Below are 72,089 nucleotides of genomic sequence, written 5' to 3' on the forward strand. Positions count from 1 at the left end.
AACTTGCACCCTATGTACTCACCTGTTGGTCTGGAGGACCGTAGAGTAGCGTGTACTGGGGGAGGACCCCGTCCACGAGCTTCTCCAACTCCTGTGCAGTGAAGGCAGGGGCCCTTTCCCCAGACGCACGTGCCATTGTCTCTTCCAGACCGAGGTCACAGCGGCACTTGCAGTGTAGGTCCTCTCCTGTCGAACATCAGGTATCGAGTGATTGAACAGATAGAAAATGGCGGTCACGTCCTTGGCGGTGATGTCCGCGGCGGTGCGTATCATCACCGCCGGCGCACTTCGTCATTGGCTCCTGGGACCCATAGGGTCCAATTTTACCAATGCAGCATTGCGCCGCGGTCTTTGACCGCCTACCGCAACGGTGTACAACGCCAGCGCAGTTACCTCACATCCCATTGTCCCACTTTAGAGGTCAGGCATCTGCCATTTCAGGGGCCCACATGGCTTCATTTACAACTGCGTCACACATACAAAGGCCTGGACTCTACACACATACAGGAAGATTTTTGTATTTTGTGTCGTGTTCTGTGTAGCTGTGGGTACATACCTCAGAATTGGTTGACTCTGTGGTCGCTGTTGTCCTTCCTAGGCACCGTCAGCTGGGACATGTGAGGAGATGGCGGAATCCTCCGGTGTACCGACCGCTGGTGGACCTGTTGACAATGGAGGAGCGACATTTAATCATCACCTACAGGTTTGACCGTGCCACAATCCAGGAACTGTGTACCCAGTTGCAGCCAGATCTGATGTCACCAATCCACCATCCTACAGGTATCCCCCCTCAAGTGCAGGTGCTGTCAGTACTCCATTTCCTAGCAAGTGGGTCATTTCAGACAACAGTGGCCATGGCATCAGGGATGTCCCAGCCTATGTTTTCTAACGTATTGTCCAGAGTGTTGTCTGCCCTGCTGAAACACGTGAGGAGCTACATCGTTTCCCCTCAGGTGGAGGATTTGGCTACAGTGAAAGGTGACTTCTATGCCCTGGGACATATCCCTAACATCATAGGTGCCATTGATGAGACCCATGTGGCTATGGTCCCCCCCACAGGAGTGAACAGGTGTACAGGAACCGGAAGAGTTATCATTCCATGAATGTACAGATGGTATGTTTGGCAGACCAATACATCTTGCAGGTAAATGCTATGTTCCCTGGCTCAGTGCATGACGCCTACATCCTGCGGAATAGCAGCATCCCTTATGTGATGGGTCAACTCCAGAGGCACCGTGTGTGGCTATTAGGGGACTCTGGTTACCCCAACCTGTCATGGCTATTGACCCCAGTGAGGAATCCCAGGACCAGGGCAGAGGAACGCTACAATGAGGCCCATGGGCGGACTAGGAGGGTGATCTAACGCACCTTCGGCCTCCTGAAGGCCAGGTTCAGGTGCCTCCATATGACAGGTGGTTCCCGATTCTACTCACCAAGGAAGGTGTGCCAGATCATCATCGCCTGCTGTGTGCTGCACAATCTTGCTTTGTGACGCCAGGTGCCTTTTCTGCAGGAGGATGGTCCAGATGACGGTGTTGTGCCAGCTGTGGAGCCTGTGGACAGTGATGAGGAGGAAGCAGAGGAAGAAGACATTGATAACAGGGACTCTGTCATACAGCAATATTTCCAGTGACACACAGGTGAGAACCATTTTTTACTATTATATTTACTTTCACACTTCTACCTCTATCCTGTCTTTCAATTTGAAGCAGTATTTGCTAACTGAGTGGTACATTTCCATTACGGTTTCACAGGTGTGGTTACCAACGTGTGTCATCTGCTTGCATCCTTAATGGGCTTGTGAAGTGTTACATAGGTATGTTGACATAACATTTTCGAACGGATTTTGTCATTGTCATACATAATACAAATTTTCAAAATCACAGACTGACTCCAGATTGTTTTGTGGTTCAAGGGTGTTTATTGAAGTGCTAATTATTGGAGGGGGTGGCAAAATTGTGATGGGTGATGGTGGAGGAATGTCCATGGCAGAGTCCAGTCTATTAGTCTCACAGGTGCACTGCCCATATGGGCATAGGAAGTGGAGCTGGGGCAGTTCCAATCTGGACAGGGTAACAAAGTGGGACAATGGGATGATAATCAGGGTGGTCTCATTTCCTGGCGGGGTCATGCCATCTTGCTCTGTCCTGTTCCTGGATCTCAGGGACCGCTTGCGGGGTGGTTGTCCTTCTCCAGGGGGTGGGGTGCTGGTGTGGTGGTCCTGTGGCGGGGAGTCCTGTCCACTAGCGCCGGCGGAGGTGGTGGGCAGTTCAGCGTCCAGGCTAGTGTCAGGGGCCACTTGGAGTGCCACGGTGTCCCTCATGGTCTTCTGTATGTCCTTCAGCACCCCTACGATGGTGCCCAGGGCGGAGCTGATGGTTCTGAGCTCCTCCCTGAACCCTAAATACTGTTCGTCCTGCATGCGCTGGGTCTCCTGAAACTTGGCCAGGACAGTAGCCATCGTCTCCTGGGAGTAGTGGTAGGCTCCCATGATGGAGGAGAGGGCCTCGTGGACAGTGGGTTCCCTTGGCCTGTCTGCCCCCTGTTGCACAGCAGCCCTCCGAGTTCCCCTGTGTTCCTGTGCCTCCATCCCCTGGACCGTGTGCCCACTGCCACTGCCCCCAGGTCCCTGTTGTTGTTGGGGTGGTGGGTTATCCTGGGTTCCCTGTAGTGGTGGACACACAGCTGATTGACGTGTCCTGGGTACGGAGGTATGGGCCCGCTGGGTGGGTGCTGTGCTGGTGTTACCAGAGGGTGGAAGGTCAGTGTTGGGCTGTGTCTGTGCGAGGGGAACCGACTGTCCCGAGGCCCACGATGGTCTGGGCTGGTCATCTGGATCCAGTTGGCCAGAGGTGCTGTCATCACTGTGGGGCTCTTCTGTGGGTGGGATGGAGATGTCTGGACCCTCCTGTGTGGTGAAGTTAGGTAGTGGTCCTGCAGGGGTGTAAAAGCATGATTATTGCATCTGTGTATGTCATGGTGTGCAATAGGTGGGTGAGCGTGTACCCCAGTGCTAGCATTCCTGTGTGGGGGCTTGTGTGATGATGGTTGGGGGGGTGTTGTTGGTATGTGCAGTGGGCATGCTTTAGTGAGGGATGACCATGCTTTGTTGTGTTATGCAGGGCTTGGTGGTGGGATGCGTGGTTTGTGTTATTAGTACATTAGTGAGGACTTGGAGTGATAGGGGAGGGGGTGAGGGTGGGGGTGTGTGATAGCATGCAGGTAGGGTGGGTGATATGATAGTTAAAATTTGACTTACCAGTGTCCATTCGTCCACCGACTCCTCCGAGGCTTCAGGATGCATGATGGTCAAGACCTGCTCCTCCCAAGTTGTCAGTTGTGGGGGAGGAGGTGGGGGTCCGCCGCCAGTCCGCTGCACCGCGATGTTGTGCCTGGAGACCACGGAACGCACCTTCCCCCGTAGGTCGTTCCACCTCTTCCTGATGTCCTCCCGATTTCTTGGGTGCTGTCCCACTGCGTTGACCCTGTCGACGATTCTCCGCCATAGCTCCATCTTCCGAGCTATAGAGGTGTGCTGCACCTGTGATCCAAATAGCTGTGGCTCTACCCGGACGATTTCCTCCACCATAACCCTGAGCTCCTCCTTGGAAAACCTGGGGTGTCTTTGGCGTGCCATGGGGTGGTGTAGGTGATGTGTGTGGGGTGTATGTGGTGATGTGTGGTGATGTGTAGTGGTGTGTGGTATTTTGTGCATGGATGTTGTGTCGGTGATGGTGTAGTGTGCCTCTGTGTGGTGGGTTTGCCTATTGCTGTGCTATCTCTCTGTCGCCTTCGTCTATAATTTTTTGGTCGTAGGGGTTTGTGGGTGATGTGGGTGTGTGTTTTATATTGTGTTTGTTGTGTGGGAGTGGTGTTTGTATGTGTATCAGGTGTGTGTATTTTGAATTGTCCAGTGTGGCGGTGTTTTGGAGATGTGTGTGTATTTTGAGCGCAGCGGTGTGTACCGCCAATAGAATACCACGGTTGAAAGACCACCGCGTGGATTCGTGGGTCGTGATAGCATGGGCGTGTTTCTGTTGGCGTGACAGTGGAGGTTTTGTTTTCGCCAGTTTATCACTGACCTTTGGTGTGGCGGACTTGTGTGGGTGTCTGAGTTTCGGCGGATTCCGAGATGTGGGTCATAATAGCTGTGGCGGAATTCCGCGGCCGCGGCGGTGTATTGGCGGTCTTCAGCACGGCGGTAAGCGGCTTTTACCACCAATGTTGTAATGACCTCCATAGTGCCCATTTCTAGTAGGGGAGCAGGATGAAGTCATGAAACCCCGTTGGCAACACACTGCCCAAAATTGTGGACACATCAAACCTATACTGGCTCTCAGTGCAGATGGTGACTCTCAAATTGTCAGAGATACAACAGGCTCTAATAAGAATGACCAGTTCAGTCACCTCTGCGGAGGTTTCATTTCAGAAAGAGAAGGCTTCCACTACACCCTCTAAAGTGCAAATGGCATAGGCTGCTTATAAAATCCCCCATTTATTAAACCAGAAACAGCATTTAATCTGGCTCTTCCAGCAGGACATGTCAAATATCAGCTCATGTATTGTTGCACAATTCAGTCACATCAAGGCAGTCATGGTCTACCCCATCAGCATCTCCAGCAACAACAGGCAATGGCAATAATGTGTCAGACTTGAGACAGGAGCACATCCGCAAGGTAATATTCTCTGCAGCACGGATGACCTGATCATACTTTGTAAGTTGGATATGGATCATGTGTTGGGGTTGAGTGCAGGTGAGTAGGATCTCTACAGAGTGAGGGACCATGACTGTGAGAGTGTAGCTCCTAACAATACCTTCACATTGCTGAATGCTAACACCAACTGCGACCACGGCCTTTAGGCAACCTGGCAACGCTGCAGCTACGGGGTCAATAGTGGCTAAAAAGGTAAGCAACAGGAAGGTTGGAATTTCCATGAGTTTATATTGGCACTGATAAGGAGCACCCTTCATCCTCAGAGCAGTGCAGAATGAAAGGCTTTTCATAGTCTGTCATTCCCAAGACAGGGCAAAAAAAATAATTTTTTACAATTATTATTCCATAACATCGGATTTGACACATCTTTGTGTCTAAGCCTCCATTGAAACTTGGCCACTAAGAAACAGTTGAGAATCTACTGATGACAGTAGCCACTATTCCCAAGAACATCATGTATTATCTCTGATTTTTGGGAGGGCTCATTTGCAATACGGCAGACGTTCTCTCTTGAAACACTTTCCTTGCTACACTCTAAATGTGATGTCCTAGATAATGGACTTCTTTCTGACATCACTTCAGTTTGGTTTGAAACATATTATGCCCATTCTCAGTAAGAGGTCTTTGGTATCTTACTTGCACTTGACTTGTGTTGTCACTAATAGGTTCTCGATATATCGGATCAAAACTGAGTAACAAGGCAGCATCAGAGTCCCCAAGTTGATTTTCAAATCTGATTGAAGAATGGGGATCTGTATACCTTTGAGGAACTTGCAACATGCCAGAACTTTTCTTTGGAACTGGAACACGGAGAGGAGCTGGATGTCTTCATGTAATGGAATGGAAAAGGACGCTTGGCACAGGTCGATGACTGAGAACCACTCAGCGTCACAGGGTATCTAGAGCAGTATTACAACTGGACTTGTTACCACAGAACAATATAGAAAAACAGGATTATTAAACATTCACAGGTCCTGTACAGTCTGCCAATTTTTGGTTGGTTTCTGGATACCCATGATCAAGGAATTACAGGGACTTACTAAAATACCTGTAAATTGCCCTGCTCAAGCATGGATTCAATTACGAGGGTAATTCCAGTCAGCACCTCTGGTGAGAGGTTATATTGGGAAATTTGGTGGAATTCAGCATTCTGCTTAATTGTGACCTTTACAAGTTCAACACCTTTGATCAGGCCATAATCCTTGCCAGTATAATTCCAGACTTCCTCTTTCACAGGATTCTTTTAGTTGTTTGGCAGGTCCTCTTTTGTCAACATGGGGACCAGCCCTACAACAGACTTTTGGGTGCGCAATTTAAAATTAGCATCTTCATAATGTGTTTGAAGCTCATTATAATCCAGTGTGCAGTAAATTACACAATTAAGTTTACACAAAAGATCCTTACCCATCAGATTAACTGGACTAGAGTCACATATATCAAAATGATGACCCTCTTCAAGGAGACCTATTGTCACAGGGACCATGATAGAAAAAGGATTCATTATATGCCTGTTTGCAAGGCCTACCATGTGGACCTGTTTTCCTAGAGGGAAAGGATTTGGGCTTCCACTGTCCTCATAATAAGGTAGCACCAATGTAGATCAAAATGACAAACAGTGGCCTTTCACCTCTCCTTCTAAATTTGAGCCATTCTCGTCTACCTTAAAGACTGCACCAAGCACCCACTCATCCATCCCTCTCAGGCACCATCCTTGTGATTTGCCAGACCTTGGACCTCTGAAAATGTTGAAAACCAGGAACTCTTAAAAAGTATGTGAACTCAAGAAGGTGTTCTGTGGGATTAGGGCACTTGTATTCTCATTAAACCTGGGAGAATTTGGATTATGTTGCATCAAGAGGGGCTTTGAGAATGTTTGGATTAGGAGGCCTTCGCATCTGTATGTTTGGAGCCAATATAACATTCATATTAGACATTTGGCCAGCAAACGGTATTCTGTTTGAATTCAGTCAGCACTCATGCTTCCAATGGCCCAACTTATTATACTAATGGCATGACATGTTTTTTTTTCAGCATAGTTATATCCGCTCCTGAATTGGGGTCAACAAGCATTCCTCATCCTTTACCAAGTAGGACACCATTCCCACCATGCATCATCTGACCACCACCTTGATATCCAACTCACTGTCTTCCATTTCCACTGCTAGCCAGAACTTGTTTGGTACAGTCCACTCTGAAATCTATTCTGGGCTAACTTCATCTGAACTAGCATGAATGTCTCCTTAATTTTATTTTGTCCGGTTTCAAAATATTCACTGCAATACATGGTGTAAAGCAGGATTTCATCTAAAGGCTTAGACTGCCAACAAGTCATGTTCTGCTGGGTGTGCAAACTAATCTCCGGATGTAACCAGAGAACAAACTGTGACAAATAATTACTGAGATTTCCTTGATCTGTATTTTTAACTCACAATGTGATGAAAAGCCTACGTAAGCCGCTCATAATAAGCATGCACTGACTCTTTAGACTTAGGGGGTCATTACGACCCTGGCGGTCATGGACCGCCAGGGCCGGGGACCGCGGATGCACCGCCAACAGGCTGGCGGTGCATCCAGGCCTATTCTGACCGCGGCAGTAAAGCCGCGGTCAGAAAAGGGAAACCGGCGGTTTCCCGCCAGTTTTCCCCTGGCCTGAGGAATCCTCCATGGCGGCGCTGCAGGCAGCGCCGCCATGGGGATTCCGACCCCCTTACCGCCAGCCTGGTTCTGGCGGTTTTGACCGCCAGAACCTGGTTGGCGGTAACGGGTGTCGTGGGGCCCCTGGGGGCCACTGCAGTGCCCATGCCAATGGCATGGGCACTGCAGGGGCCCCCTAACAGGGCCCCACCAAGATTTTCAGTGTCTTCAAAGCAGACACTGAAAATCGCGACGGGTGCAACTGCACCCGTCGCACCCTTTCCACTCCGCCGGCTCCATTCGGAGCCGGCATCCTCGTGGAAGGGGGTTTCCCGCTGGGCTGGCGGGCGGCCTTCTGGCAGTCGCCCGCCAGCCCAGCGGGAAACTCAGAATTACCGCGGCGGTCTTTTGACCGCGCAGCGGTATTCTGACGGCTGTACTTTGGCGGACGGCCTCCGCTGCCCGCCAAAGTCAGAATGAGGCCCTTAGTGTAGTTCTAGGAATTTTCAGCCAATCGATCTCTTTCAGGGGAACCTCAGTTTTCAAAAACGTACTCACCTAATCATACTTCTCCATAATCACTGTAGAGGGAGCATGAGTTTGTGTGACTTTCAATATGTTCACAAATGTGCCAACCTGGGCATACCACAGATCAGGACTCTCTCTTTAATTTGGAAATAGGTTTGTAAATATGAAAATATCACTATGACTACAAGGCACATGCATATGCTCCTCCATTTACTTCTCTCAAAGAGTAGGCTTTAATCTCTGAATCACTTTTGCTAGCCTTTTTTTCAGACCCTCTTGTAGCCTATTTTTTCTTCTTTTTATTTTCCTTCTGAGCCCATTTGTCTCTAGACTTCTGGGTATCACTCCACAGTTGAATGCTACCGACTAGTCCTCTTAAATGCAGCATTAATCCAGGGGCTTGCAGGTTCTTAAGTGCATCTTCAGTCATGAACATCCTAAAATTGTTTCTTGGGGTTGTTCTTTTAGAAAGGTTAATCCCAAATTCTGTAGCTATCCTGTTGAGAGCATCATTTGTCATGCAAGCATGCAAAGCAGCTTCCTTGCCAGTTCCCATGCATTCAAGGCGTCATGTTTGGTTGGTCTAGGTGGGGGGTTCATTTCATATAAGACTTGCCTAAAATTCTCAATTATTCTCTGGTTGAAGGTACCATGGGGTGGAAACTGCAGTGACCCTCATTCAAAGTGATCTATTTTCATTGTTTAAGTCAAATACACAAGTGTAAGCCAACATTGGTTGCCATGTCATGAGCAGGCATACCTTAGGAAGGGACTTCCTTGCCTTCACAGACATGTATTCTCTCAGCACATTTCTTGAAAAATTCCATATTTTCTCTATATTTAACACAGCACTAATTTAATTAAGTGTCGTTGAAATAAGTGTTGGTCCTCGGTAAATCAAAAAGAAAAATGCAACTGTCTACCAATCACAATGCAACACCACAAAACTGTTCACTCACATCACGGCTCTCTTACATAACGACCAATCTTACTTTGACACATACACCATCTGATCAATACCGGCGCAGCACATTATGACGTAATTTGCAGCACCTCGCACTATATCAGCCACAGTGAAGGAGAGTCTAGCCCACAGGAACGACAAAGAAAAGCAATTCTGCAATCCAAGAAGCTTTATAAAGAAATTAATAAAGTTAGAAAATCAAATCGGTTATACACGAATCAAAAGTCACCTTAATAAAGCATGTATGAATTTAACACAGGCAATTCAATTCGGCAAGTACAAGTTATTAAGGATAGGATATGCAAAGTGAGAGAAAATTCCATTCCCATAAAGGAAACTCTCTAATGCTAAACTAAGGTTGTGGGCAGTTCAGAAATTTTCGAGGCAGAAGTTGTCAGTAAATATAGCATTGAAAGTAGAACCAAATAAATGGTTCAATCAAGAAAAGGAGTAGTGTACTTGGTCTAGAAAGTAAGCTTATGAGAAGAAATATAAGGAGCATCAGGTCTCAAAAGGAAAAGGGGATTCCGCCTGCAAAGATGGTCAGGGGCAAATCTCGGCCTAACTAACTTCAGTTCACACACTTACAACATGAAATTAAGTCTAATACATACATTCTACAGGTGCCCACCAACTAAGAACTAATCAAAAATCAGTGTTCCACTGTATGTGGTGTCAGCCTCCTTCTCACAGATGACACAATGCCAGATTCTTCCGTCATTGCGCACTCAACTGTATCTCACAAAAGATTATCCATCTCATCTGCCTCCCATCCCATGCAGGTGCTGAGAATCATCGTCCAACCAATTAATTCAACAATATGCCCATCACACAGTAAGCTAACGAAAAATAACATTTGTTACCAAAAGCATGGTGTCTCTGGTGCTTGAAACACAAAGAAAGTTCTACACCAAAAGCAAAAAGACAACGTTGGATTTAAAATAAAGTATGGCACCCGGGACCACTCATGTCAATGCTAAGATGTACATATCCCATTATAGTTAAATTAAAAACGTATAAACCACTTGTTTCACTAAATCCATGTGTAAAATATCATGTGAAAACATTTGTAATGGATAAGTATGTTGCAAGTTAGCATATTAAGTGCAAATAAATTATGAAAACTTTGTAACATCACCTTAAACACCTATCCTAGTCACTGAAAAGCATTTCACAAATGGTTTTCTCTGCATGATTGTATTGCTCCTCCCTCTCCATTCACCACAGCTTCACAATTTTTGGTGAAAGTGTTTCAGCTTTCTTTCTCTCTCTGATCTCAGGTTAGTGTGGTTCACTACTAAGGCTTTTAGAGAGTTTTCTGAGATGTAAGGAGAAATTGATTCTCTAATTAGCAGATTCTTTTAAAGCTTTTCTCTCTTAAGACCTACCTTGAAATCTTCTGCTCCTTCTTGGGTATTCCTACAGGTCTTAATTCTTTACAAGCTCCCTGTTTTGAACCTCTAGAGGAAATAGATCTGAGGATTCTTACTTACAAGGTTGTTTTCCTAGTGTCTATCACCTCAGCATAATGAATCAGGAAACTATCAGCTTTACTCTGTTGTCCTCCTTTTTAAGATTTTTCAATGATGAGGTGATCTAAGGCCAGATCCCTCTTTTCTCCTCAAAATCAATTCTTCTTTCCACTGTTTTCACTAGGTGCTCCTTCCTCCTTTTTTACTTCTCCTTCTTCAGAAGAAGGGCATTCTCTTGACACTTTGAATGTTAAACGAGCTATTTTCCTTATCTTAACAGGTCACAAGCTTTCAGGAATCAGATCAGCTGTTTTTGACTTTTAAGCAAGCAGGGCAAGGAAGGACAGCAACTGAAACTACTCTAAGTATATGGTTAGAAATACTGATCTGCAGGCTCATCAGGGATCCTCTGAAAGTGATCTGTTCAGGGAAGATCCATGTGGTGCATGGCTGCCTCTTGGGCTGAGATCCAGGGGGTTTCTATACAGGTGATGTACAGAGTGGCTACATGGTCTTCAGGCTCTACCGTCATTGAACATTACAGACTGAGTAATGTGATTGACAATAACAAAACATTTGTTGTAAGGCTTTTGAGATCACTTCTGCAAGATGCTGATTTATATTATTGATGCAGAGTATGATTACATTGTCAGTATGCAATAAAGATCTTTGGATGTGCATAATTTTAGTGACTGATCTATATTCTTTACCCATAATTTGATATATTGCATAGTCAAGACCACTGGAAATATGCAGTGGAGGAGCACCAAATTATTCAGCAGGGTTGACTATATTATAATGCAAGAAAAGGCAAATCATACGCCATAAGGCAGCCATTTTTTATAATATTGCTTCATTATTTTGTAGTTTTTTTTTACTCATGGTGATACTGTCTGGGCAAAGTTTTCACCTCGTTATTGACACTTTAACAACCCAATGCAGAAAAAAGCAACTGAAAGTTGACCAGTTAACCTTTGCAAAGAGCCGCCATATTTTCAGTAGCTGATCCGGTTGATTTAGAAATATATTTTTTTTGTTAAGAACTGCAGATTATGCAGCTGATAATGAATTATGTGACAAATGCGGGAAATCCACAAATATGTGAATAAAGCAGAAGCCACAAACTTGCATAATTCCAGTGGTCTTACTCATATTGTAATGACTTCAACGAGTGGCGTAGATGTAATGCCCTGATTACTTACCAGTCATCTTTAGTATTCTTGTTCCTACTTCTCCTGGTTACAGTAATTACAAAATCCCCCACCCTCCCTCAGATTCTTTGAATCGATATAACAGGTGGATTCTGGGCAAGCTACCACTTTTCTCTGGTGTTTTCGCTGTCCAAGAGGTGGAGTCACTTCATAGTGTAATGACTTTGATAACGATGAGTAGGACTAAGTGTAATGAAGATTAAATTCTTGCCAAGTTTCCCTGATCAATGTGTGATGTGCTTCTTCAGTCCAGGTTTTTCCTTTGAATTCTGGGGGGTGTGGTCTTGTTTATTCCATTACAAAACAGCGCTACAAGTGCCAGAATTCAAATAACTGGAGCAGCACATCATGCATGGGCCTTATAAACTTGGCAGCTATGCGATTGCCAGTAAGTAATCAGGGTATTCCCTAGTGGACCAAGCAAGATTCAGCTCTGTGGTACTCTTGTTACACACACAGAAATCTGCTACGATTGCATTAACAAACTGAAGTTTCATAATGTAGAGGAATGCATTTCACACTGATTAGAATAACCTACGGTTATATTCATTTAGGTTGTGTTGTTTATATGCAGTTGCCTGAAGGTGAAAGACCAACAAAAAAGTGTATAGAATATTTTTTTCTTTTTAGCCACACCTTTAATTGCGCCCCCACACTCACTAACCCTGCCATGACTACACTTCAGACCACAGTTCCCATACTTTTTAGTGCACTTTGACCACTGTTTTTAGGTCGAGTGTAAGTGTTCGAGCTTGTGTATACTTTTAGTATAGTTCTTATGGCTTAAAGCAATTTTATTTGTGGGTTGCAGTGTCCTTTAAAAATTCTTGCTCGCTAGTAATCAGTTCTGCTTTTTTCTCCCTCTTTTTTCTGTTTCAGAGCAGTGATCAACCACTGTATTATTCCACTTTGGTTTCTTTATCTGTTGCTGTGACAGACTATGTTTGTTATTTCTTTGGTGCTTCCTTTTCACTGTGGGTGTTTTAGGCTGGTAGCTGCCTGCATTTTATTGCAGCATTCTGTTCCTCCCACGTCACTGACATTTGTTTGGATTTTTTTCTAGTGCTGTCCTCGTATACCTCTGGCTCCTAAAATAAGCTTATTTTACAAAAGCAAACACCCAGATGTTTAGCTCACTGCTCATGAAAGCCACAATATGCCCTTTCTGGTAGAATATAGCTAAACCTATAAGCAATTATACAAAACTTACTTAGCCTCGCACCTTGACTTTCCCTCTCCAGGACCCTTTCCTGCCAGTACTCAGACATTGCACACAGGGCATTGCTTATCTCCTTTAATGGGGCCATAAATCTTCTCAGGCTGCTCTGCTATTAACTTCATTAGAGCTTTGTTGAAATGGGATACAAGAAGTCTTGTAAGACTTTTCATTCTGTTAAAATAAAAATAAATACAAAAATCAAGCCTTATGTTCCAATTTCCATTCAGACGTTTACCCAATTCAAGGGAGTGTGGTCATCTTCTGGTCTCTCCTCAAGGGCTTGTGATATTTGATGTCAGTAGCCGCCAGTAACCACCAAAACATGGCAGGAAAAGACAAAATCATGAGACAGGGTTGACCAATATATAGGGTGACCAGACGTCCTGGATTTCCCCAGACAGTTCTGTTTTTTTAGAGGACTGCCCCGGTGTCCCTAAGCTTCTCTTAATTTTAAATAAATGTCCCTGTTTTGGGGACAAAGGTCAGATCATCTAGGGAAGCATAAGTTAAAGAGACCTACAAAGTATGAAATAATTAAAGTATTTTATCTGTTACTGTCAGGCAACACAGTCCCCTGTCTGCTCCCAGCAGAGAGAAGGAGTGGAGAGCAGAGAGAGGTGGATAGAGGGGTTGGGGTGCTAGGTGGAAGGTCAAGCCATAGCTAATTTTATATATGTAGTCTTGTAAATGTGTGTGTATATGTATGTATGTGAGTGTATCTGTGTCACAAAGCTCTGCAAAAAAAAAAGGGACAAGCCAGATATAAAAGTGAGATTAATGTCTGTAGTCCTTCTTTTATGTCTGACCTGTCCCGGTTTTTACTCTTCAAACTCTGGTCACCCTACCAATGATTGTGGCAAGAAAAATCCAGTTCTTAATTTTAATTCCAATGGCTCTAACTCAATAAAATGCGAGACCTATTGCATTGGAAATGCTAGTTATAATTTGGCCACCTAACTTCGGTGGAAACATGTTAATTATAGCTCGCTATTAGCAGTAATATTTGAATTAAATTAACTTCTGTAGTGCCTAGTTCCAAAGGTTACTATGTTTGCTTTAATTTTCCAACAAAATTTTCTATTTTTTTTCTTTTGGACTAGTTAGCTTCCCGTAGACGTTCAGGTTCGTAATACATTCAGTTAAAAAGTATGCTCTATTCCAAGATGGCCGTCCTTTTCGCGTGCATTCTCCACGTCTGTTCCCTGAAGTCGTTCTTGTCAATTCTTCTCTCGCGCGATTAAGGATGTGAACTTAGAGAAGCGGAAGTGGCTCACGCTCTCTTTTCCGGCGGCCATTGTCGGTTGTGTAGCTGGGTAAGACGTGGTAGAGGAGGGGAAATATTTACAATCCTGTGCCATCCTTTCCTTTAGCCCAGCTTAGGGGCCGGGTTGTGTGGGGAACGGATAAAAGGGTTCTCGTTGACCCTCTAGGAGTGATAGCACGGACTGTGACTTCAACAAAAAGTCAGCTATTCCTATCCGATTTTAAAACTGTCTTGCCGTTATCCTGTTCTGGTTTCCGTGCATTGCCGTCAAATATTAAAAACATATACAAACTGTGCATTGCAGTGCGAGTTGCCATTTCTAGAATGCCTTAATGCTAGCTCTTAAGTCGTGTTTTTAAAACGTGCTCTTATGATAGTTCCTATACCTTTGAATTTTATGTTCCGCTTACAGGCAGTTTTTTGAAGGAGCTAATGATACATTTGGTCGTCTTGACCTGGACCTATAAGAACTCGCTTTTTCTGGTGTATGTTCTGTATTTGTGATAAAAAATGTTTGCCTTCAAGCCACGCTGTGTGTGACATCCCTCTTGCCAGTCCCAGGGCTCCTGGGTATTAAAATATAATCAGTGTTCGTGTTCAGGAGATGAGCGAAGCATACAGGTCCTGTAGTTGACTGCCTCGTTCATTATTAGAATTAAAATGTGAACTTTTTATTTTCTTCACCTCAGCTGTTTTGTTTTGCATTAAATCTTCAGGTCATTCTCAAATCAGCTTTTCTGCAGACCCTATGCTAACCACACCAACTTTCGTGTATTTTGTGTTGGTTTGTTTGCTGAATACGATGGACAGTTAATAGAAATCGAACGTATCGAATGTTACTGAGGCCCGTCAAGCGTCCATTTAGATGTTAAGTGCAAATTTCCCTGTTTAGCAATTTGTTTACATAATTGATAAACGCGAGGCCACTCCTTCCTACATACTCCAGGCCAGTGCTTTGAAACCGTGTATTTTAGAGTGTTTTAACGATTTTAAATAGTCTATGTATTCAAGCTAGATTTTGTTTTTTGCAAGGAACTGCAATGAATGCTTTACTTGAACCGATCTAAGTTCTTGGGTAATCTGTTTTCCTGTCTGGATTTGTGTTGTCCGGAATTTTACTTTCTGCTTTTAGTTGATAATTCTATTTTCTTTTTATGCAGCCATCATGAAGTTCAGTCCTTATGTAACCTCCGATCGTAGCAAGAACCGAAAGAGGCACTTCAATGCGCCGTCCCATGTGCGCAGGAAGATAATGTCCTCTCCTTTATCCAAGGAGCTGAGGCAAAAGTACAATGTCCGTTCCATGCCAATCCGCAAGGATGATGAGGTTCAGGTGAGTACATTGCGTTTTTGTGTTGGGTAACCGCTTAACCGACTGCTACTATGTTCAAATACCAGCAGCAGAAGAATGTAAACTTACTGGGAGGTTACCACGATGGAAATTAAGACGACTGGCATAAAAGGGTTTCTAGGCATGCATAAATACTTGGTATGTGCGTGTTGTGCTTTTAAGTGAATGTGCAAAACCTGTTCTGGATTGGGAGGTAAGGATGTAGAAGCTAGGTTTTGGAGAGATCTTTCATGTATGTTAGGTTTTAGCACAGCCATGAACATTAACGGTGCTACAACTGCCCGTGGTTTTCAAGGAGGAGGTAACCGGTTGGCAGCACTTTAAACACTGCTTGTATATTTCAGAGAGCAAGTAATGGTTGAATGTAATAGTGAAGCATGTTTGGTTTGCATTTTGTCAGTGTAAGTCTGGATTCATCAAGTATTACTTTGTTTCGCCTGTTCCAAACTTTGCGTACACCCAGTTGTAGACATGAAAGCTCATTTTAAATTGGAAGTCGTCAGTGTCAATCCTTGTTCATTTTCCAAATTTCTTTAAAACAAAGCTCCCTCAAAAATGTAGATCTGTATTATTACTGTCGTGTTTTTTTAAGGATTATTACTACATTTCTTTTAACTGAACTTTAGGGCAAGGCAGTGTCCTAGTGAATATGTGCATTGTGTACGATGCTTTCAAGGTATGGATCCATGTTTTGGAAACGGATGTGAAATGGACGATGGGGTGCTGTACTGAAAGTTGGGATTGAAACGTTGACTATTTGCTTTCCTGCCCAACAGAATGTTTTAGTAAGGGTGGTAAAGTTAAGTTCTTGAGGTGTGAAGCTTAAGAAATCTGCCAAATTATAAGTGTACATGCTCATAATTTTTCGCCAGTTTAAGGTAAAAAGACTACATCTACACTTGCAATTTTGCCTCACGTTTCGAAAAATAATATAAAACTTGTAGCCCGTGAGCATTAAACTTGTCTGCCTAATAGCACTAATGCTTGCTTCATCTATTTGTTGGGTATAGACGATTGCCTTCTTTGGTTGGTTGATAGACTCAGATGGGGCAGCCTCCCTGCCAAACTTTCCACACTAAATGCGAGTTCTAAGAAATTAATTATTTAATTACATCATCTGTTTAGTTTTCATTGTTCGTCTGTTGATTTAAATCGATAATATATGGATTTCTGAATCAAATTGGATGGTACTGAAGTGTTTGGGTAGCTAGTCATGACCTCAGTGTACACCTTAGCTAACATTAACCCTTTCACAGTATTTTGGCACACCCACAAGTAAAAAATAACCTGGGATGCCAAGGCAGGAGTTAATGTACCCTGAAAAAGTCTGCGTCCAAATTCTGTTGCGAGATTGATATATGTAAAGATTTGTGGAGAAAGTTTTCTTGGCACCAATGAACTGGAATCCAGAGAGGGATTGTGCATCTCTGCATGCTCCTCATTAGTGTTGAAAGCTGAATAGATTGAAGATGATCATTCATCCAACAAGTTGATACTGTTGTGCACCGATTGGTTCTTTAAAAATCATGGCCATTAGCTTTGCATCAGTTCCAAAAGTTAACTAGGTTTGTAATTATAGAAACATTTTCTATGTAGTTTATCGTTGCTAGGAGTGAATAGTCTTCCCTTGATTTTCTCAAGCCATCCTAGCGTGACTGGGGGAGTTCGTGTCGGGGAAGAACATTAAACCATCTGCATTGGAGCGGTTTCCAGCCATTGTGATTGCTATCCTCATAAACAGATGGAACATTTGTTAGGCTCAAATACATAAGTGAATTTCATTTAAAAGTCGGACTTATAAAAAAATATTTTCTTTTTCTTTAAGGTCGTACGAGGACACTACAAAGGTCAGCAAATTGGCAAAGTAGTTCAGGTTTACAGAAAAAAGTATGTCATCTACATTGAGCGTGTACAGCGTGAAAAGGCCAATGGAACAACTGTCCATGTTGGAATTCACCCCAGCAAGGTAAAAATGTGTACATAATGATGGTTTCTGTTAAAAATGCTGTGCATGAAGGGCCAATTTAGAATGTTGCACATTTTAAATGGCTTGCTGATCCTCTTAAGTGTATTCCATTTCTCAATTTGTGTGTAGTTCTTCCCAGTATTTTTGGTATCAATCTGATATATTTCCGACAAGGTTCATTTGGGTGTATAAGTAGGTACATCTTTAGGAACTCCGGCATCACAGCGTGTACTTTTTGACTTAATGTTTTTTTTAATGGAAGATTGCGTTTATTTAAACGGTTCTTTAATAAGGTGTTGTTGGATTTTTAACATTCATATTTTACACTTATGATTTTTCAGCTAATTAGTGTAGCACAATGGTCCATTTGAGCACTAAGACTAGACAGGCTAGTAGGATTCTAAACAGAAACGTCTTAAATGATGGCATTAAACTGACATTGCAGGACGATGATAAATGTTCTCTTGATGTACTGGCCAGCTAAAATGTTGAGTTGAAAAAAAGTTGTAACCTTAAAACTGCTTCAAGTTTGATTGCCAACTGATATATTCTTCCAGCCACGTTTATAATTTTAGTTACCAAGTGCTTGGCTTTAAGGAATGTGATTATATGGCTATGCTTGAAACCCTGGAAATTCTGTTTTTTGGTGGAAGGGCAAGTTATGCAGCAAAGGTGACTACATTGTGTGCAAAGGAAAAGCGAGTTACTGCACGTAATGGCGTTGTCCAGCTATGCCCTATTCATGCACACCTGTATTTACACAGTAGGGTCCTGATCGTCCAACTCCATTGTGGTCAATCAGCTTTTTTAATCACATTTCTGCTGTATTGTCAGACTAAGAGCGTGCTGTAAGGGGAAGTTGAATGTTAAAAAGTAACCTGTGTGTGTCTGGAGGCTGCTTAGGCCAGAATGATTTTTTTTTCAATTTCATAGCTGTTGGTGACTCATGCTATCTAAATGTGTTCTTTTTACTGATTTTCAATGAATGTATTGTTAAATATAATCGATGGATGTAGGACAAGTGGTCAGTGTGTAAGGATTCAATGTGCTAAAACGCAAAAGCCAAACAATTGAGGGATGACCTCATAAGCCTTTATTCTGTTGTGCAGAACAGTAGTTATTTGAAGAATGTAGTGCTTGTGTGTAGGTAAAAGCAGTAGTCTTGGTTGGTTTTTAAAGGTATCAGAATTCTGTATAACTGAAAAAATGGAACACATCACCATGTCCCTCACAGAAAAGACTAGTCTTGGAGTGATCGTGCTCCCAACACGATGTGTTGGAATTTGATGTCGGGCAATGCAGATTACTTGCACAAATCGTAAACATTCTGGTGTATGACAGGAAACTGAAATTGTGTATCAATGAATGATCAAGTTGCGTGGCAGGGTAGAATAACTTGTGGACAACAGATCATAGGCATATGTCTGGGTGATATTGTGGCATCAGTTTGGTGATGTAAGCTCGGGCTCGTCTTGCATTGTTTTATGAACAAGGCAGATGGTGGTATATGTGGTGCCATTTATGAACCTAAATGTTGGGAGTGATGTGTTTAGTTCTGATAAATGAATCTTCCCACGAATTCTATACTTTGTGAATATCCTTCAGGTGTCAGACAAGTTTTATAAACTGCTTCGCCCTTAATAGCTCTCCAGCCTAACCATCTAATGTCATACGGCTTCAGCTGTTACTCCACCCACTGCAGGTGATATCCTCTCAGTAGAGCACATGCCAGCCAGTGCACTGGAGTCACTAACTGTTCTTCCGCATCTCAATGCAACCTGGAGCTCGCTTAATTGTTGAAATAACTTTTCAACATTAAGTAGGTCAACTGGCGCCTTCTAAGATCTCTAAATATAAACCTTGCTGCTCATACTGAAAAATGGCCATCCCAAGGACTAACGCTCTTCCGCAAGAAAACTGTTGTGCACTCCAGACCGTTAGGAGTCTTCCTTGTCTGACCAAATTCTACAGTTGAGGAAGCTGAAGCTGGAATTTGACTCATCAGCTGACCCATCAAATGTCTGATTCTAGCATTCGCATTTATGAAGTCCCAGCAAAAAGTGGTCCACCATTAAGTTACACTTCTGCCTTAGTCCAACTTTAAAGTTCAATGAAATCCAAGTGGCAAATTGAAAGTCAAAAGTATATTTAGACGCGCCCCTAGCAGAACCTCCTTCCTAGGAACAGAGATTTGACCACATGGAAAGTTTTTAGTCGGACTCCAATGCTATTGCTATCCCTGATGGGGATTATTCCTGTACACAAGCAGATGACTCCGAAGCTAATAACCTCTTCCCTCCTTAAAACACTGATGTTGCCTTGTATTTTTATAAAATCAAGGGGTCTTTATACTTCTTCATTGAGGGATGTCCCTTTCCCCTTTGGCCCCCTGTCAGAAGATTGATAGTTGTGCAGTGCTAAGCGCGGACTCAATCAACAATGGCTTGTATGGTTTAAAGAAATCCTGAAGTACAGCCTCTATTCAGCGGACACTCATCTATACATAGGAACAGGCATCACACAGATTCATTTCTCTAGATTCTCGAGAGATGTCTCATGGACATGCGCTATGCTTAGTAGCCAATTGGAGATCAGTCTCATTACTTGGAGAGCTTCAGTAGGATATAGTTTTTGCTCGTTTGTTGGGCCTGTCTTCCCAGCGAGGTGGTTCGGTTAACGGTAAAGAAAATTTGAAGGCTAATCAAGGTCAGCAGTCCCAGCCACATGAATCTCTGCAGCTAATACCCACCACCCAAAAAAACTGGATCATGCCTTTCACAGCTGAGAACACAAATACCAGCAGAAGCAGTAGGTCGAGCCGCTGCCTCTCCTGTCAGTCTGTATATCCACTTATGGATTTACCCCAACCTTCTAATGGAGTCATTCCTTCAGCCCTCGATAGCTGCAGTAGTCGGTTGCTTTCACACTAGGTGGGTATGCTCTTCTGGGTGATGTGACTGCAGGAAGTCCTTTATCCCTGTCAGAACAATGCCTGTACAAAACCATGCAGAAACTGGGGGTGGCCTGTCTTGCCATGAATACCTTTCTTCCTCTAGCTCAAGGGACCTCTGATCAGATTCTCCCGATACCACCACCCTGCACAATATCAACAGACTTGGCATATGAAAAGATGGACTTTGAGTTGGAAGTGGATTTTGACTATGGCAGTCTGTTTGCTGGTGGAGAATGTCCTGGTGGTTGTCTTTCTTCCAGTCTCCCTCAAAGTGGGAGGGGAAGGCTGTGAGCCATCCTTCCTTAAAGGAATGTAAGTGGAAACCCCACCTTAAAGTGACACATTATCTTCTCCAGATTGCGATATTCATATATGGATCTCTTTGCCATGGCCTTGAACTGGAAATGTCCTCAACTTTGTGCTTAAAATTACATTTGAATGGTACCGTGGTGCGTGCCTTTACCCACAGCTGATCACGAGTGATATACATGTTTCCACTTATTCTGCTTCTATCAGAAACCCCAGAGAAAGCATATTTTGTTTGCCCCAGATTCTACAAGGAGGTTTTTGTACTCCAGTATGTTGGCTTCATTCAGCCGCCTCTTTCTCTCCCGTACAGGGTGGACCTGCTCGTGCAACGGGTTGGTAAAGTAGCCACACTACTGACAGTGGCTGTACGCTTGCCAATTGAGCAGTATCACTTAGTTGCCTGGAAACTTTACACAAAATGTATTTATGCTGGTCTTTTCAGTGGTGTGAGTAACGTTGTGAACCCATTCCATTATCTGTTAAGTACTGTTGCTTGCCCTGCAAGGTCTGTCAATGACTGCTAGTAACTTCATTTTGCTGCTTTCGTGCCTCTACAAGACCAGCCTTCTGTGTGTCACCACTAACGCACCTTTTTCTGAAAGGTTTGCTACTTTTATTCCCCCAAACTCTATTGTTCCCCGTGGGACTTGGAAGTTGTGTTGACATTTTCTCATGGCACCCCCATTTGAGCCGTTGCAAAGTTGAATGGTTTATCTTTTCACTCTGAAGACTGTTCTTTGTGGCACCGATTTCAGTTTATAGGTTTAGTGACCTTCATGCCTTTTCTTTTAAACCACCATTTACAGTATCTTTGCATCTGCCCTTTTCTAGGAAAATTATCCCCTTTTCATGTGGTTCAGTCCACCCTTCAGTCCTTAGAAGAGGAGGAATAGCTGTGGAGACCCTAGAGAATGGTATCACATTACTTCAACCACATTTGATAAGATAACATGGATGACTAGCTTGCTAGGTTTCAATCGAAACAATGCAAGGCAGGTACCAAACACCAAATTTCTCTTTTGTTATCCTGTATCAAAATTTGCTATGCCTTGACTAGGAGGCTATCCGGAAGATTTAGTGCAGCTTCCAGGGTTCTCACCAGTGGGTGGCCTCTCCAGGTGGCAACTTAGTCGTCCCTAGATACCTTTAAGCATTACTCCCTTGCAACCCGAGCACCTAATGAGTGGTAATTTGGAATAACTGCTCTGCATGGTTATTTTCTTAAGTAAACCAATGCCACCCATGGAGTATATTGCTTTGGGACTAGTTTCTAATGTGAAGAAAAGCTTACTCACCATCAGTAACTACATGTCTGGTTGGTGCATAATGCCTCAGATTCGCACCACAATCCCTACTCTACTGACTAGTTGGTGCTGTTAATATTGCCCCATGGTATGTAAACATGATGATCCATTTGCCACATTTATTATTGCTTTTGTAGAAGATAGGGTTCTTGCAGAAGGATTCCAGGTAAAAGGTTGCAATCCCCACAAACCATTCTCCATTGAAACTTTGAGGCAGTCAGTTTAGTTGCATCCTAGTGTGGATATGATTGTCGGTCCCTGCTGACTTCACTAGAAGCTGGTGGTTCACCCAACTTCTTGGTGTGTCTGGCCATTGCTGGCATGTTTGAAATGGCCTAGGTTATGGCCGTCTTAAAATGGGTATCCTGATGGTGCGGAGGAGGATCGGCAGCAGAGCTGATCTTATGGCACCTTGCGGGAGATGTTCATTATGAAAGATATACTTTCTGTTGTATTGATTTTGTGGGCTTAGGGTCAGGGTGAGGTTTGTATTGGGGTCCATTGAATGCAGTACTTCTTGCTTTCATTAGGTATTCTTTACCACATTCTCCAAGAACATGAACCTAGTGTTATAGGGGTGAGTGACAGATGTGTTGCCAGATAGTTCGTATGCTGAAATAATTCATGAATAAGATTCTTAGTTATGACTAAAATGTGCGGCTTCGTTGGTTACTGTGTGAAAAGTTTGCTAGTGTAGCATTGTGCCCTCTCAAGTGTCTGGAGCAATGGCACACTAACTGTATATTTGGTTTCAGAGGTATGTGATTGTAGTATGGTAGTACAAAAGAGGAAATGGGACATGCCATGTTACATTCAGTTTTTTTTGTACTTGATTGAACAACCGTGTTTTTAGGGTCGAGCCTGCGTCACTTACGCATGCGTTTCGCTTGCGAGACTCATTAGGAGTTAGAAAAGGGCTTGGAGCCCCGTCCGTGTCACGTCAGTGTCTTTCAATGGTTCGTGGGCTTGCCTGTTAAAATCTGCTTGCTTGCTTTCATTAGTGGAAGGCATGAATACCTCGTGCCTTTTCCGGTGGTTAGCCCTCCTTGAGCGCAGCGACCAAGTACTGAAAACATGCGACGCTCGCTGTTTTCCGATCTGTTTGTGGACTAATTTTTATCTTTTTTTCGCAGCACAATCTCGCTCGGCAGAAGTCGAGCTCTTTCCATGACATTGACCCTGTTACATAGTTAATTGTACTTTTGCCGGTTACATCGATAATTACTGTTTTGCCGATCGGTTTTGCTACGGGTGCAGTGTAGCAGTGCGAGCGTGCAACCCCTCCTCCCCCCCAATTTAATGTGGCAAGAAAAGTCTGGTTGGGTGTTTACAACTGTTAATAAGCTCTAACTCGGAGAAATGCGAGACCCGTTGCATTGCAAATGCTTGTTATATTCTTGTTAGGGTGCTGCTTCGGCCCCATTTGACTACATTTTCAATTGCCTTCATTGATCGAGGCTCACTTCAGATAATTGTGCTTTGCATGACAGTTTGGGATTTAGCGCAACATTAATTTGATTGTAATGAGAATGTAAAACCTTTGTTGCAGCGTGTTGCCAGGTAGACACAGCATGCAAATTAGTTTACGAACCAAGGTAGTTTGCATTTAGCCTTGTATACCCATATCTTTATAATGGGAATTGTGCTAATGTCATTCATTTCGTTTCCGCTAGGCACAGTGAGATGCTTCATTCCATGTATGAGACTTGAAGAACAAGAGCTTAGATACAGCTTTTACAGATGGGGTGCTAAATTTGAATAGATAGTATGAAAGTTTGGACTTTCTCACCATGCCATGTTTAGAAATGTGAAAATGCAAGCCTTCAGGTTGTTGATCTTTTGTGCTCTCTGTAGGACTTATTTTCCTGCAATAAGTTGTCAGCAGTGAAAACATTACTTGGACATACTTTTAAACTAATCATATTGCTCCTAAACTCAGCGCTGGAATTTCTCTCAATAGCAATTCATAACTTTATAGGATTAAAGAATTGCACTAAACTATAGGGTTTCAGCGTGTTTTTTTTTTTGTTGTTGTTTTTTTTTTTAAACTTTAATGGGGGTGTGTGTTGTCTCACTCTGAGATTGTGGAAAACTGTTTAACTGTCCTTAAAAGAAATACTCTGAACTAACTTACTGTCTTGTCTCCTAGGTGGTGATCACCAGACTAAAGTTGGACAAGGATCGTAAAAAGATCTTGGAGCGCAAAGCCAAGTCTCGCCAAGTTGGCAAGGAGAAGGGCAAATACAAGGAGGAAACCATTGAAAAAATGCAAGAGTAAAGTGGCCTGCTGTATAAAATCAATAAAAAAAAAAACTGTCATATCTGCCTTCATGTTCTTTATCAACCTGGTTGCTTGTAATAAAATGAGCAAAAGTCGGAAGGCATCCAATATACGCATCACGTCTAATGGTGTGCGAAGATAGTGTGAAGAAAAATTAAGAAGTAGCACACACCAAGATATCACGGGGAATTTTAAATGTCCTCCAGTTTGCATATAGATATTCCGGCAAGTTGTCACTGAAAGTAGAACTGGTCTTGCTGAAGTAATCTTTGCAAAGAAGCTTCCACTTTCACAAGACCTTTTGATTACATGCATTTTTGTTCGTCTCCATAAGAGTTCATTGAGTAAATCTGTTTTTGGAGTCTAGCTATAAAAGTTCTCCAGTAGTGTTTCGCAGCTGCCAAGCCATGAACCCCAGTGACATGTGCCCATAGTTGTTTTGAGCCCCAATGAGTTTAATAATTTGTTCTTTCCAGTTTGTCGCAAAGGAGGCAAGTTGGTCTCTGCAGCCCTAGCATTTCAGTTCCTGCATGTAGAGCAGGGACCACGCTCTTATTGATTCAACTCAATCAGTACTTGTCTGCTGCCTCAGCCCTGATTGCAATGGCACTCTTTAACTTCTAGGGTCCTGCAAACAGAGGGTGTGTGATTGGCAAAAACGTGCCCAGCAGGACAGACAAGTCTTTTTCCACTTTGCGTTTTTTTTTTCTTCTCGTGGACGCTGTTCTCAAAAGATGACTAATAACTTATTCTTCTCTTGTTGTAACGCAACTGTTTCTAATGTGTCATTTCTGAAAATATGCTTAAGCACATTGTACAGTACAGCCAATCCACCCGACTCAATCCAGTCCACAGCTGACAAAATGTAGTCCACTCACTTCAAGCCGAACCACTCGCCCCACTCCAGCCCACCCCACTCAAATCTGCCTCCCTCCGTTCCAAAACAATCCGCCTCACTCTTGTCCAAAACAATCTTCCTCACACTAATCCAAAGCAAATTGCCCCAATCCAATCTACTTTAATGCCAACTAAAACAAACTTGCCCTGCTCTAATCCAAACAAAATCGGCTACAATCCAAAAGTCTGCCCACTTCAATCCAAAACAGCCTGCCTCACCACATCCCAGCCCACCCCACCACAAATCCGCCACAGTCTATCTGATCAAATCCAGCCCAATCCTATCTAGCCCACTTCAGTCCGTCCCACCCACTCAAATACTTTACACTCCATTCCAGTCCACCCCACGACAGTCCACCTTTATCCACTCCAGTGCACCCTCAGCCTCCACGTTTGGCACTTCACTTGGGCACTATTTTTTTTTTTAGGGTGGCAAGACTGCAAGCATAGTAACACACTGTTCATCGTTGTTAGAAGTTTTAGTGTAACCACCCTGCAAAGTATCAGTATCCATGTGCCCAAGGTCCAGTCAATATTTCTGCTGCCTCAAGACTGTACACCCTTTAGTTGTGATTTCCGAGTATCGCAGCAGGATGGCTGACGCCTTAGACACATGGTGTCAAACAAGGGATAATAGCAAAGGCTCGCACCCTGTAACATCAACAGCAGTCTTACTACAGAGAACCACGGAAGGAGAGAAAAGGTTAAGTGAAGGACATGGCAGAATCATTAAGTAGTGCCGGTTGGGGGTAAGAGGTGCACAGTGAGGAGCATTGTTTCAGGGCAAGCCCCAAAGATGTGATTCAGCAAGCACGCTGGTAAAAAAAGTACTCCCCATACTAAAGATTCAAATGGATACAGATTGTTATTGCATGCTATAGGATAGACTTGAACTGAAACGGAATGTCAAGATCCATGAAGCAATGCAAGAGTAAGATTAATTAGGATCCTGTTGAAATTATTGCTGTACATGGAAACGTTGGACATGATGACCAGTCAGCCATGTTGCACGACCTAGCATGTTCCCCCATCAAGTCCCAAGATGTAACACGGGTCCAAGTGGGTAACGCATGACTTGCAAAAAGTCCCTTATTTAAACAGTGGTTCGACCGAACAGTATCTGAATAAGTTGACGTCAGATTTAAAAAGGCAATGAAAAATGGGGGATCACTGGTTACAGTGCCTAAAACAAATTGAAGCCACCATTTTAGAGTCCTGGTGCGCCTCAGGAAGTGACCTGCCAGTAGAAACCAATGATGTTGCGTTTTGTTTGAATTCAGACAACCTACTATTTTGGAAGTTTACTCTAGTCCACATGCATATATTGCCTCGCAACTGGAAAGTTGTGAAGGGTTATCAACTATAAGGCAAGTGATCTGGTTTTGATGGCCAGTGCCCAAATTGGGCTATCAAGACTCCTCACGTTGATCTTTCGAACAAGGGTAATTATTTAAGTCAACTTGACAGACAAAGCAGGCTATTTTTTACCAGGCCAAGTTCACTTGGCAGACTGATCTGAAAGGAATCTATTCCTATTTTGGAGAAATCACTGTTGCCAGTGGTTTTATCTTGAAGGTAATGTTTTACATGCAATACAGTTTGTGCGGAAATGCTAACATAAGAATCTGGCATTTAGTGCCTGCCCAAGTACAAGATTATATCGGTTAGACAAAACTATTCACAAGCCATTTCGGTATTTAACTCGAACTATTGACACAATTTGTTGTGTGTAAATGCAGATGTCCATTCTGTGAAGATAGTTATCTAATGAATTTTCCTTAGTGAGTCTGAGCACCTAAATCTTGGTTTGTAAGACAACACAAGGCATTAGCAATTAGTGCAATGGTACAATCTGAACAAAATGAAAAAGCGAATTCAAGTCTACTAGTCAGGGTATTTTTTATTTTTATATAAAGTATCTACTTGTCAATGGGCAGATTGCATCATAAATGTAGATTTTCCTAGTAGATTATGACGGAAAGTCTTAATTTTATTAAAGATACGGAGGCAAGTATTATGCTTCTCTTACTTGCTTTAATTTCAATAGCAGCAGTCAAGAAAACTACAACTCCCAAAAGGCTTACAACAGAAAAGCCAATGGGAGTGAAAAACGTAATAACAAATGCACCAATCACAACCATGGAAGCTATGCATACACCAAGCTTGACTGTGACCAGCCCTCTTTCTTGATGCGAGAAGGCTAGGAGTTACGAGAAAACAATGGAAAAATGGCCAAGATTATAGCAATTGCTAAAGTCAAAGAACAAAAGTCCTGGATCAATGCTAGGCAAAACCGTATTGAAGCAGGAATTCGGAGAGGAGAAGAAGGGATGCTTCAGAAAGAATCTGAACGTCCAGCCGATATGTTGGTATCCGACAAACACGTCTGCTGATCAGGTAGAGGTTTGAGCTGAAGTGGAAGTAGCTGCAAGGGAGGGAAGAAACGAGACAAATCAGAAATATCTCCTTGTTGAGGCGGGATAATACTCGCCTCCGTATCTTTGATAAAATTAAGACTTTCCGTCATAATCAAGGAAAATGTACATTTTATGTCAAGAACGGAGGCTCATATTATGCTATTTTAAAGCATATTAATCACTATTGACGTATCAGTGTGAACTGGTTTACAATAAAACGTCCTAAACACATTATCATTGGACCAATCAGCCGATCTCGGAATGTCCTCTAGCCTGGATCCAACCCAGAAGGCCTTGGAAGCCATAGCACCCCTAACTGAGTGAGCTCCAAATATGGAAGTATCAATACCCGCCAGGGACATTACCCAACGAACCCATCTGGCCAGAGTTGCAGCAGACACAGGATTATATGGTTTTTGGAAAGAGATTAACAGTTGGGAAACCGAGGACTTTCTGAGGTTGGCTGTTCGTTCTTCGTAACATTTGAGACATTGCCCCACACAGAGCTTAGGTTGATCTGGAAAATATGGATAAAAGACTGTACGTAAATTGGTTTTTGTGTGTTTATTAATGGAAAATAGTACCCCTGTGGGGGAAAATTGCCAGGAAGTAACATCAAGTCCTCTAACATCAGATAAACGCTTAATAGAGACTAGGCAAAGCAACATAGTAAGTTTTGCTGAAAGCATTTTCAAAGACAAATCAGCATTGTCCTGCCAAGAAAGGAACAAATTCAAAACCAAATTGACATCCCATAACTTTGAATATTTAGGTAATGGAGGAACTGAAAATCTTACTCCCTTCAACAGACGACAGAGTAGTGGGTGTTCTCCTACCGGTTTGCCGTTGACATGGTCGTGATGCATGGAAATAGCCGACCTATATAAATTAATTGTTCTGTAAGACTTACCTGCACTAGCTTGCGCCGCCAGAAAATTAATTACATAATTTATATCTGCTGAAAGGGGATTGAGGTCCCTTCCCATACACCAGCTAGACCAAAGGGACCAGGCGGAAGAATATGCTTTCCTGGTACCGGGGGCCCATGCCTTATTGATGAAGTCAGTAGCTTCTTCCGAAATTGGAATGGTAGATGAGGTATTCCTGATATCTTCCAAGCTGACAGGGTGAGCGTACTGTTGAGCACCAAGGGATGAGGATTCCCAAAGGGATCTAGCAGAAGGGAAGAAAAAGAGGGTAGCAGAGAGGGAAAGTCGATCGCCAATTCCAGAAGAGGGGGAAACCAAATCTGGGATTGCCAAAAGGGTACCACGAGGACCAGAGTTGCTCCCTGACGCCTGACTTGGGCCAGAACTCAGGTAATCATAATAAAAGGAGGAAAAGCTTAGTTGGTTGATTGGGACCAATCCTGAAGAAACGCATCGGAAGCCAATGCCGAAAGATCCGGGCGCCAACTGAAAAAGAGGGGAAGTTGGGTGTTGAGACGGGAGGCAAAAAGGTCTATCTTGAAGGGACCCCACTTGTGGAGGATAGATTGAAAAATTGAGGGGTGGAGTTTCCAGTCGCTGTAGTCCCTGAGGAAGCGAGAATGCCAGTCCGCTGTCTGATTGAGGGAGCCGGGAAGATATTCTGCTGTGAGTGAAATTTGGTTGCTCAAACAATATTCCCACAGGCATTTTGCCGAGTCTGCTAACGGCTTTGATCTGGTTCCTCCCAGATGGTTTATGTATCGGACAGCCGAAACATTGTCCATGCGGAGGAGGATGGTACACTGAACCCTGCCTTTTGCCAGACTCTTTATTGCAAAGGAGCCTGCAAGCATCCCTAAATAGTTGATGTGCAATCTGGACTCCCATAACGACCATGTACCGCCAGTCGAGATTGGTCCACAGCGGGCGCCCCAACCCGTCAGGCTTGCATCGGATTCTACCACAAGATCTGGGGCTGATGGAAAGATAGTTCTGGCATTCCAGGCATCTAAATGGTCTATCCACCATTGGAGTTCGAGGCGGGATTCCTGATCCATAAAGACCATATCTGAATAAGCTAGACCTTTTCTGAGATGATGGATTTTCAATCTTTGAAGAGCCCGATAATGTAACAGGCTGGGAAATATGGCTTGAATTGAAGAGGATAAGAGGCCCACAACCCTGGCTAGGGATCTTAGGGAAATCTGGGTTTTCCGAAGAGTTCTCTGAATCTCTGATTTGATGGAGTTCACTTTTTGAAGGGGAAGATGAAGAGTAGAGGATTTCGAAACCCAAAAATTGAATTATTTGCGAAGGAATTATGCTTGATTTCTCTTCGTTTACTAGAAACCCCAGTTCGAAGAGAACAAGTTAGTTGTAGCTGGGAAAGAAAAGTCTTGCGATTCTGATGTAAGATGAGAATATCGTCGAGATAAATCAGTAGTCTGATGCCCAAAGATCTGAGATGTGCCGTTAATGGTTTCATCAGTTTTGTGAAGCACCAGGGTGCTGACGACAGACCGAACGGCAGGGAAGAAAACTGGTAAGTCAGACTGAGCCACTGAAACTGAAGGTATTTGTGGTGACCTTTGTGAATGGGAACCGAAAGGTACGCATCCTGAAGATCTAATCGAACAATGAAGTCCAGCGGGAGGAGAATATCCCGTAAATGGAGAATTGTCTCCATTTTGAAATGTCTGTAGACAAACTGGTTGAAATATTTTAAATTTATGACTGGCCTGAATTTTTTGTTTTTCTTCTGGACTAGGAATAACGAACTGAGGAAACCTGAGGGATCTGGAACTGAGATTTGGATGGCGTTTTTGGAAAGGAGAGACTTTACCTCTTCTGAAATAAGAAGAGACATTTCCGTCGAGAAATTTGGCGGTGAAGGGAAATAAACTTGGTGAGGTTGTGCATAGAATTCTATTTGGTATCCCTGAATAGTATTTAGAACCCATGGATCGGTAGTTAAAGAGCGCCATTTTCGAAGGAAAGAACTGAGCCTGCCCCCTATTGGAGGAGGGCCAGAGGTAAGGCTTACCTTGGGTTTTGTTAGATCTGAATCCGCGTTGTCCACGGCCCCTGTAACCTCTGCATCTCTGAGGGTAGAACTGGGGCTTGTAGGATTGGTATCTGTAATTGGAATACGAGAATGAGGAGCCTCTGAATCCTTGCGGATGAGTGAACCGGCCGGTAGAGCAGCTCCTCCCTGTACCGGCCCTGGCGAAAACCCATTGATTAAATACTTTTTTGATATTCTGCTGAGCCTTATCGATAGAGGAAAAAGTTGCCACAAACTTTCCTAAATCCTTGATAAACGAGTCTCCGAAGAGATGGCCCTCAGCTTTGACTCCAGGATCCATGGACGCCAAATTAGAGAGCTTGGGATTCAATTTAAGTAACAATCCCTTCCTCCTTTCATGTGTAATGGCCGCATTCGCGTTGCCCAACAAACAGAATGCTCTCTGAGTCCAGAGGGAGAGTTCTGAAGGGTCAATGTCTGCATTGTCTGTTTTGGCTGATTCTGCCAGATCCAAAATACGAGCCAGAGGCCCCACCAGATCAAGGAGCTTGTCCTGGCAGTTCGACCAGGCTTTATCTACCCCTTTACGGGGGTCCTTGCCGAATTTTGAAAAGAACGTCAAAAGTGATTTGTCAATCACTGGGGTGGTAGTGATGTTGGAAGAGAGAGAGGGTCTGGGGCATTCAGACCTTAATTTAGCTCTCGTCTGTTTATCCAGGGGAAGCCTTAACCTGGAAGCTATGTATTGTCCAACGTGACTCGCAGGAGACCACTCAGTAGAGTTAGGATGGTGACGGTAAGAGGGATCGAACATGGGGTTACCTTCAGAGTCTAAAATAATTTTTGCGGAAAAGGGGTTAGAAATTTCCAATTTAGGCTTTTTAGGGGGAGAAACCTGCGAGAGCGAGCCCCATACATCGGAATCATCATCAATATCACAGATGTCCTCATCGGTATCTGAAATATGTGTAATTATCACTTGTTTTGGCGCTGGAAAAGTATTTTTTACTTTAGACTTACGCTTTCCAGAAACGTTAGTAATATTCCCCTTCTTAGAAGGAGGCCTGGGAGGCATATCATCCTCAGTCAGGGGTGAAGAAACTTCACCAACCAAAGCACCATCTTATTGTATTAACAAATCCTTATTTTTTCTCTTTCTGCTATCCCCCGCAGATTGGGCCAAAAAGGATTTGAGAACCATATTTTGTACTGAACTTTCCAAGTTCTTTGACATTTTGCTCATGGAGGCTGACACAGCCTTAGTCACAGCCTCGTTAATAAAGGCTCCAATTTCATTATTGGTGGATAAATCGGAAAAAGGGCTCTGACCTTCCATAATATGAAGAAATGGGGAAGAGGGAAAGAAAAACCAGGCTAGAAGGGGTTAAAAAATTCTGCAAAGCTGAAGGAGAGGATAAACACGCCCAAAAGGCGTGGCTCAGCAAGAACCCTGAGGGGAGAGGAAAAACCGGAAACTCTACACCTCATAAAACGAGGTCCGAGACGAAGAACGCTAAGCCGGGACACCGAAATGGTGAGAAGTCACAGTTCGGAGCGGTGGGGAGGTAAGCGCTGAGCCGCACTGTTCAACGGATGCCCTTCCAGTGAAGCGCGTCCGTTAGAACGTTCAAGGCAGAGAAGCTGCCTCAGACGCGCTCGAGCGCGTCGTACTGAAAAACTGGTTCTGGGACCAGAATAAAGCTGCGTGCGTTGTTAAAACGCTAACATTAACACGCCGATATGCGCATAACTATGAATATAAAGGGTACATAAACAACAAGTACAGTACACATACATTAAATATAAATATATAGAAGTGAAAAGGAACCTGACTTATCTTGACTGCGAGCAGGAAGAAAGAGGGCTGGTCGCAGTCAAGCTTGGTGTATGCATAGCTTCCATGGTTGTGATTGGTGCATTTGTTATTACGTTTTTCACTCCCATTGGCTTTTCTGTTGTAAGCCTTTTGGGAGTTGTAGTTTTCTTGACTGCTGCTATTGAAATTAAAGCAAGTAAGAGAAGCATAATATGAGCCTCCGTTCTTGACATAAAATCTATGTGCCTGTTTAAAAAAAAAAAAAAAAATCCACTTGTCTCTGGTGTCATGTAGTGCGATGCCAAATTATGGCAGCTTGCCAGGTCTCATACTATAATAGGGTTTTATACTAGCAATTCCCGTATATTGCCACCTTTCTGTACATCTACTCACTGGGGCTTGAGGCAGCAGTAACTAATAGCGCCATGCTTGAAAACCTTAACTTGCATGTTTTAGGTGTTTTCACCAGCTTTTCTCTAACTTTTTACCATACTGAGAGATGTTGAAAATGTACTCCTTAGACCGCCAATGTGAGGCTTTTTGGCTTTGCCCATGCTTATTTATTTTCATGTTTTCCATATTCTGGTTGAAACTTGTTACCCTGATTTTCAATTTTGAATACTTTTTGGAAATACTACAATGTATCAACACATTTCATTAAATAATACTTCAAAGAAATGGTACCTAAACTTCACAGTAGTTTAGAAAAACAGATTTTTGTCTTGGTTGCATTTTTTTAAAAACATTTTATTGTGAAAGCAAAGAATCAATCTTGCTTTCAAGATTCTGCAAATATTTGCATCGAATCAGAACATAATGGGATCATTCTAGATAGCTTCATTGTTAACTTTGCAAATGTGTATACATTGTTATACCAGTTCTAACAGAATTAAAATCTGAACACAAATATATTACCTGCAGACTGTCCTTTCCTGACCCATCATGTACTGCAAACTGGCAACCAACCGGTTTGTGATGCTGGTGGTTGGGCCTACTTGTCTCAAGGACGAAATAAACATAACTTGTTTTCCTTGACCTCAAACTATGTCCCAAGTGTTTGGCTGTAGGAATTCCACATCCTTAACTGTTGAACCTACACAGATGCAGGACTTTTTTTTTTTTTTGTGTGCGCATGTTGCTTTCCCACTGTTAAGGATGTCACTGTGACTCCTTTCACATTTGAAAAAAGCTAAATCTCACATTAAATTAATTACCGTAGCTATGGCCTGGATACAAAGCAAATCGCTGGTGTTGGAGGTTGCTATCATCCAACTACAGATAACAGAACTTGAGGCAAAGATGAGAGCCCACCCTGTTACCCAGAGGCCACAGGTATGGAGAGAGAAGGAGAGGAGTGTTTTAGTGCACTTGGGTACACACCACCCAATTACTGGCCTGTACACACTGGTGGGTGGGGTGGGCATGCAACCACGCCTCTGGCTGAACACTTATTCAGGAATGCATATGTACATACTCAGTGGGATGCTGTGGGGATACTGAAAGACTGGCAGGAGTGCATAGGGATTGAGCAAGACCCCTGTGCTCCGCCAATGTGGAGCGGTGTAATTGTGGAGTAGGTAGTGGAGACCATCCATCGGTTGCTTTATGAATGTTATGTAGGATTATTGGTGAAGGAAGGCGATGTTTCTTTAGTCTTCTCTTGTGAGGCCTCACCACTTTGTATCTCCCAGTTGGTATCAACTAAATGTCTGACCCCTATGTAAGGACCATGGCACCTTGTATTTCCATGGCTGCGCTACTGATATGAAAACCTAATAGAGATACTGGAGGGGAAAAAGGTACTTGAACTCTGTACACTAAAAGCCTACTGTTTATCTAAATGGCAACATGAAGAGTGTTAAACAATTTCTACGGTTACACTCTGACCACCGATTTGGATATTATAAACCCATCTCCTGAGAAGGCTGCAGGACAAGTGAATCAGCAGTATTAAAAAAAATTGGATTCAAATGGCAGTAAACTAATGATCTTTACTCCGCAGTCATCCCTTGGTATCGGGGAATAATGTGGATATGAGAGTTGTGAAATGTTCCTATATAACATTTGAACAATTGGGTTAGGAGGTTTCTCTTCCAGGTGCCTACATATTGTTTTCCGATGTTTCTCAGTGCATCTGCTTGTCAGGTGGACCCCACCCCCTGGTCACATCTCCTTAGGTTGATGCAGGAGACTCCCACTGTGGCACAGGGGTTCACATGGCCTAGTAAGTGACCTGATTGCATCACTATTAAAATCACATCAGTTGCAGGATTGGGACCCAAGGAATGGCTGACTGGTTTTCCTGTGAGTGAGGATGGGCTGAAAATAGCACAGTTTGCTGCACTTTAGGGAGCCCAAATGCCTTCCTACATGGCACCCTCATGTACAGGCCACCCGGATCCCGACCCTAGTTCTGCAAATACATCACTGACCTTGTCACCCCCCTTTCCCCCTTCACCTTCTCAGACTACATCATACTCTGTGACCTCAATTTCCACTTTGATGGCCCCAACACCTGAAACCTCCTGGACAACCTTGCAACACTCAAACTGGTCAACGTTCCCACCCACAGGGCCGGACACATTCTGGATCCTGTTTTCTCAGCTGGGGACATCACCATCTCCCACACCTCTGAACACCACTGGACCGACCACAATTGCGTTCACTTTACCTACAAGAAGAGCACTGCAAACCCCACCCCCGTATTCCCCCTAATGCTGGGGCAAAGTCACAGCCAACATAGCTCCCCCTGAGGAAATCACCAGGGAATTGAAAGAGCAAAACACCAAAGTGGTTTATGCCAAACATACAGGAACCCATGTTTGCCTGCAGACGATTGGAACGGAAATGGAGACTCAGCAAATCCACCAAAGACTGCACAGCCTACAAAAAATGCAGTCGCCATACACCACCAGAACATCAGAGCTGCCAAAAAAGCTGCCTTTCAAGCATGCCTCAACACCAGCAGCTTAACAGCAAAGAGCTCTTCACTACCGTCAGAGTTCACAAACCCTGGGAAGACACCTCATCCATCGATCCCAAGACCTCAGCAACGACCTCGCCACCTTCTTTCACCGTAAGATCCAGGATATCTATGAAGGCTTCAGGAACCAAAGCCCACTAGCACCGCTCACCACCATGGACCTTGCACCGCACCAGTTACTGAACTCCTGTGCCCCCATCAGACTGATGAACTCATCCACTCGGGAGCACCTCGGATCCATGCCCTCATCACATCCTAAACCTGGCCAGCATCACCATAGCACTGGAGCTCTGCCGAACCATTAACCTATCCTTCAAGACTGCCACATTCCCCTCAGACTGGAAACACGCTGAAATCAGCCCGCTACTCAAGAAACCCACCGCTGATCACCAAACAACACGAGCTAAAGTCTCCTATGCTGACGACACCCAGCTTATCCTCTCCCTGTCCGAGAAGTCTAAGCAAGCCAAGAGGAATTTCCACAAGAGGATGAGAGCAATTGCCATCTGGATGGAGGCCAGTTGCCTCAAGCTCAAACTGGGCAAAACAGAGATCCTCATGATCGGCTCCACCCCTTCTGCTTGGAACGACTCCTGACTGCCCACCGCTCTGGGTAACGGCCCCACTGACCATGCTTGCAACTTGGGCATCATCCTGGACTCTGCTCTATTGATGACCCGCAAGTTAATGCAGTTTCCTCATCAAGCTTCCACACCCTCAATCTCCTATGAAATATCTTCAAATGGATTCCCCCGGACACAAGGAAGACAGTCACGCACTCATCGCCAGCAAACTAGACTATGACAACGCACTCTACTGGCACCACCAAGAAACTTCAATCTAGACCACAAATCTCCTCCCACCTCAGAGACCTACACTAGCCCCGGTCAGCAAGTGCATCACATACAAACTCCTGATACACACCTGGCACTGCACGACATAGGATCAGCATACCTCAACCACCGTCTCCCCTTCTACGTACCCAACAGAAGTCTCTGTTGCTCGCAGCTTGCCCTTGTAGCCATCCCCAATATTCAGAAAAGTACAGCAGGAGCAAGATCCTTCTCTTACCTACCAGCCTGGACATGGAACACACTTCTCGAGCTCAGGCATACCGGAACACTGAAGCAATTCTGGAAGCTCTTCGACTGAGCAGCACACCTATATTGAGTTCCTTGAGACTTTATGGGTGATTAGCTGCGCTTTACAAATCCTTGATTGATTGTGTTTTAGTCATGTTGTATACCAGTGTGGGTGATGTGCAGCATGGCTTAAAGCTGATGGTGTGGAGGAGAGTAGGGTGGAGTGTTTTAGTGTGTTGGGGATTTGTGGAGCAGAGTAGAAGGGCGTAAAGTGTCATGGAGAGGGGTAAAGTGGAGCAAAAGCGGCATAGAGTGGAACATTGTTACGGAGGTAGTCGAGTATAGTGGTGTAATGGAGCAGTATGCACAAGTAGGGTGGTGTGGAGTATACGTCTGTGGAGTGGCATAGTGTGTAGTATGCCTGGTGTGATAGCACACTGGCACTACAGGCAACCTATTTTGAATTGAAATGACCAGGGACCAGAAGGGTGCATTAGGGCTACCACTGCTACTTGCTCTCATGTAGAAAATTAGTAGTGTAGGTGGGAATATTGGGAACACTTGTGACAATATGGTGGCACTTACTGTTTCACTTTCGTGGTCACCGCTGTAAGAGTGTTGTTTCATTAGCCTCATAACTCATGCCATTTTACATAGAATATGGTTGCTTCTGTTTGTCTTTGCATGAATGAGACTAAAGCAGGTGCGATCTCTTCCACCACTACTTCCCTTTGGAGTCGAGTCTGAGTGTCATGCAATAGGGTGCAACAAGTCACTCAGTCCTTTGGTTTTGGTGAGGTGCTGCTAGCTAGCTGGAAGGGTTAGGCTGACAGTTTCATATGGTTTGGGATCTGACTCAGTCCCCTGTACTCATTGGAGCTTCCCTTTCAAAATCCAGCAGTCTTGTTACTACAAAAGGAGTCTATGACAATTAGTGCTTTCCTGATTTTATTATATTCTGCAATATGTGCACAGTTAATTTACAGACATTTAGGGCCATATTTATACTTTTTGACGCAAAACTGCGCTAACGTCAAAAACATTAGCGCCGGCTAACGCCATTCTGAAGCACCATGCGGGCGCCGTATTTAATCAATGACGTTAGCCGGCGTTAGCCGCCGGCGCTGCCTGGTGTGCGTGAAAAAAAATTACGTACACCAGGCAGCGCCGGCGTAGGGGAATATTGAGCTTGGGCGCCAAAAAATGGGGCAAGTCAGGCTGAGGCAAATTTTTCACCTCAACCCGATTTGCGCCATTTTTTTCGACTCCCAACCCCCATTGAAATGACTCCTGTCTTAGCAAACACAGGAGTCATGCCCCCTTGCCCAATGGCTATGCCCAGGGGACTTCTGTCCCCTGGGCATGGTCATTGGGCATAGTGGCATGTAGGGGGGCACAAATCAGGCCCCCCTATGCCACAAAAAAATAAAAAAAAAATACTTACCTGAACTTACCTTAATGTCCCTGGGATGTGTCCCTCCATCCTTGGGTGTCCTCCTGGGGTGGGCAAAGGTGGCAGGGGGTGTCCCTGGGGGCATGGGAGGGCACCTCTGGGCTCCTTCCGAGCCCACAGGTCCCTTAACGCCTGCCTTGTCCAGGCACTAAAAAACGGCGCAAAAGCGGCTGGACGTCATTTTTTTTGACCCGCCTACTCCCGGGCGTGAATTTTGCCCGGGAGTGTAAATACGGCGCACATGCCTCGGAGTCAATTTTTTAGACGGGAACGCCTACCTTGCATATCATTAACGCAAAGTAGGTGTCCACGCTAAAAAATGACGCAAACTCCATGGACTTTGGCGCTAGACGCGTCTAACGCCAAAGTATAAATATGGAGTTAGTTTTGCGTCGGAATTGCGTAAAAAAAACTACGCAATTCCGGCGCAAACAGAGTATAAATATGCCCCTTAAATTTTGTTGTGAGATAGAAAAAAGTATTTCAATTCACTGCATGATTGTCACATAAATTCTCTCACTTTAAAGTTGGAGAAAGAAAAGGAAACACAAGAACCATTGAAGATGGAGCATGACATCTGCCGTTCAGCGCACAGCAAATGTGACAAGAACAAGATTTAAAGGTCTGTTTACAGAAAGTGAACACTCGTGGAAGAATACAGTAAATAGACTGTGCTCAGAAGGAGAGGCAAACTTGAGCTGAAGGGCCTTAAACAAATAAAGCCAGCAAATACAAAGCAAGCAAATGTGAGGTACAAATCACATAGCCAATAGTAAGCAGTGGGCAAAATGCATTTCAAGAAGCTGTCAACATAAAACTCAATAGACACCTGTGAAAAAAAAAATAGATGGTAAAAAATGGAGTTGGCCCACCAAGGCAATCATGCCCCCATTCCAGTAAAGGCAGAATTGGCTTTCTGCTTCCGTCATGCCCCCATTCCAGTAAAGGCAGAATTGGCTTTCTGCTTCTTGGGGGGGTGAAAGCATCCCCATTGCAAAGAAGAGAAATTTGATTTATTTTGAATGTTGTATATACATATAAGCTAACAGCAATTTCCTCTAACTTGTCACATGGAATTTCTGCACTATTTGGTCATGGGGTCAGCTGGCAAAAAGGAAAACCTAATAAACTTACCAAACATATTTGGGATACTAGACACCCATGTGAGTATAGGGTGGTGTGACTTGCATGGATCCCACATTTTCTCACTCAAATGCCCTGCAAACCCTGCCTAAAATTATGCAGTTCATCACATTTCTGTGAGGGGAAGTGTGGGAATCTGCGGTGTCCACAAAATTCTTTCCACCTAGTGTTCCCTTGTATCAAACTAGGGACAATGCTAAATCAATGTGGTCTTTCAATGGTCCCTGGTTTGATCTCTACCTGTTGCCAGAGCAAGGCGCAGCCCCACAAGTGGGTACTGTTTTTATCGGAAGATGCATGAGATCGCTATGTGGTAGGTAATTTTTGGATATCTCAGTTTCTTGTTTTCAGAAAAGTCTGGTAGGCTTTCCTGGATGGCAGGTGAGCCAGAGCCGTAAATCATTATCTACATACCCAAACTGTGTCACTTTTTCAGTTTTTTGTGTGTGTGTGTGTGGAGATGCCTCTGTAGGAAAGTACCCTCTTTTTAGCATGGTTACCCCCACTTTTTGCCTGATGTCAGTGCGTTTTTGACTGTTCACTGGGATCCTGCTAACCAGGACCCCAGTGACCGTGCTCCCTTTCCCCAAATTCAGGGGTTGATACTCCACAATTAGCATACTGGTGCCCCAATGTAAGTCCTTAGCACCAGAGGTCCTCAATGGGCTGCATCATGTATTAAGCCACCCATGGAGACCATGCAAAACCTCTCTGCATGCACCCTTTTCACAACAGGTCACTGCACCAGGTCATTGTAAGTCACCCCTTACGGTAGGCCATCCTAGCCCAGAGGGTGGGGTGTAGGTACCTGTGTTTGAGGGCACCCCTGCATGAGCAGAGGTGCTCCCATGAACTCCAGCTCCATTTTCCTGGGCTTTGTGAATGCGGGGACGCCATTTTACAGGTGAACTGGCCATAGGTCACTACTTATGTCCAACTACAGAATGGTATCTCCGAACCTAGGCATATTTGATATCAAACATGTCGGAATCATACCCCAATGCGATTGCCAGTGTTGGTTGTACGATTCCTGCACTCTGGGGGCTCGTTAGAGGACCCCCAGCATTGCTCCTATCAGCTTTCTGGGGTTTTCCAAGCAGCCCAAGCTGCTGCCACCCCTCAGACAAGTTTCTGCTCTCCTGCTGCTTGATCAGCTCAAGCCCAGAAAGGCAGAAGAAAGGGTTTATTTTGGGAGAGGGTGGTAACACCCTATTCCTTTGGAAATAGGTGTTATGTGGCTTGGGAGGGGTACCCTCCCCCCACCACCCAGGGAGGGGTACCCTCCCCCCACCACCCAAGCCACTGGTATGCTTTGAAGGGCAAATTTGGTGCCTTCCTTGCATAAACCAATCTGCACTGGTTCAGGGACCTCCAGTCCCTGCTCTGGTGTGAAACTGGACAATGGAAATGGGAGTGACCACTCCCCTATCCATCACCACCCCAGCGGTGGTGCCGAGGGCTCCTCTAAAGAACTTGATTCTGCCATCTTGAATCCAAGGTGAGCAGAGGCTTCTGGGAGCATCTGAGTTGCCAGATCTTTGGTGGGTCCTCAGATTCGGCTTGCAAGATTCCAGCAGGACTCCTCTGCAACCTCGACATAGACTTTTGGCCACTGGAACTGTGACTGGACCCTCCAGGAACCAACAATCTGCATCCACAACGAAGACTCTGCTTGCAACATCGTTTCCATGGCTCCTTCCAGCTTCTGCAACATTTCCCTGGCTGTGCATCCTCTGAGAGCGGCAAATCTTCAGTCTGCATGAGAAGGAAGAAAGAATCTCCCTTGAAGTGAAGGAGTCACTCCTTTGCATCAGCAGGCACTGAGCGCAACAACCGGCTATGTGGATCTCCTCTCATGCTGAGGTGCATGCATCCTGCATCACGGGTGGTGGTCTGGAGTGGTCCCATTGGTCCTCTCTGCCAGCTTTCCAACTTTGGTAGAGGTAAGCCCCTGCCTTCCAATGCAGGACAGTACCCCTCATACACAGTGTCTCTTGCAGATACCAAGGCTTGTTGGCATCTCTTCCAAGGGATCTTCAGGCTCTGTGTAGCCCCAGCTCTCAGTACACTTCCCTGCGACGCACAGCCCTCTGTGTGCCTCTCCTGCGGCATGGGACCCTTTTTCAGTTGTGCTGTGTGGGCTTCTCTGCGACTCCTGGGTCCTCTTCCGGGGGTCTCTTGTGGTGGCTGCCTTTTCTGTGGACTCTCTGCCTTTCTGAGGGTTCCCTGGTACTCTCCCCTCATGGACTGAGTCCTCCTGGACCTTGCTGGTGCCCAGCAGCTCCACTTTTCCTCTACTGTGACTCTTGCCTTTGCCAAGGCCTGTTGGTGGCTTTTCCATGCCACAGACAGACCGTAATCTTCCATCTGGCGTGGGGCGTCGACTGTATCCTCGTGGAGCTCTTCTCCGACTCCAGGCTACATTGCTGACTCTCTGTCCTACTGTCAACTCCTGCCACCACCTGACACTTCTGCGATTTCTGGACTTGGTTCTCTTCTTTTCCAGGTCTTCCTCTTCAGGAATCCACAGCTGGTTTCTTGCAGTCTTGTCTGAGTGTTGCATTGTTCTTTTCAGTCCTTTTGGTGGTTTGTGGAATATCCAGTAACTTACTCCTTCCTTCCTGGTCACTAGGGGGCACTGTGGTACTTAGCTTTGGGGTTTCATAGTCCCTCCAGCTCCCCTCTACAGATTCCACCTACCACAGCGACCCCTAGAGAGCCTGACTTCTGGACACTGCCTACACTACACTAATAGGGGATACCTGTACCTGATGTAAGTACCCACCACACACCACGCCAGATTTCTACAGCCTCCACATTGTGTTTTGGTGCTTCTTGTGTCCCAGGTGCTAGACTCAGCCATGCAGATGGTATAAGGTGTGTGTATATAGAGACAAGTGTGGGAAAACGGGGTAGTAGGAATTTTGTGGATTCCTGCAAAAGTCCTCATTGAAATGAGGAAAATGCTTGCTTTTATTCAGTGTTTGAGGTTTGCAGGACCTTCTACGTGAAGAAAAAAAGTCATGGTTCAAAAATATCTGGATTTGGTAGGTTTCCCTGCTTGGTGGCTGAGCTAGTACTCAAATTCTTCAGCTACTCATGTTTTTAAAAAGATGTTATTTTTGATGGGTGGAATGTAATTTCTCTTCAGGTTGTGTTATGTTTTGTGACAGCTCGGCTCAGCCACACAAGTCGGGCACTAGTTTTACTCAGAGACATATGGGGAACACAGACTTGTAGAACAATTCTTATCAATTGGATTTCACTGCATTTTTTTGTCATCCATACGTAAGCCAGTATGCAAAAAAGAAGACCGTTTGCAGAGGTGCCTCCTACGTCATGACAGTATGGGTAACCAAAATTCAGAAGTGTAAAAATAACTACTGTTCCTAAACTCAGTTTCTTGTACATATTTCAGAAATTCATTGGCTTCCTCCCTACCCATTTTCCATTCAGTTTATCTCACCTAATGAATGGCTGCATGGTCGACCTAGTCTTCCAGCAAGACTAGAGGTGGCAAGTTAAATCTACAATCAGAGCAACCAGAAGCCAAGTACCAACCTCATTTAAGAGTTTTCTTAGGCAACCTACTAATGGAACCTTGGCCTTCGTGTTTGCTTGGAAGCGGAAGGGCCCTTGTTCTCGAGCCTTTCTCACCTTCATTGCCTGTGTGAACCCTCATCTTAAGAAAACCCGCGCAGGGGTTGGGGAGAAGGTCGCAAGACCCTCACAGCATCAAATGTAGACCGTGTAGGTGACAGTTAACAGACCGTATGTCCCAGTAACGCCAGGATACTAACATGTGAGACAATGACATATCCAACACCTCCATAGCATAACGCCTCAACAGATGCCTTATTCCTAAATGCCGAAAAGATACCTTATGGCATCTTTTAAAGGAGCTAGAGTGCCATCTCGTGGCAAATTTGGGAGAAGCAGGAGAATGTGAAAAGTAGATCAACTTCCGGCATGGATTGTGTAGTGGCGGTAAATGGTACCTATATGAGTAGTAGTACTAACGACAGGGATGAGAAGCATTGGAAAAGCGAGTAGGTCTCGCTTTTATTAAACAAGCAATGTGGCTAATAGGTCAGCCTTTAAGAGGGAAGAGTTTGAGAATAGTTGTGTGTAGCCGCCAGCAGCCCTTGAACGAAAATGTCATAAAACCTCTTGTGCTCCAACAAAATTGAGTTTAAGTTAAACTGACTGCGTTAGCAGAGTTAAGCGGTATTCATTCTTACGTGTTATAAAAAGAAAATGAATAGATAATTAAAAGTCATACAAAGCAAACATTTCATTGTAGATGCTTATCAGAATGAGACATTATTTGCAGAGAAGTCTTTGAAAGTTCCGCTGCCCGCACATCTTTACTTAGTGAACAAAATAGCTGTGAATCCAGCAGCGTGTTATCGAGACAGCAAAGTAAACCAAATTTGCAAGAGTGATTAGTCGTAGACTGCCACAGACGCATAGGGTGGTGCTTCCTAAAAAAAGAAGCTATAAACCATTAATTAGAATGTCATGTCAGTAAATGGATCAAAGAATGCGCATTATCTGTGAATTGCAGGATACTTATGTTGCTTCTGGAGTCTAACAAAAGAACTACTTGAACATCATCACCAATGGGAAAACGGTAAAAGTTAACCATCCTCAGAATCCTGAGGCCTTGACGGACATCCTATCCAAGGAATGGCAACACCTCGCTTGGCCAAAGAAGCATACTAGGAATCCTTTCCAAGAGGCGTGCCCATTGTAATTAAGGGCTTGGCCAAACACACTTGAACAACAATCCTGTGCTTTGCACAGCATGCTACCCGACCTGAGTTTTCTGGTATTGCCTTCAGACATGATCACTCAACAACTGTTACCCACACCTAATATGAGCAGACCACTCCGTCTTGCCAGCAATATTTTTTTATTTACTGTCAGGATTGAAAACCAACGGTGGTACAGCTGTGAAAAGTAAGAATTAAAATGTTTAAACTCTGAAAATATTAGACTGAATACAAATTTACATAGATCAGTGGAATGGAGAGTGGTTGTTTGAGTGTCTTAAACCACTCTCATTCTCCCCTCCATATCACTTTCTTATGCAATATCTAACTTTATGTTAATCACTTACACCCTTAATCTCCCCATATTTTTCTGAAAGTCCTCCATCTGCACTTCTTCTTCATAACTTTTAACTCTTTCATGTAATTCCTTTCATCACCCCTTTTCAAAGTAATCTTTCTCCTTTCACCTTTAACACATTTTCTTTTCCTTTTCAACAGCTTGTATATCTCTTTCACACACTTTTCCAAATAATGATAATTACATTTGGAACATACGTGACCATCACTCTGTGCCCTCTGCGGAGGCAAATATTGGATGAGCATGTAGTTTGAACACCTTCTGACTCAATGACAAGCACTATGAGAAACTCACACTGCCCATCTACATCCTGAACTCAGCCACACACCATGTCTACCCTAAATAAACTCTAAAAGCAGCAAATGCATGCTGTAAGTTTTACACTAAAAACAAGTGTCTTGATGGCCTGCAGACATATTATATATTGTGCCACGGGGTGCAACATATGTGTGTGCTCACTTTGTGTCCCCTCCAGGGCACAGTTGTATTATTGAAGGGGCTGCAGATGCTGGTGCAGTGTCTTAAGTAATACTGATAGCTGGCCAACAAAAACGATGGATTAAACCCAGATCGTTGTGACTGGGGTAAATGTTTGCATTGTTCAGCATTCTGTCCAGCATCTGCTCTTTTTGCTTTTGTCACCCTAAGTGGGAAGGGTATGCCCAGACGAGGGTCTTGTGCTCACTGTGCCACTGGATTCAAGCTAATCTGCCGATAAGGGGTGGTACCCTGAAACTAGTCCCAGGATGCTTGTTTCTGGTTCCAGGATGGACCTGGCAGGTTTGGCTTGACTGTTCTTATTTGAAAGCAGAGGGTAAGACTGATTTGTATATGGCTGGGTCCAAACTGGGGTGGCGTGGTGGGCAAAAAAAACAATGGTTAAAACCCTGATCTTTGTTACGGGGGGAATGGTGAATGTTTGCATTGTTCAGTATTTCGTCTATCATCTGATGGCCCACATGTAGCACCAGAACTATCACAAAAGGGTAGTACCTCATTTGCATATGGGCGTGGCAACTTGTAAATGAGGGAATCTCTTTGCTTCTGCATCTGCACTGTATTATAGATGCAGGTGCAGATGCAAGCAGGCCTCTAGGAGGCGCACTCACTATGCCACAAAAATGCGGCACACTATTGGTGTGCATCCTTAAGGTAGGCCTTAAGGAATGAACACCTCAGACATCCCTTTGTAGACTGTTGCAGTCACTCAGGCATCCATCTGCAGGGCTTTCTATTATATTAGACTATGTTTATACACATTACATTGTTTCCCAAGGAACTGCGATAATCCATTTTGCAGTGCTACAGACAGAAGGCACACTTCCCCCTTATCACTTGTGCCACTTGAACTGTTCTCTGGTGCTCAAGACACCCATCCTGCGCTACTTGTGTAGCTTGTATGAGTTTGCTATCCCTTCAGACATTTAAATTACTTAATTGGTTAAGATCTCATTGCTGTCACCTGTGTGAGATTTGGAGGCGACAATATCTAACCTACTAGGACCAACTCAGAATTTCAAACCTCAGAAGCAGATACACTGAATAAAAGTAGATTGGGTAATACTAACTCCGGCTACATAAAGTTCTATTTATCTCCAAATATGCGTCTACAACCATGTGAGCGACGTAGAAATATGTGATTACTGTTATTGCATCCTGGAGGAGTCACTTGAAAGTAAATCATCATTACACTTGACCCTTTTGAAAATGTAATATTGCTGCAACTTGTTCTGCAAGTACACCTACATCTTAATGATCCTGTAAATTGGATTAGGATGTGAACTTTTATTAGTTTATTGGGGGACACACACCTTTAACTGCAGGGGGATCTCTAACTCCTCTGGAAAGTACAGGAAGGATTCCTCCGGCACAGAAAAAACTGAGCTGCTTTGAAGTATCCCCCTCCATATTTCAATGAATGCATAGCCCTAACGTCAGCTGGAGTTCATGGTTGCCATGGAGACAGCACATTATTGTAAAAATATGCACTGTTCTTTTCAGTTCTCATAACTCCTTTTGAAAGGTGCTGTAGACGGGTCTCGGCGACCGCGTCTTCCCTATCTCGGAACCGCCATCATTCCTCAAGTTCCCTAGATACGGCGTTGCGTTCCCCTGACAACGAGAGGACGATACGTCGCGTCAGCAGTATCAACTTCCTGGATGCGGAAGTTGAAAAGACAACGGACTACGCTTCTGCGGCGGTGAACGCCACGGAGAAGACGCCTACCGGTGGAGCAACGGAACCAGAGACAGCGATACCGAACACACAGGAGCATTTCAGCGGAGCTTGCGACCAGACGCCGAGCGAAGCATTAGGAGAGACACAGAAGACGCAAGATTCCCGCCACGACCCCGGAGGGTCGTGGCTTTGGAAGGTACGGTCCCTCCTAGGGGCAAGGGGGTCACCGAGAAACGCAGGCACTGGGGAAGGGAAACAGGGAGGCGGGAGAAAGGGAGGAGAGGGACACTAAAACACAGAAAAGGGGAGGGCGGGAGACTGAGGAACCGAACGGGCACCAGAACCAAACCCTTCACTGTAACCCATCCTCACCAACCCACCCTGCTTTCTCCCTTCCCCCTTTAGATAAAAGTAGCAGTCACCCGATCCCACAGAAGGACTTACCTATTCTTTCTTTTCCTCTATGCTCCCGGAAACCACCTGAGGGGTCCACATCCAACACCGTCACGACAGCTCTGAGAAAGGACATAAGAAGAAAGAAGAAAATAATTAGAACAAGTGACAGGAAGAATCAATTGTAACCCAATCATAAAAATACCGAAGAAAGTACTTTCCTCTGTGAGCACGAAAACAGAGAATAAAAATATACGATAAGACCCGTGTACCACTTCTCCGACTCAGTTCCTATACACGCTCGTATACCACAGCCTACCACAGTGGTGTCAGAAGTGGGATCGAGCTCCCTGGTAGGCTAACGAGCCGTATACATCATGAGCGAATCACCATCCCTTGAGGACATGATCAAACAGCTAACAGAAGGACAAAGACATTTACAGTTGGTGTGGGAAGCACATCAAAGAGAGGCCAAGGAGGACAGGGAGGCTTTACAATCTGCCTTAAAGAGTCAGGCTACGATTTTAGCCAATAATCAACTGGTACATGAAACCGCATTACAAAAGTTAACCGATACAATAGCAGCCAGTAAAGTCCATCCCAACGTCCCTAGCTCGGTCTTACAAAAGTTCCAGGAAGGCGAGGACCCGGACTCCTTTTTTACGAACTTCGAGCGGGTAGCCTCCTCCGTTCAATGGCCAGAAGACCGATGGGGCCAGTATGTGGCACCCCTACTTACTGGGTTCCTACAAACAGCATATCAAGCCGCCAATCCTGACGGCACCACTTCCTATAAAGATATAAAAAAAAGTATTCTTGCCCGAGTAGGTCATGATACGGAATACTATCGATTAAAATTCAGGAAAGTGAAGTGGGGTACGAATGAAGACCCTCGCTCCTTCTACTTCCGGGTGAAAGACTTGGCTCTGAAATGGTTGGGACCTGTAGGGACGACCAGGGAGGATGTAATTAAGACTATTATTTTGGAACAATATTTGGATTCCTTACCTCCTAGCACCAAGAATTGGATCAGGCAACACCCAAAGGTGGACACTGAGGTCGCTATAGATTTGGCCTGTGCTTACCATCGGTCCACAGAAGTCAAACCGATACAACCAAGACCATTCCTAAAGACCCCCAAACCTCCACCAAAACCAGTTCCCAGATACCTTCCAGAAGAATCCCGGTTCCCTAAACCAGTGGAACATCACCCTATGCAGTCCCCACAATGTTTCCACTGCGGAGATTGGGGTCATATTGCAAGGGTATGTCCTAGGAAAACAGAAGGGCCGGAACCCATGGAGATTGGGGTCACTCGTCGTAGAGTCCTCTGTACTGGAAAGGGAAATGAGAAATTTAAACACGTTGTCAAAATAAACGGACAGCCCATCTCTGCGTTAATAGACTCGGGATGCAGCCAATCGGTAATCCGGAAAGACCTAATAAGTCTGAATAACCTAACCACAGATCAATGGGTCTCTATCTGTTGTATACATGGAGATAAAGGAAATTAACCCCTGGCACTGGTCAAACTTGAATGGGGTCCATTTCAAGATCTTATCCCAATAGGGGTTATGGATCGATTAATAGAAGATTGTATTATAGGAACTGATTATGTCCGATTGTACAATCTCTTAGATCAGACCCGTGTCCAGACCACAATCCCAGAGTGGTGGACCGAAGCACCATTCTTCAATTGTAATATTGAATGTCCTCCCAACGGTAAGAAACTCACTCGAACAGAGAAAAGACGAGAGAAAGCACGATATCAGGAAGCCCGAGAGACAAAGGGAGACCATTAGATAGTGGCAGAAATTAGCAGCGCACCCATGTCCTTTCGAGCTAACCAGAGAGAAGACCCTACCCTCACACACGCATGGAACTCGGCCAAAACAGAGATCACCAATGAGGTGGGTCCTTATTTTTTTGTCAAAAAAAATCTCCTTTACAGGATAACCACGACGGTCACGTGAGAAACTAAGCAACAACTAGTAGTCCCTGAGCCATATCGAGCCCAAGTACTATTTTTAGCCCATAACCAACCCGGGGGAGGCCATTATGGCCGAGAAAAAACAGAAGAATATCTTATGCGGAGATTGTATTGGCCCGGGGTCTATGCCCAGATAAGAAGATATTGCTCACAATGTCCTAGATGCCAACTTACTGAACCGGGAATGCCCAGGAAAGCCCCTCTATACCCTTTACCCATTATTGATGTCCCTTTTAGCCGGGTGGGTATGGACCTAGTTGGACCACTACTCCCCTCCTCTAAAGGACACACCTATATCTTAGTTATCGTGGACTACGCGACTAGATACCCCGAAGCCATTCCCTTGTCCAGTATGACAACAAAAACAGTAGCGCAAGCCATGATAACGTTTTTTTCCCAAACAGGTTTCCCTCAGGAGATACTGACAGATCAGGGTACACCTTTTGTGTCCAAACTCATGAAACAGATATGTCAGATATTAGGAATTACCCAATTAAAGACCTCGGTCTACCACCCCCAAACAGACGGGTTGGTAGAACGATATAACAGCACTATCAAGACATTGTTAAGGAAAACCATAGACGATTCCGGTCGCGACTGGGATCAAAAGCTACCCTTGGTCCTTTATGCCATACGAACACACGAACAGTCTTCTACGGGTCACAGTCCGTTTGAATTGGTATTCGGGAGACAACCCCGTTGTCTCCTAGATATGGCAGCCGAGACATGGGAAGAGGAACAGGAAGAAGGGAAACCCCTGCTTGACTATGTCCACCAACTAAAAAGTCAATTACAAACTCTATGGGAAGACGTTCATAGACATTTAACGACGGGTCAAACACAGCAAAAGACCTACTATGATAAGGGAAGCAAACTACGCTCTTTCCTCCCAAATGAACAGGTTCTCATAATGCGGCCCACGTCTGACCATAAATTAATTGCTAAATGCCAAGGACCCTATAAGGTCATTAGAGCAGTCACTCCTGTTACCTACCTCATAGAGTTAAATGCCCACCCAAGAAAAACACAAATTTACCATATCAACTTACTAAAACAATGGAGACCTACAGAGGAGGTAGAGAATCAACCAGCCACTGGTTGTTTTGTCTCACCATCCAAAGAACTGGATGTAGAACTATTCCCTTTAATAAAAACAAATCCAGAAGGGAATCCCGGTATCAATCTGGCTCTATCCGAAACTGAGAAACACCAGCTATACACACTTTTAAAACAACACCCACATTTCTTCTCAGAAATACCGGGTAAAACTCCTCTGATCCACCATAATATCAAAACACCCGCAGGACACATTGTACGCCTTCGCCCTTATCGCATACCTGAGGCACGGAAGCCCATAATCGAAGACAAAATTAAAAAATTTTTAGCACTGGGTGTAATTGAACCCTCTAACAGTCCCTGGAATTCTCCCGTAGTACTTGTTCTAAAACCCGACGGTTCTATTAGATTTTGTATCGATTTTCGCAAACTTAATGATATCTCCCTATTCGATACGTACCCTATTCCTAGAGTCGATGACATCTTGGAAAAACTAGGGAAAGCCCGTTACTTATCCACCCTTGATTTGACAAAGGGGTATTGGCAAATTCCCCTTGCACTAGACGCCAAGGAAAAGACAGCATTCTCAACCCCATCCGGCCTCTACCAATTCACAGTTTTACCTTTCGGTCTCCACGACGCTCCTGCGACATTCCAGCGCCTGATGGATCAAGTATTAAAACCATTTCAGGACTTTACCGCAGCATATCTAGACGACATTGTCATTTATAGCGACACCTGGCACGATCACTTACTACATCTTCATGAGATCTTTTCTGCTCTAACTGAGGCAGGACTAACAGCCAATCCCAAGAAATGTGTATTGGGAAACACTGAAATCTCATACCTAGGTTACGTGATAGGAAACAGCACCCTTCAACCGCAAAAAAACAAAGTTGAGGCCATACTACAAGTAACTAAACCAATAACAAAAAAAGATTTACGATCATTCTTAGGGTTAGTAGGGTACTATCGACAATTTATCCCCAATTATTCAACCATCGCTGCTCCTCTGACTGACCTACTGACTAAGCACAGCCCCACGAGACTCGCACAGTTCACCGAAACCCAGAATCATAGTTTTGAACGATTAAAACATTCCCTTACCACGGACCCGATATTGAAATGTCCTGATTTTACTAAAACTTTTCACCTGTATACTGATGCCTCGGGCGTCGGTCTCTGTGCTGTCCTCACCCAACCCGATGATGAAGGATTCGACCACCCAGTGGTCTTTATAAGTAGAAAACTTCTTCCAAGGGAGGCCCACTACCCTACTATTGAAAAAGAATGTCTCGCTATTAAATGGGCGATTGAATCTCTGCAGTATTATCTTTTAGGCAGGTCCTTCGTCCTGTACACTGACCATGCCCCTCTCACATGGCTCGCCTCTCACAAAGACTCTAACTCTAGAGTGTTAAGATGGTTCCTAGAACTGCAACCGTTTACATTCCAGGTCCGCCACATTCCTGGCTCCCAACAGGGTCCCGCCGACTACCTCTCGCGGTTTCCTCCTTCCTCCTCCTCGGTCCTTGAGCAGTCCCGATCATGGGAAGGGGACTGTAGACGGGTCTCGGCGACCGCGTCTTCCCTACCTCGGAACCGCCATCATTCCTCAAGTTCCCTAGATACGGCGTTGCGTTCTCCTGACAACGAGAGGACGATACGTCGCGTCAGCAGTATCAACTTCCTGGATGCGGAAGTTGAAAAGACGATGGACTACGCTTCTGCGGCGGTGAACGCCACGGAGAAGACGCCGACCGGTGGAGCAACGGAACCAGCGACAGCGATACCAAACACACGGGAGCATTTCAGCAGAGCTTGCGACCAGACGCCGAGCGAAGCATTAGGAGAGACACAGAAGACGCGAGATTCCCGCCACGACCCCGGAGGGTCGTGGCTTTGGAAGGTACGGTCCCTCCTAGGGGCAAGGGGGTCACCGAGAAACGCGGGCACTGGGGAAGGGAAACAGGGAGGCGGGAGAAAGGGAGGAGAGGGACACTAAAACACAGAAAAGGGGAGGGCGGGAGACCGAGGAACCGAACGGGCACCAGAACCAAACCCTTCACCGTAACCCATCCTCACCAACCCACCCTGCTTGCTCCCTTCCCCCTTTAGATAAAAGAAGCAGTCACCCGATCCCACAGAAGGACTTACCTGTTCTTTCTTTTCCTCTATGCTCCCGGAAACCACCTGAGGGGTCCACATCCAACACCGTCACAACAGCTCTGAGAAAGGACATAAGAAGAAAGAAGAAAATAATTAGAACAAGTGACAGGAAGAATAAATTGTAACCCAATCATAAAAATACAGAACAAAGTACTTTCCTCTGAGAGCACGAAAACAGAGAATAAAAATATACAATAAGACCCGTGTACCACTTCTCCGACTCAGTTTCTATATACGCTCGTATACCACAGCCTACCACAGGTGCACTGTGAAACAAACAAGAAAAAGTGTGTCCTATGCATTAAGTGGCTCCTGGAGTGACGTCCAGGCTGTGGCTATTGTGACTAAACTATTTGAAGACTTATATTAGACTATGTTTATACACACTACACTGTTTCCCAAGGAACTCTGATAATCAATTGTGCAGTGCTACAAAGAGGAAGCACTCTTCTACTTGTTATCTTGTATGAGTTTGCCATCCCTTCGGACAGGTATATGGCTTACTTGGTTAAGATTTCATTGCTGATACCTGTGTGATATTTGGAGGTGACAATATGTAACTTACTAGGACCAACTCAGAGTTGTACACCTCAGAAGCAGATACACAGAATAGTATTAAATTGGGTAATACTAATTCCAGCTACTTAAAGTTCTGTTTATCTGCAAATATGTGTCTGCAAACGTGTTAGAGAGCGACATAGAAAACTATGTGATTACTGCCATGGCATCCTGGAGGAGTCACTTGAAATTAAATCATCATTGCACTCAAACCTTTTGAAAAAACGAATATTGCTGCAAAGCGTTCTGTAAGTTCACCTACACCTTAATGATCCTGTGCATTGGTTTACGGTGTGAACTTTCATTGGTTAATTGGGGGACACGCAATTTTAACTGGACAGTTAGGTTACATAGTCCACCTACCTAGATACAGGAGTGAACTGTGCAACATTTTTTCATAGTATTTTGATTCACCATTTTCAGAAGAAAATATAAAAACGGTACAGAAAAGAAGGACTGCATCCAAAAATACATTACCTTGCATCTTGCTTTCCTTTACTTCTCAAACTCTGCCCACAACAGTTATCGTAATCTCCAGCATGCTCAAACTTTTCAGAGGTCCAGGCCATGTCCAAATAAAGGTGGAACTCCAGCAGAAACGTATTGGCAACATAGTGGTGAAACAGGACATGCGCATCCAGTGGTAATCAAAACCAGTATGTGTCACAAGAAACCAGAGTACGGATGGCACAGCATGAAAGCTGGGCTTGTCTGAGCGAATTTGGGGAAAAAGAGAAATCTAAAATCTGTTTTTAGTTGATAACCCCTAATTAAGTTATCCTTTTAAAAGGAATGCGACCCTGATCCACATTATGTATCACGCTTCATCACCAGTTTCCTCATCACCGTGACCAAGTGTACACAGTGGGATCTAATGCTGTTTCGTGGGGTTGTATGTCTGCCAGGTATGTGTGGTCCCATTTAGGTCCAAAGTTATTTAGTTGACTGTGTCCATGTGTGTAAAACGTATAAACACACATCTTTCTGTTACCGTGGTTTGATTTGAACCTTAGTTAAAACTGTGTTAAGAGTGGTTAATTGATTAAATTATTATTGCTATATCTTTCATGTTTAAAATCATACCAAGCATATATGTGGTAAATTATGAACCACTATAGTTACCCATGTCTCTTTCTGCATTCTCTACTAACCTCGGTGGGTCAAAGGCAGGGGTGTGCAAAATTCACATAATTTACTCTAGCATAATTATGCAAAATGATTCAACAATTATGTGTAATCATGCAAAATGCACATAACAAAAATGACACAGGCACATTTTGTGTTAAAAGATAACACGAAACAGTATGCCATGTGTGGAAATTTTGATCAGGGTGTGCATTTAGCCCGATCCTGACAGCCTTGTGCTCCCTAACTTCCCTCACCAATTCTATCCTACTCCATCCATCTCATTCCTGTCCATCCTTCCTATTTTCTTTAACTTTCTATGCTCTTTTTGTCTCCTGTCCCCGTGCTTTTTATTTTGTTTTTTGTCAGAGCCAGTTTAGTTTATATTTTTTTTAATAATTCCCCAGTCTCCCCCCTCCCCACCCAAGTAATGGCAGGGGCCAGACAATGAGTCCTGGGACTCCCCCTTGCAACCTTTTTTGAGAGGTGATGGCAGGACTTGCTTTTTTGGTGCAGCACCACCTTCCCCTCATGTTTTGTGACAGACTGAAGACCCAGTATCGGGTACTCCTTTGAGAGAGGAAGGAGTGCTGGGGTTATGTGCATTGCCAGATGCGCACCCCACAGTGTCTCAAGGCCCCAAACGCAGGTCATGCAACTCTGGGCTGACGTCATTGTCCTGAGCAGGACTCTGGATTGAGGTAGCGACTCCAACAGGTAAGTGATGATAACTAGCTGGGCATTTAAATGATATATATATATATACGTATATATATATATATTTATAAAAACAAAGGTTAAAGTAACGTTGTATGTGAGTGACAACATTAATATTTTGAACTAAAAAAACAATAATTCACCAGTTATAGTTAGCAGAGCTAACTATAATTTGTCCCCTTGCCATTGCTTGTGACCTCATGTATCGCATCACTCATGAAATGTTCAATGGCATCATTTATGACATCACTGATGATATCTCAAATTACATAAGTGATGACATCACCAAAAGAGTGTGTTAGTTTTATAGGAGCGGGTAACTACCATATCACTTTTCCACTTAATATTGTACAGCCTGTGTCTAGCTAATGGATGTAAATGTTTAAAAAACATATGTGCTCCTAATGCATCATAGGTTTGTTGAGATATTGAACATGTTATAGATCTTTGAAGAGCAACTCTGTGTGTAGGTAACAGCTGATGAATTGTGTTCAGCATGTGCCACACACATTTCTGGCTCGGCAAGAAAAAGTTTCCAACAGGGCAAAGATTCCCCGTACTACATACTAAGTATTGCAAACAGCCTTAAGTTATTAGACAAAATCATTTCAGCATGACAATTTATACATAACTTAAAAGACTGTGTGCACAAGGTACTAAACTAAATACATGTGCTTGTTTTGCCTTAGATGATGGGTTGTCTGTAAAATTATCATCACAATATAAAGGCTGCAGGTAGTATGATGTTTAACACCTTCAGACCTCGGTTATTTTAAGCAAACAGGGTCTTCTATGACAAGTATTGCATTGAGTGTACACTTTTATGTAGATACTATTCTAAAAACCCTGTGGTGTATTTCTCATGAAAGTTTCATTGTCTAAAAAACAGTGTGGTACAGAGTGCAATGAGCATCTCACAAATATCAGTGGTTGATTGTGAACCAGGACCGCAGAAGTGTATGGTAGAGGGTCAATGTTGCACATAGCACATGCTCGCAATACCTAAGGGAGTTGTATCTGTGATGGCATTATTAATGCTTTATATTATTCTGAAATATTTTGTACTTAAATTTAAGCCTCTCATACTATACTAATGCATATGGTGATGTGCACAAAAGAGGTTTGGATGATGGCATCAGTGATGTTGTCATTTATGTCATTTGATACGTCATCAGTGATATCAATGATGTCCTTTCACATGTCATGAGTAATGGTATATATGAGGTCATTAGTAGTGCATGGCGGGGTACAAGTTATAGTTAGCTCTTCTTACTATACCTGAAGAATTTCTGTGTTTTTTTTAGTTGAAAATGTTAATGTTGCCACAGACATATTCACCTAACTACAACATTACTTTAATCTGGATTCTCAGTGAATTTCTATAGTTTTTTGTTTCCAAAAACAGTTCTTGTCTCACAACTAGCTATAATGATACTTCAAGCTTTGTTTTTTCAGTGAATTTCTAGTTTAAAAAAATATAAAGTAATATTTCATTGCATGTGTGAAACCGAAGGGTGTGCATGATAGAGGGTTGTCTGCAGGGCCTGGCCTGTCACAGCCCCTCCCTGCCAGACACACTTTGCATACAGCCTTTGGCTGTAAACAGAAGGGGGTTGGCAACAGGGCCTGGCCTGTGGCCTGCCCCTGTAACCAACCCACCCAAAGGCAGTAAATCCCCTTGCAGGCAGCCAGCCCCACACTGCGCACCGCCTTTGGGCGTGCATGACTTGGGATTAGCCGCAGGGCCTCTCTTGCAGCTAGGCCCTGCTTCCAACTCCCCACAGGCAGCCAATTCCATGCTGCACACAGCCTTTGGCCGGCCGTGTGTAGCGTGGGGTTGGCAGAGGGCTAGGCCTGCCCCCATGCCCTGTGGCCAGACTCCTACCAGGCTCCCAACCCCACATTGTGCACAGTGTTTGGTGTGCGCAGTTTAGGGTTGGCCTCCAGGTGCTGAGAATCCCATACTCTGGAGCTTCAACATATAAATTAAGGGTTGGGTTGTGCAGCCCCATTCTGACCCTTAATTGGCCCTGAGGACTGCATCCCATGAGGCCAGTTCCAATAAAAAGGGGAGAGGGCCACATGTGGCCTCCGTCTCTAAACCTTAAGAGGACCCAGGGACCTTATTACAATTAAATACGGTTGGAGGGTGTGGAGCCTCCCCTCCCCAAGCTTTAATAGGCCTCGGTGGCCTCACACCCCCAGGGCCAAAACAATTTAAAAACAATGGAAGGTGGACCTTCTGAACCCGTCTCCTATCCTGCTTGGACTCCGAAACCGTTTCCCCCAACCCAAAATTCAAGGGGGGCTTGCAGTCCCCCTCCCCGAGCCGTATTAGGCCCCCTGGATCACCCCCCCCTGGCCCAAACCAATAAAATGGGGAAGGAGGCCATGGACCCTCCTCCCCGAACCTTCCCAGGCCCCACGTACTCCATTCCCCAGGGCCATTTCTTGTTTAAAAGGGGAAGGGGGCGAAACCCCTCTCCCTAACCCCCATACCCTGGGCCAAAGCCAATTAAAAAGGGGAGGGAGGCATGTAGCCCCCCTTACTGAGCCTTTTTGTTTCCCGGGGACCCAACCCTCCAGGGCCAAATTTGATTAAAAAAAAGGGGAAGGGAGCATGCAGCCTCCCTCCCGGAGCCCTATTATGCCCTGTGAACCCATCCCCTGGGCTGAAATCGTAATAAAAGAGGAGTGGGGCCACGTGGAATCCCTGTCAGAACCTTTAGAGTTCCCAGTGACCCCATCCTCCGGGGCTAAAGCCCATTAAAAAGGGGAGGGAGACATGCAAACCCTCACTGAGCCTTTTTGGGGCTCCAGGAACCCCACCCCCCAGGGCTAAATTAATTAAAAAAAGGGAAGAGAGTGTGCAGCCCTCCTCCCTGAGCCTTATTATGCCCTGGGGACCCATCCTCCAGGACCTAAATCTAAATAAAAGGGGAGGGGGCTGCACAACCCGTCTCCCTAACCCTTATCAGGCCCTAGGAACCACATCCCCTGGGTCCAAAGCGAATTAAAAGGGGGGGAATGCAGTCGCCTCACTAAGCCTTTTTGAGCCTCGGGGACCCCCATCTACCAGGGCCATATTTAATGAAAAAAAGGGAAAGGGAAGTGCAGCCCCCTCAATGAACCTTATTAGGCCCTGGGGACCCATGCCCTAGGGCTGAAATCGAAATAAAAGGAGCGAAGGCAGCACAGGAACTGCTGCCCAAGCCTTTAGAGGCCCAGGGGAACCCATTCCCTGGGACAGTGCCTTATTTAAAAGGTGAAGGGTGCTGCATGGCCCCCTCCTTGAGACCCCATCACCTGGGGCCAAGTATAATAAAAAAAAGGGGAGAGGACCACAGAGCTACTCTCCCCTTATTAGGCCCCAGGGGCCCCATTCCCCTAGGCTGTTTTTTTTTTTAAAGGGAGGGCAGGGTTGGCCTGCTTGTTCCTCCTCCATAAGCCTTCTCAGGCTTCGGAGACCCGATCCCCAAGATCGTTTTTTTTTTTTTTTTAAATGAAGAGGGGGCCGCAGTGCCTCCCTCCTGAGTCTGTCCCCAAGAGAACCCATCCCCCAGGGCCTCCATTTTAGTGTAGGCGGGTGCCCTGGTGCCCACCTGGGGCACCCACCAAGCACACATTAGGGTTTTGTGGGGGGAGCCCCAGGGTCTCCACGGCCCCAGCTGGCTCCCCACAGGGCATGGGAACCATCATTGCTCCCGCCCAAAGTAGCAGCTATTTATACTGCTCCCTCTGGGCAGGAGCAATATGTTGTTTTGTTCCCCTGTCTGCATCATTGCAGCATTTTTAAAGCTTCATCCAGCTGGGAGCAGACTTTGTGTGTGCTCCTGTTTGGCGGGAGATTTAAAAATTCAGTTTGGGCTGGACTGTTCCCATGGAGAGCAGGGTCAAGACTGATTTGCATATTGCTGGGTCAAAACCAGAATGTCGTGGCGAGCAACAAAACAAAGGATGTAGGCCCAGATCTGTGACTGGGGGTGAATGCTTGACATTGTTCAGCATTACGTCCATCATCTGTTCTTTTAGAAAACATATGTTTCCTTGCCCAAGCCAGTGCAGGCAGGGAAACTACTGTGTATTGGGGGTGGGCTCACCAGGACATAGCAAGTGAGCCAGGACGAAGGGATAGGGTCCTGGGGGCCATTAAAGGCTTGGGGAGAGGGACCGTGAGCTGCTTGCCCCCTTACAAAATACTTTGGGCCCATAGGGCTGGGATCCCTAGGACTAAAAATGGCTCAGGGACAGGGGCTGTGTACCTCTTGCTCTTTAATATACCCAGCCCTTGGGTATAGGGTCCCCTGGCACTAAATGGGCTGGGGAGGGGGCCATACTGACGCTATATTATATATAATAAAATGGCAGGCACCTTTTTTTGCCACAATCCCACTAGAGTCTTGTGGGATACCTGCAACATTTCCATTTTTTTCCTTTTGGTCCCAAAGGGGTCCCTCCAGGTCCCCGCATGGGCCCTAGGGATACCCTTTCCCCTTCTATCATTATTTTTTTGCTTCAAGGCCTACACTAATTCCCGAGTCCTAAATGGCTACCTGCAACATTTTCTCATGTTGCTGGGAGGTAGTAGGAGCGCTCACTCAGAGTCAGACTCCCATGGGAGCAAAATGGGCCAAGGAGAAAAAGGCTCCCTGGTCCAGTCAGAATGCTGTAATTTTAATTTGGAGCTCTGGCGAGACTCCTGAAAGCCTCTAGTGGACCCAACCGTCCAGATATTCAAAAATGTTTAAACCTTAATTTCTCAAAACTACTGAACAAATGTAAATCAAATCACAAAAAGCACAACCTCCAGACCAAGACCTGCTTCCTGCCAAATTTGAAGTAATTTTATTCAACAGTTTTTGCAGTAGTGTTTCTTAATGTAGTCAATGAAAAATGCATGGGGATTTTGTGTTTTGGGACAACCACTTTTTTCTCAGCCCTTCTGAACAGATCACCCTGAACATTTCCATCTGAAGTGAATTTGCTTTTTTTTTGGAAAGTTTAGTGAAGATTGGTCAAACAGTGTCAAAGTTATTAGCAAACTAAAAAATGCCTTGTCAATGGAAAGCAATCCTAACTATAACTACCCAGTGGTGACCACCACTGGGTGTGTGTGTGTGTGTCAAAATTTATGTCACGTTATAGTTAGGCTCATATTTCACACACACAAACAAAGTAACTTCAATCAATTTCAAATAATACCCAGAATAGAGAAGAGAACCTCAACCACTTGAAGGTGACGAAGAAACTATGCCACCTAAGGAGTCTGAGGTATAGAAACATTTTCCAATTCCAGCCAGCAAAAAAAAGGTGCTGGCTAAAATTGTGCACTGTGACATCTGTCAAATAAAGTTGTCATGTGGAATGAGGAAAAAGTATTTCCATGGAACTTCATCCATGTGTAATCATTTGAAAACAATACATCAGCCCACATTTGACAGGATGATGAGAGAAAAGGGGGTAGGTGGAGTATCATCAGCAGGATGACCATCCGCACAACCATCATCACCTGAGGGCATGATCATTATCCCTGGATTTTCTCAAAAACTTTCCAAGATGGTGACTAGTTACTGAAAATGTCACATACCGGTGGGACTCAATATGTCTTCTGTGGCTATGTACATGGATTCTGTTAATAACCATAGCTGTTACATTTCTTTTGTCCTCTCCGTTCGACGGTCCATTATTTGCAAAGACTACAGTCAGTTGCTTCCTCCAAGTTGCCTTCCCCTAATCCTTTTAGAGCCCTGGTTATTTTTGTTACCAAAATCCATACAAAAAATAGCTCTTCATCTGTTCAAAGAAAGAGCTAACTTAGTTTTTGTGCAGTTTTCCTTTGCATACATGTATCATGCACTGCAGAAATCAAATTAAAGTCATATTTCTGACTACTTTAGTATTTACGAAAGGGAATAAACCTAAATAGCATTTAGGAGGATACTAGCAAATGTGTTGCAATGTCATCTAGAATGCGAAAATGGAAAAAGGATATGTATATGACTGCATGGGTGTCTTAGTTGTTGTGTCAGTGGCTGTATGGGTGTGACAGTGCTCATGTAAGTGGCTCTCTGGGTATGTGAGTAGCTGTATGGGTCTGGGTGGGTGTGTAAGTGGCTGTGTGAATGAGTATCTGAGTGTATGGATCTATGAGGCTATGTGAGTAGGTATGTGCATGTATAAATGGATGTGTGAGTGCATGGGAATGTAAATTGGTGTGTAAGGGTCTGTGTGGCCGTGTCACTACTTGTGTGAGTGAAAGTATGGGTGTGTTAGTGGGGATGTAAATGTATATATGGGTGTGTAAGTGGGTGTGCCACTGTGTGTATGACTGAGTGTGTGACTAGCTGTATGGGTCTGTGAGTAGCTGTCTGACTGACTGTATGGGAGTGTGAGTGGGTGTGTGAGAGATTCTATGCCTGTGTGATTGGCTGTGTTAGTGGTTGTGGGGTTCTGTGAATGGGAGTGTGAGTGGCTTTCTGGGTGTGTGAGTGGCTTTCTGGGTGAGTGTGTGAATGACTGTATAGGTCTGTGAATAGGTGTGAGTGGTTGTGTGGGTCACTGAGTGGCTGTGTGAGTAGTTTTATGGGTCTGTGTGGGTGTGTCACTGGCTGTATAGGTGTCTGTGTGGCTGTGTGGGTGGGTGTGATTTGTAGGTGTGTGTGTGTGAGTGTGTGCAAGTGTGTGAATGGGTGTATGAATGGTTTTATGGGTGTGTGAGTTGCTCTATGGGTCTATGAGTGGCTGTGTGAATGGTTGTGTGGGTTTTTGAGTGGGTGTGTGAGTGGTATTGTGGACGTGAGTGGATGTGTGAGTGTCAATGGGTATGTGAGTGGTGTGTGAGTTTGTGAGTGGGTGTGTGAGTGTATGTGTGGTTCTGTAAGTGGGTTTTTGTGTGAGTGGTTTTGTGGGTCTGTGAGTAGGTGTCAGTGGCTATATGGACGTATGAGTCACTCACTGTGTGAGTGGCTCTATGGGTCTTTGAGGTGTGTGTGATTGGTTGTGTGGTTCTGTGAGTGGGTGTGCAAGTGTGCAAATGGTTTTCTGGGTCTGTGAGTGAGTATGAGTGGCTTTATGAGTGAATGTGTGACTGGCTGTGTGTGTGGGTCCGTGAGTGTCTGTGTGAGTGATTGTGTGGGTCTGTGAGTGGGTGTGTGAGTGGGTTTGTGTGACCTGTGAGTGGGTGTGTCAGTGGCTGTATGGTGTGTGTGTGGCAGTATGGGTCTGTGAGTGGGTCTGTGGGTGGTTGTTTCATTTTGTAAGTGTGTGTGAATGGGTGTGTGAGTGGTTTTGTGGGGTTGTGAATGTTTGTATGGGTGTGCAAGTGGGTCTTTCAATAACTGTGTGTATGTGAGAAGCGTCTGTATAGGTGTGTGAGTGGATGTATGAGTGGCTGCATGGGAGTGTAAGTGGGTGTCTGTGTAAGTGGGTGTATTTTTTATTGTAGTCTGAAAAACCCTCACAATCTAAACTAATACAACAGCACTGGAAGGACTACTTTGTAAACCACAGTACTCAAATAAATGATGCCATTCATCTGTATAAAAATAACAAAAAATAAATATGAATTAGTATTACAATTTATTAAAAAAATATAATAAAGTTTTAACAATGCATAACTTCATAATAGCAATAAATCACTGCACATTTCCCATGCTATGTTATAATAAAAATAGGATTTCGTTTTCCCTTTTTACTGGTTTGAGCTTTTGGACTTGTACAACATAAATTATGTACTGTATAAATAATCATTCTTGAACAGTGGGGAAAATAGTCGTATAGATTGTATAACAAAAAAAACTGACAGTATGTCACTGCAAATAAGCAACACTGCACATTGCACTCACTAACATTTTTAAACTATCATTTCATCTATACTTGCTCTACTAGTGCAAAGGGACATATGATTAAAATGAGAACTTCATCATTAGAAGTATTACTAGATATTTAAGGCTTACCAGCACAGGCACTGCATTATAAAGGCATCACGCCTGGCAGGAAGCATGTCATAAATCATAATAATGCATCCACAATAACTAGACTATTCCACTTTTACAACTGCAACCCTTTAAAAAATGTTGGTTTCAAGAACAAAAGATAGGAATTTGGTAGCTTCCAGGGCAATCTTTGTCTGAATTTAAGGTTCCTATCATTACATTCTGTCCATCCACTTCTACTTATTAAATAGACAGTGTAATGGCCAGATCTAATACCATCACCTTCATGAAAAATGTTAGCGTCAGTAGTGTATGCTTTACCAGAAACAGATTTGTCCTGCTCTTAAGTTAGTAAATTACATACTGGGATTACTACCATCTGCTCGGATGCTTGCTTAAATTTAGAGTTTCAAATTCGGACATTCTTCACCCATGAACCATTATAGTCAAAGACAAGACCAAGGTAGGGGAATTTAAAAACACTCTTCATGCAATTCTCATTTACCCGTGGTGTGCACATCAAATAACTTTTAGGGCTGCAGACTATGATCTGCGATTTATTTTAGTTAGGAAGTAGATCGAGCTCAGACATTAAATCTGTGAAAGCATGTACCAAACTCCTCAAGGCATGACTGCTGCTTCATTGTCCCAACACCCGCCACTAATGACTTGAAGCTAGTAACCAAGTTCGACATTAACGTCACCACAGATCATAATATTGCAGGCCACAGCAGCTGAATTGGAACTAGATATGAGTTTGTCTATAATACAAAATAAAATCCTAAAATTCCTATTCTCAGTATTAGAATAATCACTGTCATAAAAATTAATAATATAGAATTTAAAACAGTTTAAATGCAAAGTCTAACCCATGTTAGTAGCCCTCCCTTGGGGTACCCTGAGGTGGATGAGCAGCAGGAATTGAGAAACAAGAATAGCCATTAATGGCTACTGGGGATATAGCCCAGATTTCCTGAAGAATAATAAAGTCATGATGTACTATCCGGGAAAGTCATTCACTTTGCCCAATTTGCTGTTAACCCCAGCAATATTCCAAGGCAAAAAAGAAAACTCATGAAAGGAATCCTTAAAGGTATTACAGGGTGCTGACCTCAGACCGATGAAGGGGCTGCTGCACTGTTAGAGCAATGAGGATCTGTATGACAAATGCCAGAGGTAATGACCTTTGTGGCAAAAGTGCAAGTTTACTTCCTAGCACCTACTACCTTATTACAGTGCATGTTATCCAGACAACCTACAGACACTGGATCAGTTGTATCTACTAGTCAATCACATCCCTCCAAACCCCTAAAAATGGTGCAAATTTGTCACTTAAGGCAACCCCTAGAAGACCGATGACACAATGCTCAGGAGTATAGTTCCTACCAGACGCGGAACCCAAAACTGAGCCAAACAGTGACTGCAAGACAGGTAGCTTGTAAAAATAGCCCAAGGGGAGGGCAAAAATCTGAGAGTGGTAGATTAAACCCAGATCTGTGACTGGGGGTAAGTGAGAAGTTGCATCACTTTGTCCGTCATCCTTTTGTGTTGCTAAAGTCGCCCTAAGTGGGAAAGGTATGCCCAGATGTGGGTCCCGTGCTCACTGTGCCACTCGATTCAAGCTAGAGTGGCCACTGAAGGGTGATACCCTGAAGCCGGTCCCAGGATGCTTGTTTCCGGTCCAGGAAGGACCTGGCCTGGCAGTTCAGACTGGACTGTTCCCATCAGGAACAGGGTTATGGCTGATTTGCAAATGGCTGGTGGCATGGTGAGCAAAGAATGATGGATTAACCCCAGATCTGTGACTGGTGGGTGAGTGTTTGAAAGGTTTCAGCACTCTGTCCATCATCCTTTGTGTTGCCTAAGTCCTCCAACATTTGCCAAAGGCAGAAGTGGCAGATAGTGGTAACAATCTCAGAGTTAATTACTTTTTTCTTTAAACACTACTTAATTTTAGTTCCCTGCACAACTCCACCATCCAATCAAATATGCTCTTTTATATGTTAGATGCTGTCCTCCAATTTCACTGCCTTTCATCTTCAAACGGCCTAATTCTGTTGTAGCTTTCTCTCTGTGCTACTCCTTCTTGTCTCCAAAATGGTCAGATTAAGGTTTGTGGACCATAGTTTTGTCTGGGCAGAAAGACTGCTATAAAGAGTGCCATTGAAAGGGACCTAGGTTTACCTAATGTAGACATTCCTTGGGTTGGTCAGAGATAGTTAAAGTGGCATCAATTGCTGGCTTTGGTTGAAAACATTGTGGATTGCCAACTTCCAGATCTCATGATTGTGCACTGTGGCGGCAATGACCTAGGCACAATTACTGGGGTAGGAAGGAAAATCCCAAAAAAGATAACTTTGGTAAATTAATGACACTTTTCCCACAAACTGCTTGGTGTTCTCCAACATTTGCCAAAGACAAAAGTGGCAGCGATCAATCGAATTTTGTCCATAGATAGAGAAATCTAGGAAACATGTCAATAAAACTGTTTCTGCATTCCTCCGAGACTACAACATGGGCTCTATATACCACAACAACTTACTCTTCAATATGGACAGAGCATATGGAAAAGACAGAGTCCATTTCAAAGACAGAGGCGATAGACTGTTCCTCAACAACTTGAAAGGCTGCCTCCTCTTCTATATGTAATAACCACAGCACCGAGACCGCCCTTATCGCTACCACCGATGACAACAGGAGCAGGCTCGACAAAGGGGAAACCGTTGCCCTCATCCTCCTCGACCTCTCCGCAGCCTTCGACACCGTCTGTCACCACTCACTTCACACACGCCTCCATGATGCTGGAATCTGACACAAAGCCCTCGACTGGCTCACATCCTTCCTCTCTGGCAGAACCCAAAGAGTCGGCCTCCCCCGTTCCTGTCAAAAGCCCACCAAGACCATCTGCGGAGTCCCCCCGGATATCCTCACTCAGCCCCACCCTCTTCAATGTCTACATGGCACAGCTCGCAAACATCGTCCGATCCCACGGCCTCAACATCATCTCCTACGCGGATGACACTCAGTTGATCCTCTCTCTCACGAAGGACCCCGCAACTGCCAAGACCAACCTCCACACCGGACTTCCCATCGCCAACTGGATGGAGGCACGCCACCTCAAACTGAACTTGGAGAAGACCGAGAGCATCATCTTCGGCTCCAGCAAATCAGCATGGGATGACTCCTGTCGGCCTGCCACTCTGGGAGCCACACCAACGCCAACCACCCACGCATGCAACCTAGGCTTCATACTGGACTCATCGCTCACTATGACCCAGCAAGTCAACGCCATCTCATCCTCATGTTTTAACACCCTTTGCATGCTTCGCAAGACCTTCAGATGGATCCCCATTGAAACTAGAAGAACGGTCACCCACGCCCTCGTCAGCAGAAGACTGGACTACGGTAACACTCTCTATGCGGGAACAACGGCCAAGCTCCCGAGAAAACTTCCGCGCATCCAGAACGCCTCTGCACGACTCATCCTCAACCTCCCTCGCCATGAACACATCTCAGCCCACCTCAGAGGCCTCCGCTGGCTCCCCGTCAACAAAAGGATCATTTTCAAACTCCTAACCCACGCTCACGACGCCAGACCTGCCTACCTCAACGAGCGTCTCAACTTTCACACCCCGACACGTCAGCTCTGCTCCACCAACCTCGCCCTCACCACTGTCCCCCCTGTCCACCGTACCACAGCCGGCGGCAGATCCTTCTCCCACCTTACCGCCAAAACCTGGAACTTCCTCCCCATCAACCTACGTCTGCCCCGGGACCTCCTAACCTTCAGGAAGCGCCTCAAGCCCTGGCTCTTCGAGAAGTAGAACCCCCCCCCCCAAGTGCCTTGAGAACCTACCGGGTGAGTTGCGCAATTAACAAATTACTGATTGATTGATTGAGTTACACATCATAAACACCAAGGCTCTTCTCTGAGCAAACCCTTTTCCTAAACACTAGTTAATTTTCTTTTCAAATTCTTTTTTTTTTTATTTCTCACTCGGATCCAACCAAAAGCACACATTCAACACAAAACAACAACACATTTTGGCTCTGCAACAGATCCGTTCCAAACCAAAAACACACATTTAAAACAATAACACATCTAATACAAAGGGCATGAGTGACTGTATGAGTCTGTGAGTGGCTGCATGAGTGGTTTTGTGGATCTGTGACTAGGTGTCTCAGTGTGTGAATGGGTGTGTGAGTGGGTGTCTCAATGTCTATGTGGGTCTATGAATGGGTGTGTGAGTCTGAGTGGGTATGTGAGTGGACATGTGAGTGGCTGTGTGGGTGTGTGAGTGGCTGTGATTCTCTGCGTGTGCATGTGAGTGTGTGAGTTAGTATCTGAATGGGTGTGTGAATGGTTTTGTGTGTGTGTGTGAGAGAGTGAGTATGTGAGTGGCTGTATGGGTCAGTGAGTGGGTCTGTAAGTGGTTGAATGGGAATGTGTGAGGGGGTAGGTGAGTGGCTGGCTAGGCGTGAGCGTGTGTTTAAGCATGTAAATGGGTGTATGATTAGGGGTGTGAGTGGTTTTGTGTGTTTGTGCGTCAGTGTGAGAGTGGCTATGTGGGCAATTAAGTGAGTCTGCAAGTGTCTATATGAGTGGGTGTGTAAGTGGTTGTACAGATGTGAGATTAGGTGTGTGGGTGGTTAAATGGGTTTCTCAGTGATTGTGTGAGTGGCTGCATGGGTGTGTGAGAGTGCTTGAGTGGGGGTTGAGTGGCTGTGTGGGTTGGTGAGTGGCTGTGTGAGAGTTTGTGTAGGTCTGTGAATGTGTGTGAGTGGTTTTGTGGGTCTGTGAATGGGTATGTGAATAGGTGTGTGAGCAACTGTATGGGTGTGAGAATAGGTGTGTGAGTGGCTGTACAGGTGTGTGGGTGGTTGTATGGGTATGTAAATGGCTGTGTGAGTAGGTGTGGGTGTGTGATTGGCTGTATGGGTATGTGAGTGGCTGTGTGGGTATGTAAACGGTTGTGTGGGTCTGTGAGTGGGTATGTTAGTGGTTTTGTGGGTGTGAGTGGCCATATGACTCTGTGGGTGTGTGAGTGGTTTTGTTGATGTGTGAGTAGCTGTAGGGGTCTGTGAGGTGGTGTGTGAGTGGGTGTGTGGGTGGTTGTGTGGCCCTGTGAGTGGTTTTGTGAGTGGGTGGCTGAGTGGGTATGTGATTATGTGAGTGGGTTTGTGAATGGGTGTGTGAGCAACTGTATGGATGTTAGAATGGGTGCCTGAGGAGCTGTATGGTGCCTGAGGAGCTGTATGGGTCCGTGGGTGTGTCAGTGGTTGTGTGGGTCTGTAAGTGGCTGTGTGAGTGGTTATGTGGGCCTATGACTGGGTGTGTGAGTGGTTTTGTGGGTTGTGAGTGGTTGAATGGGGGTGAGCGGCTGTGTGGGGTGGTGAGTAGCTATGTGAGGGCTTGTGTGGGTCTGTGAATGAGTGTGTGAGTAGTTATGTGGGCCTGTGAGTGAGAATGTGAATAGGTATGTGAGCAACTGTATGGGTGTGAGAATAGGTGAGTGAGTGGATGTATGGGTGTGTGAGTGGTTGTGTGGGTAGGTAAATGGCTGTGTGAGTGGTTTGGGGGTGTGAGTAGCTGTATGGGTGTGTGAGTGATTGTGTGGGTATGTAAATGGCTGTGTGAGTGGTTGTGTGGGTCTGTGAGGTGGTGGGTGAGTGGTTTTTTGTGTGTGTGTGAGTGCATGTGTGGGTCTGTGGGTGTGTGAGTGGTTGTGTGGGTCTGTTAATTGGTGTGTGAATGGCAGTGTGGGGGTATGACTGGGTGTGTGAGTGGTTGTGTCGGTCTGAGAGTGGTTTTGTGAGTCATTGTGTGGGTCTGTGGGTTGGGTGTGTGAGTGATTTTATGGGTGTGAGTAGCTTTGTAGATGTGTGAGTGGATGTGTGAGTTAGTGTGAGTGGGGTTGTGTGGGGGTATGAGTGAGTGCATCTTTGAGTGGTATATGTGTTGTTTTATTGGGCCCTGGAGCTGCAGATCTATCACAGAATTACACAAGGGTCCTGCTGAGCACCGCATTGGATCCACGGATCCCTACACGTGCAAAAAAAAACATTTTTTGCAAATTCAGTCCCAAGAGGGGTCCCTGACAGACCCCTTTATCAGACCCATGGGGTCAAGGTACCTCTACCCTGACCACTTAATTCAATTTCATATCTAAATTTTTGGACCCCGAGACCAAGTCCCAATTTATAAAAATGCCAATCAATGTATTGCTGCTGACACATGGATCCTCTGATCCACCATAACGGATCTGCATCCCTAAGTATTCATTATTTTTCTTTTCTTAATAGCTCCAAAACTACACCAAAATACGAAACGATCTTTCTGGACCAAAATCTAGCCTTCAGCAGTGGTTTGGGCAGTCATGGTGTCTAAAATCCCTATGGGAAATTGCACGTGGAAGGTGCTTTTTAGGAACCCCCTTTTTTCTTGGCCCCCGCATGACGAATCACCTCAAAACTTTCCAACCAGCAGCTGAAGAGAGTGGCAAACTAGTTTTGAAGCTTTAGTAAATATTAGTCAAACTGCACCAAAGTCATTAGCAGACCAAAAAAACGTTTTTCCTATGGCAACTAGCTCCTAACAATAACTAACCTACTTATTACTGCCCACTCCTGAACCCCAGGAAATAGAGTCCCCGTGGCCAAAATCATCTTGGGGAGGTGGGTTTGCATGCCTTGTACCCTCATAAATAAAGTAGTGGGCCCTGGGGGATGGGTTCCCATGGGCCAACTCCGGCCTGGGAGGGTGGCACATACCCCTCCCCTAAAAGAATGTGCCAGCCCAGGGGATGGAGTCTCCATGGCCAAAATTGTCCTAGGGAGGGGGACACGAGCCCCCTCAAAATATACCAGGTCCTAGAGGATGGGGTCCCTGAGTTGAATTTGACCAGGGGAGGGAGAGTGCCTGAGTGTGGGGGGGGGGGTGAGTCACCATTAAATCTTGTACAGGGAGCAGGGGGTGGGATTCCCCAGGGCCAATATTGGCCTGAGGAGGGAGGCTGCATCCTCCTGACTTGAAATATGTTGTTGGGCCCTGGGAAATGCGGTCCTCTGGCCAAAAGTGGCCCGGGGGGCCCTGTGAGTTGGCTGCCTTTAGGGGGTTGGCCACAGGGCCTCGCTGAAGGTTAGGTCTTGTGGCCAAGCCCCTACTGCTCATGGCTGAAGGTGTGGGGCTGGCTGCATCTCGGAGTTAGGCCAGGCCCAGCAGCCAGCCCTTTGTCGTGCATAGCTGAAGACCGTGCGCAGTGGCAGTTGCATTAATGTATGGTAATTAAATATTACTTTACGTTAAAAAAAAAACTAGAAATTCACTGGAAAAAAAAAAGGTTACAGGGACTTTATACTTAGGTTCAGATTTTACACACAAAAAACATAGAAGTTCAGCAGTTTTAGTTAGTTATTTCAAGTAACTATAACTTGTGCCCTAAAGTAACTATAACTTGGACCATTGCCATGCACTGCTAATTACCTCATATTTTACATCACTCATAACATCTTTTATTACATCAGTGATAATATCACTGCAACATTTGCTGTAAAATTATTGTTGAGAAAACTGTACACGGCAGCGCCGTGAGTTATAGTTACCTTAGGGCACGTGTTATAGTTACTGGCGATAAATAACTATAATTGCTGAATTTCTAATATCTGTGTACTACCCTACCCTCCACACCTAGTCACCACTCACTACTATGGAGGAATGCTACAACTAGAAGTTGAGTACAGGAGATGTGGTTGTATATTATGCATACTGCAAAACCCCTGCCTAACCCCAAACTCAACCACCCTCTCCTTTCCTTTCTTACCTGAGCAGAAATGTTTTGTGTGCCCCTTCCCCCAAGACTTGCTTTGGATTCAGGGGTTGTTACAAAGGGGCTAATTGCTGGTGGCCATAACAGGCTCAAGTCCCCAAACAGGCAAGACGTCACAGAAAAAATAAAATCCTTATTCAGAATAGAGTAGTCGAACCAGCAAAGAAGGATATTCATTCTGCAACATGAAACAAAAAGGAAACAACAGTAATTTGAAAATCCAAGAGCATAAATCAGCACATTGTAAGGAGGGGGAATCATTTAATAAAGTAAGCATAATGAACATTCAAGTCACAGAAGGAGGTTAGCTTCAGTAGAAATATCAATAGATTGATTCTCCGTAGGGCATAGATTGTGGAAGAAAAAGTGCCCACTGCCTAATCTTGGCCAACCATTGTGCAAATCCAATGCACTATGCTGCCCCCTTCTGACCTAGATAAGTTGGATGGTGTGTGCAAATCAGTGATTTTTCTAAATTTCCCTTGGAACAGTTCGCCACATCTGCAGTTTGAGGTATGTTGATAGTAGAAATGGATAACAGCATAATAGATCTCACAACTTGAGGGAAGAGAGTTAGGTATAATTTATTGGATGGACTGGGGAATTTAGGTAAAACTTTAGAGGGAGAAACACAGCATCCTGCAAGTCCACAAACACGGCATATCTATCATGGAAGGTAGATGAAAGTTAAGATGTCCTACTCAGTCTTTAGCAGCCAACAGACTCCAACATTGGTTAAAGTTAAGTAGGCTGAAGTTCAAAATAGCCGCAATACATACAGTTGAAAAATATAAAAAAATAACCGTAATGAAAAAGTATACTGTATGGAGATGGCACATCTGCATTCTTCTGGCATAGTTTATCTTGGGAGCAAGGATTAACCAATACGCGAGAGTGCCTGTTAGGTTCCAACTCATTGAAGAAGTTCTGTAGAATGAGAAATTAAAATTACACTATTTGAGAGTAAAGGTAAACATGGGGTGCACAAGAAGTCAAAGTTTGGAACATAACCTAGTTGTGCAGCTGAGAACTGGCTGCTACCTTTGATGTCACAATGTTGATTTATATGTGACCCAAATGAAATCCTAACATGTGAATTAATAGTAAATGAATGTATACAATTGGAGTATTCAGTCAATAGTGAAGCATATTCACTGTAGTGTTAGAGAATCGATGTGTAATATAACCATATTAATTTAAATTTAACCATTGATTATGATTTTAGAAGGATCCTTATGTTAATACTGTGTTTATCTTTAAAGCGATAATGAATTTAATAACGTGAACCAAATGTTATAGGCTAATGTTAAAGAAATGTAGTTCTCCATCATATTCACTTGTATTTATTAACAGTTTATTTCGTTTTGCCTTATCTGAAACTTGGAGTTTAAATAAGAATGTAAGTGACGTTTTATAATTGCAAAAGTCGACATCTTCCAAGAAAATGAATAAAAATGCAATTCTAATTCTGTGTTAGCTTAGACATGATAGGCCTGCTAGGCCCGAATCTCCTTAATATGGGAAAATGTTTTTCATTTATTCTAAGATATAATTTTTTTCAGGTGGCTTTCACATGAAAAGTTAGTTTGGAAATAGATGTGCTATTGTTTTAACCACTTGACCGCCAAGGACATAACAGTTACGTTGAGGCGCCAAGGACGTAACCGTTACATCCTGATAGAGGCCCACTGGGGAAGAGCTAGCGCACCCCACAAGGGCCTCCACCCCACCTCCCCAGGGCAGGGCTGAAAGGGGAATCGCTTCCCCTTACACCACCTCCCCCCCCAGTGACGTCTGATGATGTCAGCGTGCAATCGCACGCTGACCTCAACAGAGGCTACCGTGGATTGGAAAGAGAAATGCTTTCCAATCACGTGCTGGGGGTGGGAGAGGCATCAAAGGAAAGGAAAGTCCTTTCCTTTGATGTCTCACTGAGCATTTCTGCAGCCCGATCGTGAAGCGATCGGGCTGCAGAAATACCCATTAGACACCAGGGATTTTGTGTTGGTGTGTAATTGGCATAAGGGGAGCGACCCCTTTGGCAAGGGTCGCTCCCCAAGGGGGGGGGTAGCAGTTTATCTAACGCCATCTC

At 44.6% G+C, this 72,089-nt stretch overlaps 1 protein-coding gene across 1 annotated transcript; it reads left to right on the forward strand.

The window, feature by feature from the left end:
• Positions 1-13,909: 13,909 nt before the first annotated feature.
• On the forward strand, positions 13,910-24,209 carry RPL26L1 (ribosomal protein L26 like 1). Its single transcript, XM_069244650.1, has 4 exons — positions 13,910-14,056; positions 15,168-15,340; positions 17,184-17,324; positions 24,040-24,209. The coding sequence occupies exons 2-4, from the start codon at positions 15,173-15,175 to the stop codon at positions 24,166-24,168; spliced, it is 438 nt and encodes a 145-aa protein (XP_069100751.1). The 5' UTR covers positions 13,910-14,056; positions 15,168-15,172; the 3' UTR covers positions 24,169-24,209.
• Positions 24,210-72,089: the final 47,880 nt, after the last annotated feature.

This window comes from Pleurodeles waltl, chromosome 7, assembly GCF_031143425.1.
Source record: "Pleurodeles waltl isolate 20211129_DDA chromosome 7, aPleWal1.hap1.20221129, whole genome shotgun sequence".
Classification (NCBI taxonomy): Eukaryota; Metazoa; Chordata; class Amphibia; order Caudata; family Salamandridae; genus Pleurodeles; species Pleurodeles waltl.

Bases quoted from the DNA above. Each gene is read 5' to 3' on its own strand.
- RPL26L1 (XM_069244650.1), top strand. From the start codon at position 15,173: ATGAAGTTCAGTCCTTATGTAACCTCCGATCGTAGCAAGAACCGAAAG. The intron at 15,341-17,183 runs GTGAGTACATTG...TTTTTCTTTAAG, and splicing joins GCAAGGATGATGAGGTTCAG to GTCGTACGAGGACACTACAA. The intron at 17,325-24,039 runs GTAAAAATGTGT...CTTGTCTCCTAG, and splicing joins TTGGAATTCACCCCAGCAAG to GTGGTGATCACCAGACTAAA.